This window comes from Symsagittifera roscoffensis, chromosome 1 (genome assembly GCF_963678635.1).
Source record: "Symsagittifera roscoffensis chromosome 1, txSymRosc1.1, whole genome shotgun sequence".
Classification (NCBI taxonomy): Eukaryota; Metazoa; Xenacoelomorpha; order Acoela; family Convolutidae; genus Symsagittifera; species Symsagittifera roscoffensis.
The window spans coordinates 42971245-43043333 of record NC_087062.1 but is presented as its reverse complement, the minus strand read 5'-3'; the positions used below and the strand labels follow the sequence as shown (position 1 = coordinate 43043333).

The window sequence follows — 72089 nt, the reverse complement described above, 5'->3', positions numbered from 1 at the left end:
AGGTAGTGATTTATATGCATAAGGAAACATTTTCAAAAAAATGTGACCATTCAAGATGAAGTCTTTAAAAACAGTAAGCTAAACAATAGAGAAAATCCTGGGAGGGTCTAGTCCAGCTTTCATCTGATAGATTAGTCATTGAAGTTTAGGGTTCAATTAAATAGCTTAGTGTGACTAGTTCTTGTTTTATAAGTTATGTACAATTATCGATAACTGATATGTCAAAAATTCCGAATTTTGATATCCAAAGTTCCAATAGTTTTGGCGTTGCATATCATCGAATTCGTTGTGGAATCAGGTTTATTGATACAAAATAGGGAAATGCGTTAACAATAGTCAAAGTTGAAGAGCTGGAAAATTTTACTTGTAAACATTCAAATTGCTGCTGGTCCATAGAATAGTATATTTTCTTCGTATTGTTGGAATTGTTCATCTCTTGTTTTTAAATGCACCACTCATGTCGGTTTTTGTGTAAAAATTTCTTCTCATTTTTGTCATTGAAAGTTGAATTGCTTCCACTGGACAATTACGTTTTGATTCGTCCATGAATGAAGTAAAAAACAAGGAAGTAAAATTTCTATATCCCATTTTGAGTATCTGTACACATCTCAGTGGATAGTTTCATGTTGTGTGCTGAAGAATAAATCTTATTAAACTGTTTAATTTTTTAACATTTTCAGGATGGAATACAGCACTTCTCAGTGACAGGCCATCAAATTATCTAGCAGGCGAAGCTACTCAAGCAGGTGAACGCTGGTTTGGCGCCTACCATCAGTATGAGTTCCCCGGAGAAGTAGCACCATTCGACTCTTGTAGTGCGAATCAGTCTGTTGATTTATATGGATCGTTCACCCAGGTCGTAAGCAGTCCTATCGCTACCTAAGTTATTTCAAAGATATTTCAATATTCGTTACCTATGTTGAACAACCTTGTTTAAAGGATTTGTTATTCGACCACACTCGAAAGAATGAGAATTAGTTTTTTGTCCACCATGAACTTTTATGCATCCGAATCTGACTGATGCTTAAAGAAAACTCGTAGGGGTCAAGTTAGGCATTTCAAACTGTTTCATACCTTTTTTAATCAACACTAAGAAAAAATTTTCAAAGTTTTCCAAGTTCGTTTGAATCACGACTGAATGGGTTTTGATATGATATATCACTCGACATGACATATTCCGATGACCCGGCCCAATTGGACACAAGAATTTCATGGATGCGGCTACATTTCGCAGCTTAGGATAAAAAAACCATTTGTGTACAGATAAAAAAAAACAACCGGCTTCTTTGCAAGACTCCTTGGTTCAAGCCTTATTAAAATTTTAAAGCATTTTGTCTGAATGTTTAAGATGGTGTGGAAAAACACAACGCACTTTGGTTGCGGCACAACACTTGTACCAAGATGTGCAAATACTTTTCTGGTATGTTTATACAAACCAAAAGGCAATGTAGAAGGTCATGCACTGATGGATAATACAAATTTTGAAGCGCTAAAAGCTTCTGGACTGGAAATCAAACGATGTGACAGGTAAATTTGTTTTAAAAATTACAGTGTAAATATATATATAGTGACGAACTTGACGTAAATAGCAATCTCCAAATACGAACGTGGAAATAGCGCTAAAACATGTGAACAACTTACAGTTTCGAAAATGGAACTGAATTTTTATGATTTTCAACGGAATAAAAACTTAACTTATTCATCCAGTTTTTCTCTAGTTGGGTTCAAGTTATCAAAAAAGCGCCAATCTAAAAATTCAAAAAACTTAACGAGCATCTATTTTTTTTTGAATTTCGAAAATTGAGATTTTTTCAACAAAGTCAGTGTTTTTTTAATCTTTACTTGCGTTCGTTACTCTTTTCCAATCTTCGATTGGCTATGTTTACGCATATATACATTTTATTTTTATACTTCCAAAAATAATTCAAATGCAAGCTAACTGGAAAACAAATGACAAATCACCCCTCTCAAATAGCAAAATGATAATGTTTTAAGAGAACTACAATTTTTTTTTTTCTAGATACGAAATCAAGTTCTGAATTCTTGACAAAATTTTTTTTCAAACTTTCAAATTGCTCTGTTCTAAAAGTTTTTCTTTTTAAAATATCTCAAATGTCTCATAATTGCTTAGAGTAATTCAAAGTTTTTTCTTCAGACCTGAAGTACTGAATTTTTGAGTCATTTCAATTTGACATTACCTGCCGGTGAAGACTATCAAAAATTAAAAAAAAAACGTTGCACAAAACTCCTGCTGTGAAAACAAAACTTTACTGAAACACACAAATGCGAATGGCTTACGGTCAAAAAAAGTAGTCTTAGTTTAAAAATTTACTCTTAGACGGTACACCCAATTTCTTAGAAAAGTTACAAAACAGAATGTTAACTAAGAAAAACAACCTACATGTCAGTCCTTTGCGTGACTTCCTTGCTCGGTTCTGAAAAAAAGAACTATTACATCAATTACCGCTTTACCGTGATTCGAATTGCACATATTAATAAGCATAAATACTGATCTTGTTCTTGCTCGCTATTCCGCAAAGTTTTGCGAGGAGTTGAAATTAGTTAAAATCGATGTTTCATTGGAATTAATTAAAATCGATGTTGCAGTGTCTCAAGTGCCAGTATTATTTTTAATAATTTTTTTGTTTTTAAAAATGTGGACGTGCTTTGTCTTGATCCTAAGATGCAGTAGCAAAAAAATACTTTTCCAGAAAAAATTATTAGAGGCCAAAAAATTTGGTTGTATTATAGCCGTCAAAGCTGAAAAAAGTTGGTTAAAGCTCAAAAAATTTAGTAGCAAGTCATTTTTAGTAAACAGGTTGGATTCTGTTCATATACAGCGGTAAAACAAGCAGATATTATGTTAGGTTGCATTATAGCTGTTCAATTTTTTGAAGTTGATATCGAACATTTTGTTTTGAAAATACCGAATCAAACTGCATGTAAAGTCTATCGGCGCCCTCGATGCCTTTTGTTATCTTTTCGGAAGAGCTAGAAAATATTCAGTTTGAATTCAAGAGATTAGAAGGTGAACTGATTTTGATAGCTGATTTGAACCTTGAAATTCTGTCAAAAAATATTCGAAAAACTTTCGAGTAGAAACTATTTTTGGAGTTGTTTGATTTAATGATTAAAATTTATTCACCTACAAGCGTTTGTGCAATGTCAAGTTCTTGCATCGATCATTAGATGTCCAGTAGTTTTCTAAAAGTGAATACAAATACCTGTCGTATAAGTAATCACTATGCTTTGGAGAGTACAATTAGTTTAGATTTATGTGAAAATTCAAAACTTAACCAGCTTTTACGAAATAACTCAGCCCTTTGAACGATGACGAGGTTAAGTTGAAATTTCTCTTAAGCTTGAATCACAAATTGAATTGCTTAAGCGATGTGAAATTAAACGCTTCCATTACCAATCTTTGTGGAGTTTTGCGGAAACAATTTGGTTAGTTTTGTCCTATAAAAACTCTGAAGAGCAGTTTAAGTAAAAAGCGTTGGATAACCACGAGAATCAAAAACCTAATGAATAAGCAAAACAGACTGCATTAAAGGTGATTAAAGCGCTCAAACATTGAAAATTTAAAAAAATTTCGAGAAATGTGGTAAACAGAGAAACGTGTCTCAGAAAAATCAAATTTTATGGTTCGATCATTGAAAAAGTCTAATTCAACGGAATTATTTCATGCATTCAATCCTTTTTGCGCTAAAAAGAAACTCAGATAATTTTTCTATGACGTGAACGTCTTCAATCAGCACTTTGCGACCGTAGGCGAAATACTTAGTGAGAGTATAGAGAAGCAGACATCAATCCAAAACTCAAGGCAAACAACAGTTTTTTTGTTCTTTTCGATACTGATAAAAATGAATTACACCGCACCATTGAAGATCTGAGCAATACAAAATATTTTGGTCATAAGTGGTTCTCCAATCAAATGCTCAAACTAGCTGCACCAGTTATAGCTGATCACTTGGCTTTTTTTAATCAGTGCGTCAGGCACGACGTTTTTCCAGATTTTCTAAGAATATCGAAAACACTCCTTTTGCATAGAGATGATGTGAAGGACAACCTGGATAATGATAGACTCTTAAGTTTTTTATCTTCAATCAAGAAGATTTTCGAAAACATTTTGCTTGAACGTTTATCCCGATTCGCCTTAAAAACCACAATTACCAATGATTAACAATTCGGTTTCAGAGAAAAATTGATCCTGGGATCAAGCAATAGTAACCATTGCCGACTTCATAAGTGAGAGCATTGATAAAAATTGATTCAGCCGTTCTTGTTTCAATGATTTCAAGAAAGCGTTTGATACAATTGAACGCAGAATTTTAATAGAAACAATGGAAAGATATGATTAACCGGTTATAATTTTAAGCTCAATGGAAATTTTTCTAACAAAAAAAAACAATAACATGTGTAACCAGTTGAGAATAATTCAGAAAAAAATGAGTCTAAAAGACGGGTGTCTCAAGTATCTGTTTTAAGTCATTTTCTTTTTTGATTTATATTAACGATTTACTTTCATCCAATGACGGAAACCTTGCTTCGTGTTCAGATGATCAAACATAAGTGGATGCTGAAGACACTGTTTCCAATTATTGCACGTTTCAGTCTAAATTAAACCATATGTCGTATTGCTGCACCGAAACTAAATTGCGTATTATTGAAAAAAGTCAAATATTGAAATTTGGTTGAGCTTGTGACAACGATAGCTTTTAAATCGGCAATTTTACTTCAGAAGGAGTATCTGTTTTTAATAATTTCAGAATGGAAAGCAAAATAAACTGAATTTTGACTATCGGATTGACAGAAATTTTTTTTTTAATGAAAGTCGATGAGCTGTTATTTAGAAAGAAGTGTGTTCTCAAAATCGTCCCTTTACAAACTTTACCACGTATCTGTCAAACGATTGTTTTCAAAGGGACTTATATCTTATGGGGCAACATTGAAATCCTTCTTAATTGAATTAAAGCCATTATTATTGAGCGAAAATTTTATCATGTATCCGAAATTCTTGCGTCATATGAAATTAACACTGTCTTCGGTTGTATTTAGGACAAACTTTTTTTTACAACTAATGGAAAGAACCCACCAATTGGCAGCTTTAATCTTGAACCTTTTGTTACACGGAGAGTAACGCGCGCCAATTCTCTTAGAATATTACCTTTGTTGCAAACAGCAATCGTGGCAAAATAATTCCTCAGTGTTTTAATTCTCCCAGTGCGAATCACTTTATTCCGGATAACCTTAAACAATTTTCAGAACATCAACTAGACTGGTTTTCCATTAAGTTTTTCTGTAAATACTTCAAAGGCAACAGTTTACTCTTCAGCATTGTTTCTGATGGCACTCTTAGTCGATATCTTTTGTACGTCTTTGATGTTATTGAGACGTAAATGAAGTTATATATCTTCTTACTCATTTTCATTTATCACCTGAATGATTTCATATTCAAATTCAAAGTTTTTGCTTTTGAGTCCCAGTCAAAATCAATCAATTTTCTGTAATTTTTTTATACTTAAGAAAACTCATATAACTTAACTGATACAATAAAACTCTTCGAAAAATCTCAAAAATGTAGAAAGATTTCATCCCATCTACATTGCTCTTAATTTGCTATTGTTACAAACAAATAGGGCCTGAATATCAGATATGTAATTTAGGTCCTATTTGTTCAATTCGAAACAAAACAATCACGTAATTTTCCGAATTTTTATCAAAAAACTTTAAATTTGGTATATTTAAGTAGCAGTAAACACTCAATTAGTGCCATTCACATTTTATAAATTTTTATTTGGAACTTTGCCATTATTTTTCTAAAGTTTTTAATGGTTGATTTTATTGCGGCCAAACTTAAATGGCTGTGAATGATATCGATCACATTTATTGTTTTAGGAACAATGACGAGAAAAATGATTCAAGTTGCAAATTTTCGGTTGAATTGGACTGGATAACTTTTGCGATGTTTTTCTTTTGCGAGCATCACTTCGATTTTTGACCGTGATTTCCTTTAAATCGAATTATCAAAGGAGGATGATATTATAGATTAACTATACTAAGAGCAGTAACATTGAATCAAATGTACTTTGCAGAAACTGATTCAAACTCCCTCAAGTCATAATAAGCCCTTTAATATTCCATATTTCAAAAAAAACATGGTGCAATTTGTTTTATCGCGTGCTACTTCAAGAAAAGCTGAAAATTTCCAAATAACTCAAAAGTACCACTACGTTCAATTTTGAAATTAAATTTTGTAATACTTCTTTTTTTTTCTTTTGAAGAAATTTTTATTCAAATGAAAGAAATGTTTCTCTATTTCCTCCCACTATTTCTCCAAATAACCTTTCAATGAACTTAAATAAAAAAAGTATATTTTTTCATCGTACGTGTAGGTTTCAGAACAGCTGCTAAAAAAAAGTGCGAAACAGATCATTATTTTTCTTCCCTTCATCGGCACATTGTCTTGATCCATTTCTGACTTCTTGAGTGATCACTCACTTTCATGGTAGCTCAAAACGTACAAATTCACTCGGCGAAATACAAAAAACTTGCTTATCAAAAAATTTGTGAAATTTTGATTCAAGAAACTATACTTAGATCTATCGTCTCAAACCTTAACTCGGTCTTTTTTCGAAAATAAAAGAATTGGAACGTAATATTCAAAGTTTTAATAACGTATTCAAACAAGGTTTTGTCAATTTTTAAAATAATCGATAGGCGATTAATAAAAAATCTTGTGATTAAATAAAGAGAAAAATTTGCATTTTTTAATTCCTTTCTACCCCATCTGAGTCAATAAAAACAGTAAGATCAGGGGCGGATCTAGGATCTTCTTGAGGGTGGGGGGATTTTAAAAAAAAATTTCGAATTTTTTGTCGACCTTTTTTTTAGATCGACCAAATTGCTTTTCTGAGCTCTCCCACACAAAGCACTACAAAGACCCTGCTTTAGCCAAAATTTCTGCGCCGCAGGCAAAACTTTGAAAACAAGCCAAAAAGGGCGTTTTCAGGCCCTTTTTGGAAAATTCTGCGCGCTCCCCCATGAAAGTTAGTATATATTGGAGCCAAAAGCGCCATTAGAAAAAATTTTAGGGTAATCAGCCAAAAATGGATATCTCAAATAGTACAAAGAGGGGATCCTTTGGGTCGGCGTGTGGTCGAGTCCCTGAGAAAAGATAAGGTCCGTGAAATGTGATCTGTTTTTGCTCCAAGTTGGATAGATGTACATTTGAAAAGAAAAAGCAATCATTTGTTTCACTTTTGTTTCATTTTTCTAGAAGTTAATTTTGCTCGGTAAAAAATCAATTTCAACGACACTCTCAATCATTGATACTCTCATTCAATTTTGATGAATGATACAAACAACTCTTATATTTAACTCAAATTTAACAATGCTAATTTTGGTTAGAACAGCTTAAAATGCCCGGGTTGACCAAAAATGCTAGTCATACAAATTTCAAATATGGAAAAATGCTAGTCAAACACTTTTCATGCAATTCCATAAGTACAGAAAATTGCATGAAAGGTCTATGATTAGTATTTTTTCATGATGAAGAGAAAAGGAAAAAAATTCAATACTAGTATATCCAGGACTACGTTATACACACAAAAAATTAAATTTTGCATGCAAAATTTTTTTTTCAAAAAAGGTTTGTTTGAGTACGAAAATCAATTTGGGGTTGAATGAAAAATATTTTAAAAAATTTTGGGGAAATTTCAAAAAACAATTAGCATTTTTTGTATGATTAGCATTATGATTAACATTTTTTGACAATATTTTTTCTTTTTTATTTAGTACGATACACCGAATTTTATGCCAAAACAAGAAAAAGCTTTTTCGAAAATTCGACGACACCATTTTAGCAAAATGTATGAAATTTGTATGATTAGCTTTTTTGGTCTATGGAGGTAAACCCGGGTAAATTAACCTCGTTTGTTGATCTGTAAACTTTTATTAAAAAAAAGCACGTATTCTTCAACCTAATGATGTGAGCGTATCAAAATTATTCAGTTCAGAAAAAAAGTGATGTAGCTCATTGTAATGATCATCAGTCACTACGTGGAAAGATGCATTTCCCGTTTTGAAGACAGAGGTGCTAGCTGCGAGAGGAATCTATATTTTCACATTTGGGGCATAGCTAGGAGAATGTGTTTCTATTTTATTGCGGCATGTGTTATAATTACGTTATCAAGATACAAAATTTTGTGTAGTTCTTTTTACTTATCTTTATAATAAAAAGATTATTTGCGTTTTTTCCTTCAGTGAAGCACCTTTAATTTTGTCGTTTGCACTATTGCAGTTAGGATTAAATTTTCCTTGAACTTGCGGCAAAACCATTTCAAACATGTCAAAATTTTAAAATTCAATTGGATTCGACCTGTTTTTTTTTGTCAAAACCACGTCGAAAACATTTTAAAACATTCGAAAACATTTTGTCGTAAAATTTTTTAAAATGTAAAAAACAACAAAAATCACATAATTTGTTCATTCCCGCAGACAACAATTTTTTAAAACAACAAAAGCTTGATTTGTTGGGTTTTTTCCGGTACAAAAGTTATCCGTTTTTTTGTATCAATAGCAAAAAAATTGGGCCAGAAGTTTTGAATGGACAGAAAGCATTTTTTCACAGAAACACAAAAAAAAACTTGTTAGATACGGGGTAAAATTTTGCTAGTTCTAATGAACCTGTTAATGTGTATAAACTTTTTAATATAAAAAGAGATCTTAAATTAAAAAAATCACAATTTTTGTGCGTGTGTATATTAACAATTGATTTGAAATGTACATTTTATATATTGTTAGTTTTTTGAATTCTCGAGCGTCAATTTTATCAATCAAAGATTGAGTGGAAAATTTAAATCATTTTGTCATTTCCTTGTTAAAATTGTAAGATCAAAGCTAAGAGTAGTTAGTCTTCAATCCCTCTAAATTCTAAATACTCAAGCATATTTCTTTCTAAGAAACTCAATCACTAACAACTAAATGTTTGCCCTGAAGTTTCAAATCAAAACCTTTAGATATATCGAGTAAAAAGTTGTGAATAGGCGAGAACGAATTGATACAAAAGAATCTAACTTTGTCAAGCATGAGTTTTTGTTGTCCTGAGCTCAAATTTGAAAAGATATATCACCTGTGATCATTTTTTGTGAAGTTATGGGGGTTTACAGCTTGCCATTTTGGCCAATTTGGGACAATTAACGCTCGATTTATTTGCGCTATTAACGCGTAAGCGGAAAGTTAATCCGTCCTAAAATCGTTCCAAATTGGTTGAAAGAAGCTTATTTGCCATAATTGATTTGTAAAAAAAGAACGAAATCTATCCTTTTGTATTTTATTTGGCGTGTGGTGGGGATGATTTTCAAAAAAAAAATTTCAAATTTTGGAAAAAAAATTCATTTTTTTATTGCATTCAAATTTTTTATGTCATTACTGCTCCATTAAACCTTAAAAGGCAGTCGGAACAATCAGGGCTTTGCCCTGATACGAGCAGTTTTGTTTTCTTTCAAAAAAAATTAGAAAAAAAAAGTTTCCATTTCACAGAGTTACATTACAGTAAAGTACATTTTCAAGAAAACCTAATGATTCTGAAACAAAGTCAGCTCCGATCTAAAAACGCTCGCTTATTGGAAGCGTAACACAGCGGAAAATCTGCACAACGCAAACACGCGAAAAAAAACGTCAAAAACAGCTCTCAGCCGGTTTAAAAAAACGACAAAGTTAAAACTAAGCCTTATAAAATCTTCTGCTATGTGCCAAATTTGAACATGCAACCTGGAGATAAGAAGTCATACATCGGAGCATCTGCCTCATGGCCGCTTGACAATCCTGGAACATGAGCCACCTTATAAGCACATACTATTTTACTGTCAACTCTATATGCCAAAATGCTATCAAATGAGCACTTTTTTCACAGTATTTTGCAAGAATTAGATTCGCAATGTCGAGCCAAACTTTATGTAGCATACAGACTAATAGTTGTCTGAAATTTTAAAAGCAGTATAGCATTTATATGGGTATAATGCTATTGAATGTATCCATATACTATAACAAAGATAGCCGAATGCTGTACAAGTAACCCAAAATGTTGCAAACATATTCTCGAAACAAACTCCAGAAAAAGAAGTTTTTTTTCCAAATTAGTGTCGTTGAGCGAAAAGTAGAACTCTGCTATATTCGACAGTAATAAAAAAAAATAGGTCTATTTGACATTCATTTTGTAAATAAATGACTAAAAAAATGGCAAAATCAAAAAAATTCAAGATTTTTTGCAATTTTTTTGAAAATTTTATTTCCAAGACGATGCTTAAAAAACTGAAAAGCTTATTTACTACAATGGAATTAAAATTTCAGGGCTTGAATAAAATTTAAGCATGTTCGCAGACTTCATTCGTTTTTTTTAACACTGGGACACTGGGATACCTTTCTCAATTTTTCATGTTTGAATCACGACTGATTTGTCACTCATTCCAGTCCGGTGACCTTTCGGTACCTGATTTTGCGTGGAAAAAATTTTTCTCTCATTTTATTTGCTCGAAAATAGACCAAAGTCAAAAAATTCAAACCTTTTTTTCTCAGAACTGCGATCCATTAAAATTTTTTAAAATGTCTTTCGAATCAAGATGAATCAAGTTGTAATACCTAATTTTGCAAGAAAACAAATAGGAAAAAAACTAAAAACATCTTAAGACAAAGTTTCTCGCCATTTCTAATGGTCAAAATAAAAACAAAAAATTTTTCACTAAGAAAAATTTTATTTATTCCATCTGATTAAATTTTCTATGCACAGGGGCGTCTTGTTACCACTTTTACACAACACAAACATAGCATGACAAAAAAAAACTAGCAGACAGATATTGAAAAGAAAACCTCTAAAAAGAAAACTCTTTTCGAAATGTCCAGAAAAACTAGATCTACCAACATTTCTCGTATTTGTCTCAATTGTCTTGAACAAAATTCAATTTCAAAAACACGCCAAACCAGACATTTCAAAGCTATTTTTCATCGAGACAAAAAAGTATGCAATAGTAACAAAGCCAGAAATTTTTGAGCGGACACCCTGAGCCAAAAAAAAACTTTTCTTGAAAAAAAATTGAAAAATTATTAAATTGCATACTCAAAAAATCACATACATAGAAATCAACGACGCAATATGATGTCAGAAAACCTTTTGAACAGAGTAAACTAAAAAAAGGAGAAAAACAGAAACTAAACTTCACCGAGGATGGTAAATTTGAAAGCAACATGAAAAACAAATATTGAATAGAACGGATATTTGACATGCTGAACTTTTGGTTCGTTGAATTACAGATTTGAGACAATAACATTTGAGAAATTCTTTGTTCGGAATTCATAACGCTCGCTATTGCGTTATAGTCTAATGCACCAAAACTCCCAGCAAATTAAACAGCGAAGCAAAAATTCGAAAAAATTTTTTATTAGAAATTTTTTTTATTTTTCAAAATCCTAACTAAAATTCTGTTAAAAATATTTTAAATCAATTATCTCTATAAATCGAACTTCAGGAATGGCATTTGGAAAATTAGAAGAAAGCTGAAAAAACTGTGTTACGGGAACTCGGAAACATCCAGCAAAAAAAAAAAAACGAGGGACAATAGAACGAAAAAGCAGCGGAAAACCAGTTTGAAAAAAAAAACGGCCCCGGCCGGATTTCAACTACAATGCTTGCTCGTCTCAAGCAGTTGTGTTACCTCGACGCCAGATGCACTGGATAGCTGCTTGATTTGAATTGATTATGAAGCAAGTTAAGCCACGTGTAATTTTCACATTTTTTTTTCAAAAATTAGTAGCGGGGTGCTCAACCGTGACAAAAAATCAACATGAAAAAGATATATTTCTAAGAACATAACACTACACTCAAGAATCTTCAGAGAGACGCCTTGCAAGGTTCCATTTACGTTATTGCGTAAACACATGCCACGCCTGAATGCAAGTTATCAGTCTTAAACTAAACCGACTGAGCTTTGGCCGAAAAGCTTGAAAACCTAAGACTAAACCGACTGAGCTTTGGCCGAAAAGCTTGAAAACCTAAGAATCAGAGGAACAAAATAGCTTGATCGTTTTATATAAACGAGCAAGAGACCTAAAACTAAGCTTTACTCTGGCAAAATTGCACTTCGCATTCACAAGCAAAGTTATGACCGATAACTCTACTGGGAAACATTGAATGAGTAAAACTGTGGGTCAACAAAATCTGACGCACGCCAATTATGAGTCTACATAATAGCTAAAAAACGCAAGCCAATTATGACGCATTAGCAGTACCAGTCAATTTGAACAAAAAAAGAAATTTGCCAACTAACATGCCTCAATTTATAGAGCGGACGCATTTTAACTAAATTACAAAAAAGTTGATTAGAAACATCCGACCCTGCCCAGGTTTAAACCATTTCTTTTTGCTGCGGGTATCCTTCCCTACCTCTACGCTACAGATCCATGATACCTTGAAGCTAAAGTGCTATTCATAATATAATAGTCTGTGTTAATATCCTTAGCATTGGCTGTACTTAATAGCTGGTTTTTGATCAAAATGAACTGTTCAAAATGAACACTAACATTTGCGACTTAGGTTGGAAAAAAAAGAGTTCATACTATCACGCAAGCTTTGCTTGTGTAAAAATGGGTTATACTGATTGTTTGAAAAAAATAATGGTAATTAAGCCTGCCAGAATTGAGACTAAGATCAAGTTGACAGTACTAAAAACTTTCAAACAAATAACCAAGTTCTGGCTTGGACTCGATCTCTACGGTTTGAAACTCAAGCAGGTGCTTAATTCTTACACAGGAAGTGTTATTTTAGCTTCATAAAGAAACATTATTGTAGTTTTTCCTATAAAAACGCTGAGTTATATTTTCACCCTAATTTTGACAAAACTGAGTAGGCTTTTCAAATTTTTTTGTGTCAGCTAATTACTGTGATGATAAAAATGAGAGGGCTTCAATATAACTTATAATTATTTTCGAACCAAATTTCTAAGTCGAACCATATTTTGCCGGAAAAAAAATTTCATTGCTTGTCGAGGAGCAGCGGATAAAATTTCGTCTTTTTGGTCTGATTTAGTTTTGAATTATTTAAATTTTTGCCTGGAATGATTAAATTATTACAGCACTTCAGAGAACGCTGATTGCTTAGTGTTGGTGTCTTACAGTACTTCTAGTGAAAAGTTGTTAGTTTCGTCGTCTCGTCCAATTTTTCGTCGACTCACCGGCTCGTCTACGAGCTCGACTAGTTATATGGTCAAAACAAACTGGGCGGCGAAGACCACCTACGTTTATTTTCATACATAGATTTCACGCATATCTTCGAGCCAGTTCTGTAAATTTATTAGTGAAGTCTTACTCTAGTTAATTATAGATAATCGACTAAGCAAGGTGAAAAATCATTTGGTTATTTTCTCAGTCAATTTTTATGACCTTGGCCTGCCCACTTCAGTTTACAAAAATTGAATGAAGGACCTGCATTCTCTCACAACAACGAATCAGCCGCTACTTCTCCCTCTCATCTTTTCTATTCGAAAAAAAAAACTAAAATAACATCAGTAAAAAGCCTTCAGAAAGGTTCCAGTCCGGTTTCAATTTGCATTAGGTGAAGTTTTGCTTCGATTTCTTGTGTGAGGTATGGTGTATGTAGCCATGCAGAAAGGTAGAACACTCGTAGATCCTTGTTGTTCATTTGTTCAGATGGTAGAAGAATGACGTCTGTTGATAGTCTCTTTAGCAATTGCGTCTGAAATAAATCGGAAAAAATTTCAAAACCCGAATACCTTTAGACAAAGAATTATTTCAGCCAGAGAATTTAACATGCGGTTCTACTGACTTTCCACTAATTAAAAGCTGGAAAGCACCAAAAGCTAATCCATTGCTTTCATGCTGGTAATGAAAAGATGTGAAAACTTAAATAGTTCAGGGATTACGAGTAATCGTTCCGACCACATCTTCTGGAAAGCAACATAATTGGCGTTTTTTTTTTCATGGAAAATCAGGCACCACGCATAAAATGGCGTCGAGTAATATCACATTGAAACGAGCTATTTCGCCAGTAGAGCTGCAAATAAAATTTTGCCAACTTTTTGCTTGGCTTAGGCTAAGCAAGCAAGAACCCAAGAAAAAGTTTTAATAATCATGACAGTCGATAATTACTTCCAAAGACAATCGATTTTAGCTATTGAAATTATGAGTAACTAACGTGTTCTTGAAGCACACACGCACAAATAACCTCGCACACTGCGTCGAAACAAATTTAAGCACAGGCGAAGCGGAGCTTCACCTCACTTGCGATACATACAACTCAAGCGCAGCTTTGCAAGCTAGCGAATAGAAAATGACACGGAAATAACAAAAAAAATGGGGCAAAAAAATATAATAACTTCCGAAAAATTCGAAAAACACAACACCAGTATTAATCAACTTTTAGTATCTACCGAGCGGTCAGTAAGCCGATAGATAGTGAGAAAACAGAAAATACTATAAGAAATTGTTGTCAAGTCACAATTTTGAGCATTTAAGTTTTAAGAATTTGAAATCTTGCAACACAAACTACCTGAAGCGAAACTTGCACTTGAAGCGAAACAAAATAAGGTAACTCAGTCGATAAAACCTAGGCCGAAGCCATTTAGGCCGAATAAAGCTTTCAAGCGAAAAAAAAACAAAAACAAAGGAAAAAATACAATTTCCGGACTATTGATTTTACAAATTACAGATTTAAATCAAAAGCTTTCATCTTCGATGAAAACTGATGACAGCACAACAATATTGCCCGGTGTGGCAACTAAGCCGACAAAACATAAGCAGAAAACGGAAGTCCGACTATTCAATTTTTCCCGGACCATTTTTTTCTTTTTCAGACATGCTGAAAAAAGGTCCGCCCGGTACTCGGACCCAGACCTTAGGGTACAAAGGCAACGGTGTTACCTCAAGCCAAGTGGAATGGAGACTTGAAGATGCTTAAGGTTAACTAATAAAGCAACTTCAATTTCGTACAGATAATTAAGAATTGTTTACGGGAAAAAAAACTTAGTTCCCGATTACAAGACACTTGCTCTCACGAGTGTAAGTTGTAAGAATTGGATTATTGTTTTCAATTTTTTCTCTTTTTGCGCAGTAGCTGTGATCGAAACTTTGTGCAACTTGCACAGTACTCACCTATTGAAATTTTGACTGGGTATTGCAAAGTTATAAGTTTGTATTCAGCTTCTCAATTGGCCGTAGTAGCAATTTGAATAACAATAAAATTAGTTACCTGCACTTCATATGCCTTCAATATTTTGTAACAACTTTCCACGAACTGATTGATCTCCCACGAATAGAACAATATCGATTTATTCAGCAACTCAGCACTAATTCCGAAACTTTCATGCTGCAATTCAAACTGAGCTCTTTGCAAGTCCTCGCATTTTTGAAACCTGTGTTGTATCTCTCGCATAGAATTGACTTCTTTTTGCAATTTAGACAGACAGTCAGAAAGAGCTGCACATAATTTATTCAACTTTTCGTCGTACTTTTTGGTGAATCTTGGACCCGAATTGTCCTCATTCTCATACGACGCCACATGATCGAGTACCTTCACGAATTGAGAGTAGCTATCATTCTGTAATTGTTTCCAGTTTAAAGACAAGTTTGTCAAATCTGTGGTGAAAAATGAAGTCATAATTTTAACCCCAAAAATTAATGTTAACCAAAAGATATCTTATTATCAAAAGAAATTATATCTTATTTACGTTTTGTATTTTTGAGATTCAATCTCTCTGAAAAATGAGGCAGCTGAAATTTCCCATAATTATCAATTTTTCATTATTTTGGCAGCATTTTCTTTCCAGGTCTCAAACATGAGTAACAAGCTAGCAAACCAAAGAACATTTTAAAACTCCAAGGATCCAGTTATTCATTGACTTCAGGTTATATTTAGATTCATGTGCCTCTTACCAGCTATTCCATTTCGAATAACCTTCGCACTTCCTTGCAACCCCTTCCCAGTTACACTCGCTGGGGAAGGGGTGAGAGGAAGAGGCGAGAAGCTCGGCTGTGATTTGGCAGAAGACGCACTACTATTCGCAGAAATTAGACATTTCTGCTCCTGCAAGGGAGTCTTAATCATGTCACCTGTTTCATCGACGTTTGCTTCGTTAAGAATCAGTTTCGCTTTGAACACATCATGTACGTACAAATCCGTATCTTGAATTGGTTTATCCAATTTATTACTTCCATGAGCTTCAGGTGTACACGGTGTGGTTGTTCTTGATGAACAGCCCTCATATTTCGAAGAACTTGAAGTACTATCTGGTGTCTTCATCTTCAACTAAAAATTTCTATCAGTGCTTTTTGTGTCTATAAGAGCAAAAAATTGAACTTATTTAAGATGTAAAATCTCTTAGCGCTTGCATTTTTTTTACAAAGGACGCAAGTCACTTATTCTTTAGGTGTATACTTTTCTCATTTTCCACAAAAAAACTATTTCGATGGTTTTACCAGCGAGTCAGTCTTATTTTGTTTTCGGACCTTCGATCACGAGTTTTTTCGCCCATTCGGTCCTTTGCGCATGAGAATTGCCCCTTCGATTTCACCAAACTTTTTTCTCATTGTAATCTGACTCGCTGGTAAAACCATCAAAATTTTCTTTTGTGAAAAATGAGAAAGTATTCACGTAAACAAAATGCAAGCGCTAAGAGAACTTACAGCTCAAATAAGTTCAATTTTTTGCTCTTATAGGGGGATATTCTATGAATGGGCAAAAAAACTCGTGATCGAAGGACCGAAAACAAAATTAGCCGAAAGTCAATTTTTAAAAAGAAGCAGTTGCCATTCAATTAAAATGAATTAAATGAAGCAATATTTTGCTTCTTTCATAATGAAACCATTGAAACATAAAATTTGTTCCAATTCGGCGGCGGTCAGTGAAAATTTGGCGGCGGCGGCCAATATCAATATTCAGTCCCTGGAAATGTTTGCTTCCTTTCCAAATTTCAGATTACTGAAATCCGATTCGCTGATTTCTATTTTCGCGCATTCGGTCCTTCGCGTATGAGCGATTCCACCAAAATCGAATGGCACAGTTACGTGCTAAGTATTAAGATAATTCCAGGTGCAAGCCTTAAATCATGCAAAAGAATTGGATAGAATCAAGTATCAAGATTTTAAGTATCATTAAGTTTCAAGCCTTTACGCTGGATATTAGTATCAAAACGCACGTCAGCTATTTTAACATTTTACGTTTCAAAGAGAAAATATATCATCTTAAAGAAAGCACAATGTTGAAATTGAAAACAATGCTGTAATTTAGGTTGGAAAGGGAACTGATCGTACAACGTAAGCGCGTAAGGACCTAGTTTAAAGCTCGGGTAATGGGCACTATGGAACAAAAAAAAGTCATCTAATCAATAGTCATTACATATCTCTACCGGTCTCTTCAAGTTTCGAATTTCAAAGAAAAAATACATGGCATTCAAGCTATGTTCCAGACGAACATTAAGAGGGAAAAAATCAATTCAATTTTTTTTTCAGATATGATTTTTGACATTCCACTTTTATGACCTCTCCGATGCAGACAAACGCATAAAAACCTAGTTCCGCTTTTTCAGAGGACATAAGATTAGTCAACTAAATTGATATAACAAGACGAAACCAATTAGATCAAGGAAACCTTCAATGCGGAAAAATGAATTTGGATATGGCATTCTTCGAAGTTTAAAATAGCTGAGCGACCTGAAGCAGTTAAAAATTTTCTCTTATATATGACTAAAATTAAGACGCTAAATAGATAGAAATTAAGTCCATACGAGCTGGGGCAAAAAAAAAACCAGAAGCCACGCAGCCGAACAAACAGACATCTATTTCCGTTTTGTTTCGTCACCGACAGAAATACTTGGTGAGAAAAAAAGCTCAACTAATTTTGTACTGCTCAAAATTGAATTAAAAAGAACTATACAGAACGTGAGAAAAACAATGTGTATTAGAAAACATAGTGAAAAACAACTGAGCTTTTTTCAAAAAGTATGTTTTGACCTGATAGCATTTCTGCTTTCTAAACACGAGTCTACTCCTTAGAACGGTTACCGTTGCAAGAAAAATACGCAACAACGCACTTAAACCAATATAAAAAACCAGTTGACGACAAAAACTGATCAAAAATTATACCAAGAAAGTTGCTCATAAACTCATGCTCAATTATCTTCACCAAAACGGAAAATAAATACAGAATGGTGCTCAAAAGGAAGTTAAATTTTATATCAAATTACCTCTGTGAAAAGAATTTTTTTGGTTTTTCAAAAGGGTTTCGGTGATTTTATTTAATAACTTTTGTACATAAATTGCCAAATTTGAATCAATTTCAATTTTAAAAAAAACGGACAGGAAACTAAATGAAAAAAAACGCAAGAAATCGACATAGTTTAGACCTATGAAAATAATCAGACAATTTTTCAGAGAAAAACAATAACATTACAAGAACCTGCATGTAACGCCTACAAAGCATTTGTGAAGCCTACAAAAGCGGAACACGTAAAATGTATATGGCACCGGAACTATTTAAAATCTGTAAGTTCATTCTTAATTGATCATTCTAAGCACGAAGCTATTTACGCGAGAAAAAAAGTGTACCCGGTTGCAATACCGTTGCTTATGGCAAGGGCAAATGGACATGTAAAAAATGGCGAACACTTTTAATATGCAAGAAAATACGAGAGCAATAAGCTTTAGAAAATAGCCCCAAGAGGCAATAAGAAAAGAGTCAATGAACGCATGGAATTATAAAAGAAACACTGACTTGCTTTTTGAAAAACTTTAACATTACAATTTCAAAGTAAAAAGAAAATGGCTTTACATCTCTTTAATTTCAAGAACAATTTATGGTGTACACAATTTTTATAAATTTAACTCAAATTGAGAAAACTGGGTCAATAGGTATATTTATTCCGCTGGGAAATCTGAAAATAAAATTCCAATTTCAAAACTAGGGGTCGATCACGTTTTCGTGACCTTTAATCTTTCGTAATTGGATCGCGAAACTTACTAACTCTTTTAGCAGATGAAAATGAATTGAAATCATATCGTGCATATATATCTTGAAGTATTCATAAATGCAAAAATACGCATGAATTAACTTCTGTAAAAAAACTTTTGAAATAAAGCGCAAATAAAATTATCGCCTATATAAGAGTCTGCCTACGTTTATCGACTCTTAAAAAAATTGCAACCCGTCCCTCGAAGTTTGAGTCTTATTTCTTTTTAACTGTCCTGTCAGGCCTTGCTGGATTCCAACAAACCTTAAATAAAGCGGATACAACATATGCAATTGAATAGCAAATTCTCAAGCGCTATGCAGCAAAAAAAAGCCTATTTGTATAGCCCTAAATTATGCTAGCTGGATTGGTAAAAGTGAACATAATACATCGTTTGCTTATGTTAAAAGTGCGAAAAAAAGACTATGTTGGGCGTTTAATTCAGAAGAGCTCATTGACAATAACAAATCACCAGTAAGTTCAAGGTTTTCAGTTGTTGCAGTTTCAGTCACTTCTGAATTTCCTTCAGGTACGGTATAGGTTTGTTACACGGCTCAATTATTGTAATTACTACAACAATGTAGAAAAATTTACGAAAGGCTCATTTTGGCGTTTTTCGGATGGTAAAAGGAAGGTGACTAATCACAAAACCATCATGGAAGAGCTGAGTTTAGCGTACACAATAAACAAGTAATCAAGTATGATCAAATTTATTTCAAAAAAGTTTTACGCAAAAATCAAAGAACGCAAGGAAACAGAAAAAAATACCTACTTGTTTTGAAAAAAAATCAGCTTTTACCTTTCGAATTAAACAAAAAGATGGTCTTCGAGCTCTTTTGAATTTCTAGAAAAATTTACGATTGGTGCTTGTTTGATAAAATTAATCCAATTTTAGAAAACTGGATTATTAAGTAAAGTTTTTTTTCCGCTGGGAAACCTTAAAGCTAGTTTCCACTTTCGACAAAACAAAGAGGCAAAGAGGAGCTTCGCATCACTTGTGATACAACCCAAACGCAGCATTGCAAGCTTGCGAATAAAAAATGAGACGGAAATCCCAAATTGGAAAAAAAGTTCTTTTTAGGAAAAATGAAAATAATTTCAGACAGAGAGGCGGAGTAGAGATTCGCACACTACTTGCGATAGACAAAAATGTATGCCTAGAAAAAGTTTTGATAAATCAGATTGGAAAATTGTTGAAAACATTTTTGAAAAATAAACAATTAAAAATATCAGTTTGACTCCAACTGACGTTTCAAGGTGACCAGCTATGCAGAATACACGCGATGAAACTATTAGCAAACAGCACACTCATTAAAAAACGAATTCTATTTTTTTTCGGATAAAAAAGTACTTTTAGCGAACAATTATATAATTTTTTTGCAACCATTAGAACAAGTAAGACTGAAAAAAATCAACACAACTCACCTGAAACTACACACCTCTCTTGAGAAAACGTCGAAAACAATTACAAAACAATTCACAATCTGACAATTATTCTGCTTGCTTAAAGAAAAAATTGCTCAAAAAAAACTCGAATCAAAAAAGAGGACGGAACAAGAAAAAGACGCTGCTATGAACACACATGATTTTGAAGTTCTGAAGCCGAAAACAAATGCCGACTTTAATTCCTAAAAAAAGAAACTCCGACAAAATCAAGTTTAAAGAAAGAGAAAACTGAACAAAACCTCCAACCAAACAACGCAATTATACTAATATTGCTGAACAAAGGTTAAAAAAGAGGTATAATTGAGCCATTTTAAAAATGAATGAGTCCAGAAACGCATCAAAATTATCTGGATATAAAAAAATTCAAAAGAACGTTTTTTTAATTGACAACAAAAAAAATTAAAACTAAAAAATTAGTGCGTTACAATTTTACCACATTTAATCTAATTTTATCTAAAGGAATACAAAAAGTTAATCAGGAAAAGTAGCAGACAGCAATTCAAGTTGATAGAGTAAAACAACAAATGGCTCTAGCAATTTTGAACAAAATTACCGAACAATTTGAAATGACTTAATTCTGATTTGATAGGGATTCAGGCTTGCTTGTCTTCGTTTTTCAAACCAAAAGGCTAATTTTAAAAAATGGTTAGAACCCAATGAGGAAAAAATTTAAAATTAACTGTCGAAAAACTTAACAAAAAATGAGCGAAAAAACGAATTAGCTAATTATCTGCACCAAAAAGAATGCGATAAATACAACCAATTGAACAACCAGAAACATCAAAACTTTGAATCGATTCTGTTACTTGATAAAATTGAAATTTTTTCTATAATTAATTTTTTTACTTATTAAGAATCTAAAAGGTTGATTTTAACTAATTTTAAACTTCATATTAGAATTCAATCACTCCCACATAAAACCAAAGAGTGTTAAGCGAAAAAAAACATTCAGAATATAAGCCGACCTCTTCCAGCGCCAAAACTCTACCAAAAAGTTTCGGCACAAAAATACTCTTAAAAAACTCTTAACAGAAACCCAAATCCCGTAACAAATATGCAACTAATACACACTGCACTTACCATGGTGCTATTGAAATAATTACCATTTCATTTCGTCCATTCTGTGAACGAAGTTGTTTACGGGAAAAAAAAGTTTAGTACCCGATTGCACTACTCTTGCTTATCGAATGAGTAAAACACATTCGAAAAACACAACCACCAATGTTAAATAAGCTTTACGTGTTTACCAAGCGGCACCTAAGCCGACAACAAGTGAGAAGACGCCAATTGATCCGAAAATAAAAATACTATAATAAATTTTTACCAGAAAATTTTTTTGAGAAATTAGGTTTTAAAATCTTGCAACAAAACTAACTGAAGTTTCAAAAAAGTCAATCAATTTTGCTTTCGAAGGGGACACAAAATCAGGTAGCTAAGCCGAAATCTTTAAGGTCGAATAAGCTTTTAAGCGAAGAAGAAAATAAGAGGAAAATCAAGGAAACTATCCCCAGGAAGGAGTATTAATTTTACAAACATCAGAAGTAAGCCAAAAAAAAGTTTACAGCTATGACGAAAACTGCTAATATCGCGAAAAAAAATCCCCGATAAGGCAACTTGGCCGACAAAACTTAAGCAGATAAATGAAAGTCCTGGAAAAAATTTTCTATGTCATTGATACTGAAATAAACATGGTCCGGCCAGGCCTCGAACCCAAAAACTTCAGGGTGCAAAGGCATCCGCGTTAGCTCTAGGCCAAGAGGGAAAACGTGTCGAAGTTGCTAAGGTTCAATACTACAGCAACTTCACAATTTCCTAGAAATGTACAAGAAAAATTGCTTACGGGAAAAAGTCTAGCTCCCGATTACAAGACACTTGCTCTCGCAAGTGTAACTAGAAGTCGATTACGTTTTTGGGCAACAGAAATAAACAGAATTTAAAAAAATCAAAAGTCAAACCGCAAAAATTCAATTTTGGGCGTGACACTTTTCCTGAAAAAAAAACGAAAAAAAATCATCACGACCTATAAGAGTCTGAACTACTAATAATTGGTTTGTTTTGATGTAAGAGCTCATAAGCAATAGGTGAAAGTTTCTTTATAACTGTGTGACATTATTATTGTTATACGTTGGAAAATTGGCTCCGTAATATAACACAATAAGTTCATAGATAAAATAAATTCAACGAAAACAAAGTTAGGTCTATCATATTTGAGTAGCCAGCTTCATTTTAACCATAACAATCAACTCATCTTTCACACTCTTTTTAATCAAGTCTTTCGTTTCATAGTTTGAGGACAAATCATAAGCAGTAATCACGCTCGTGTCATAAATCAACACTTCATTTTCTGCCAAAAGTCTTATTATATTCCCAACTCTTGCTATCGCTTCACGCTCTGACCTCTGGATGACCTCTGAGTCAATCACGTGACCTCCTGATTCGTCTTCGACCGGAAGTGTCGATCCAACCCAAATGTAACCATTGTTCCCCATAATGACACTGACGCCACATGGTAGATTATGGAAATGTGTTTTGGATCTCTTGATGTTCGACGGTTTCAGTGCGATAAGAATACCTTGGCCTAACTTTCCATACTTCAAACTTCTCGTGTGCAGATGTACTAGCCCGTCTTCTGAGCTCACCTTTTGCACTTCGGCACTTATGAGGTCACTCTCGGCCAAGTACTCTCTCATCATCAGCTCATCTTCAACTGACCTCCGTCTCAACTCACCTCCTGGAAGATTAACTGCAGATAGTTGAAGACTCGCATCCTAAACTCATTGATGGTAAAGAAAAGTATCGCATCAAACAAACACAACAAATTATCGTATTCAAATGAACAAAAGATCAGCCACTCCAAGTGAAGCAGCCTATCAAAATAATTTTTTGGCTGTGTGGGCTTTTCAGTTCTGTGGTAGCTCAGAAAATCAATTTAGTCGAGCTAGAAAAAGGTCGACAAAATTTTCGAAAAACTTTCAAAATCCGCCCCCTCGAGAAATTCCTAGATCCGCCTCTGATTAGAATCTAAATGTGATTGTCTGATTAATTGCTACTCATTTAACTGAAGCTGGTTACCATCATATTTTAGCATCTTTTTTTACTCTAGGTATTCTGACACACTAAAGATTTTCAAAAATAACAAAGACGGCCTTGTTGCTTGCAAGAAGCACGAAGTTCCGATCAAATTTTAAAAAAGAACTAATTCCATTTTTTGTACTAAGAGAAGATTCGAAAACTAAATTTCCCGCATAAAACTAGGTTTTCTACGGCATAAACAGAAGTTTTTTTCCTAGTATAAGACCATTCTCTCGAAACCACTCCTCGAAATTTGACTAAAAAGCAAAAAAAATACTAACTGCCATTTCTCGATAAGAAACCATTAGAAGCGGTTTTCGTCGTTCGAATCACAAATGAAAGGGGCTGTAATATGCCATATCTCTCGCCACCAATTCTGATCATCATTTGTGGTAACTCATTTAGCATGGTGAAAAAAAAACACCTGAAGACTAAGTTCATACCACTTTCAGTGGTCGGAACAACAGTAAGAGTAAACGAAATTTACGCCTGCATCCATTGCTGCTGCATCAATGATTTAACTTTTAAATACTCTTTGCCTATCCATACAAGTGACTTCTAAATTTACCTGTCTGGCATAGATGTCCACCTTCCATTTCTTCTGAGCGACATCACTGATCCTGCCCACAATTACATCACCCACTTCTCCACTGTACCTGAAGATAAACAAACCAAACTGCTAAACGAAGTTTGTAACAATATTACAGAAACTATATAATCGAAATGCGAACGTTGTTTTAGCCTCCGAGCAGTAGAAAAAAAACCTTTGGTTTATTCTTTTCATTCCAGCGTTCAACTCAATAGTTTCGAGCAATGACGTGTAAACAGACTCACTCACCTGGCACTCTTGAAGGGTCTTACAGTGACCAGTCTGTTTATCCTCTCGATGTGTCCAGCAACAGTAGCCTGCAGCTGGTCTTCCTTCTGGTATGTCCCGTGACCCTTGATGAAGCCTGGATTCTGCGTGATCAAAGCACCTGGACACACCAGAGTACTCTCCTCAACACTCATCTGAAAAAATGGACTATCAATCCAATTCAATCTGCGATTGGTTCGATAAATGCGAAAGATGATCGTGGTTTCTCGGGTGCTGTGCACGCAGCGAAATCAGTTAAAAGTGGGAAATTTTTCATTTCTTTACATTATTATGTTTTCCAGGAGAGGTTGCTTAAATTTAACTTGAATCATAAAACCGCCTCTTCCTTATGAGCCAAAAAACGAATATCTCTTACGGTTTTTTGGAACTGTATAACCTACTTGGAACACTTCTTTGCAGCTTTGATATTACATATGACTCAACCACCAACGACAATTTTGTGCTACTTGACTTTCTTTGCGTAAAAAAAATCAGGATGAAGTTTTTCCCATCCCGAGGTGGATAAATAATTTTGAAGACATGACCCAAGCATATTTAGTCATCTCAATCAATCCAGCTACATCCTTCATTCTTCATACTCATACGGTATATCCTAAGACAAAGGAAGTTTTGATCGACCGTAGAAAAAATAATCACTCTTCACTTGACCTTTCAAGTAAACATTTATTAATTCTTCAAAGCAACGAGTCGGTTTCAGCCAACACAAAAACCATCTTATAAACAATGTTCATTGTTTTAAAGCTCAGCTGAACACAAGTATACGGTGGTTAAAAGCCGTTTTTATGAGCTTACCACTAATTGTTATCTGGAGCTATATTCTGGACAAACACCAGAAGAAAATTAAAAAAAAAAAACAGATACAAATGATATTCTAACAGCCATTAAAAACCATTTTAGCGACTTCTTGACACGCTGTTTGAACTTTATGATACATGACTGCTGAAAACAACTACGCAAAACAAGGCCTCACTTCTTTCTGACAGTAGCTTGACAGAAAAACAAAAAATTCCCGCAGTTTGATCTGATCAGAAAGGTAAGTCTATTTTTTTCTTATACTCTTGTCTGTATTTTGATTCAGATTTTTTGGACAACACTTTGAAAAGTCTCAAGAAGCAGGTAACTTCTAACTTCTGGCGTTATTTAAGTTTTATCTTTTATGATATGAGAATTTGGCAAAATATTCATTTTCAATTCCAATGGACCGATCATTCAGAACATAGACAATCGAAGATTGGAAAATAGCAATGAACGCAAGTAAACATAATAAAACATAGCAAAACGAAGATTGGAAAAGAGTAATGAACGCAAGTAAACAAAAAAAACCACTGGCTTTCGAATTTCAAAGAAAAAAAATGATGCCCTTTAAGCACTTTGAATTTCTAGAACAATTTATGATTTAATGCATCAATATTTAAAGAATTTTTCCTTAAAAAAAATCAGCATGACCTATATAAGAGTCTTCACTAAGTTCATTACTCTTAAAAAACAAACACTGACTTACTTGAAAAAATCTCAACTTTCGAATTTTGAAGAAAAAAATAGATACCCTTTAAGCTCTTTGAGTTTCTAGAACAATTTATGACTGCCGCTTTTTTGATAACATAAAGTAGAGAAAACTGAATCAACAGGTAAAGTTTTTATTCCGCTCGAAATCTTTAAAATAAATTCGAAACTAGAAATCGTTCACGTTTTTTGCGCCATTTCCACGTTTGTATTTGGAGAGTGCTATTTACTTGACTTTCAGCAGATGAACTTCAATTGAACTCAAAAAGTGCAAATATATCAAAGAGCATTCATAAATGCATCAATATGTATGAATGCATATCTGTGGTTATTAGAGACTTTTCCTGAAAAAAAAATCAGCAAGATCAGAGCTACGTTCACTACGTTCAATACTCTTAAAAAACAATTTTAAATAAAGCCTCGAGCCATTAAGAATTGTGCAACAAACGTTAAGCCAATAATTGAGTTTTTGACCATATTATTAGAAAGGTATGCGAAGAGCCATAAAACCAGTAAGCTTTTCATCTCAGTTCAAAAAATTTTGCACCGACTTAATTTCTAAGAGATGTTTAAATTCAATTTTCTAAAATGCATTGTTTTATATGATTGAAAATCCCACCGAAGTTGTCGCTTACTTCATAGTTTGTCCAAAAAATCAATCCGAGCCATTTAAAGAGATTCAAAATCCCAAAGTTCAAATTTCATATCATCATACCGTCAGCAGGTGCTCAAGAAAATAGTGTTTTTATGAAAAGAGTTAACTTCACAGACGTGATCTTTGAGTAAGTTATTTTTATCCTTTTACATATACCATAAATTTCTAAATATGGCAGAAATTTTATAAAGCAGATAGAGGATTTAGTTTAAGATTATCCTGTGGTAAAACCAAGAGCAAAGCGACGGGATTAAAACAGCGCACAAAAATTCTTGATTGTTTTGGTTGATCGCTAAAATAAACAAACCTCAAAAAAAAACAAATTTTTCCACAGCAATAACAGTTCGGAAACAGCTCTCCTCTAAATTTTATGAAATAACATTGACTAGAAACTGAAAAATTACCAAAATGAGGCTGCATAAAAAGAGACCATTAGAGCTTAGTCATCTTTCGCCCACAGTTATTCACTTCAGACTTCAACAGTTGGAGGTAAGGGTAGAAGTAGAACAATTGCAACGGTCAAATTTGATAGCAAAATTTAAAAAAATCATTTTTCCTTGGAAACGAACTATAAGACGTTTTTTCGAACATTTATGAGTGAAGATTGTGTTCGGAATAAAAAAATACTGCCAATTTAAAATAACAGATGCACAACAAAGCTTTCTATTTCTTGGGTCTTTACCCTTTTTATGAAACTACTTTTTTAAAATTTGAAATGTCAAACTTTCTGTAACAAATACTGCAATCATCGCATTCAATGCTACTCTCGCAGCAACCGGTTTCAAAGATTATGTCGTATTTCATAGCTTTGATAGGCGAAAACTTTTAGTTTTCATTCTCCAAGAAACCTAGAAATCATCATATCCAAAAAACAAAGAATAGAACATTTTTACCAAACAACAGAGACAAAATAAGGAGCGAAAAAAATCCGGCGTTTGTCTGGGTGGTAATCGTTTGTTATCCTACTCCTGCTGGATGCCTCACAAACTTATGTAGTGTACTATGTTGTTGTTCTGACCATTGATAAAATAGAGAGGAACTTTGTATTCGGGTGTGTTTTGGCTTTTTTTCACGCAAATTCTGTTGGTTTCTTGTTTTCCACGCAAAATTAGGTACCACCAATAATCATCAGAATTGGCCAAAAGATATACCATATTAAAGTTTTTTCAGTCGTGATTTGAATGTAATTTTTCACAAAGTTGTCCCAGAGTCGAGAAAAACAGGTTTAAACAGCTTTACTTAAGAAAGAATAGTTTTTGGAGTTTTTTAGAACTTTTTGGAAACAAAAATTTCATTTCTAACACTATCGGCGAAAAATTCCAATTTGAGTATTTTAGTCTGAATGTCAAAAAGGCCGAATGTCGAAGTTCTGGTTTTTCGTTCAGATCCTTTTATCACACCACGCAGAAAAAACGACACCAATTTCAAAAAACGTTTATTTTGTATTATTTTTTTCCAAGACTATGGTCGAAACATTCTGTGCTACGTGCAGTAACCGGCTACCCTTGTTTCGATTAGCTACCTGAAGTAAGCACGCTACTGCAATGTCGATACTCTCAAAATTTAACTTCAATTTGCGTTGAAGCCCATAAAGCTACTGAAAACTTTTCAATACAAAGCTTCTTATTGGTTGTTCCGACCACGTTACTGAGAGTAGCAGGAAAGAAATATAAGGTTTTTTCCAATTTTAACGGAAGTATATAGGGGTTAAGTCCTAATGGTCGTGATTGGGGTTCTAAAAAATCAAAAATCTAGTTCAGGTGTCGAGAAACATTGGCCAGCAATTTTTTCATTCTCCACAGCTTCAACCTCAATTTCGGTAGCTTTAAACAGCACAAAAACATAAATTTTGCCCTAACGGCAACCCCACAAACTTGCATTGCAATAAATTGGCAAGTGTAAAGTCATATTTTGTATGAATTATGCAATTCGCGAAATATGCTGATTTGGAAAAACTTCGGTGCAGAATTTGTTTTTACTGTTTTCTGGAACAAATAGCTTTTTCTTTTCAATTGATAAATTAAAAAAGCATCAAATGCGTTAGCTCATTACAAATCAACGGTCAAAGCACATACTATTATTAAGCCAATATAGCCTCCTGATTAGAAAATTGCCGCAAGAAGTATCACTTTAAATTTCGAATTGAACTGAAAAAGCTGCACAGTACTATCACACAAGTTCCGCTATCAGACAAGTTTTTGAAAGTAAAAAAAAACAAAAGCCAATAAACTATAATTACGCTCTTCAAAATGGAACAAAAAATATATCAAAAACTATTTAAAATAAAACTGAAATAAAAGATCCGGTAAATAAGCCCACAAAAATTGAAAAGCAATTCATAAAGCCTACAAAAAATCAATTTACATCTGATTTTTTTTTCATTTTTTTAAAAGATTATTACCCGATTGCAACACCCAGCTTGATTGAAAAGGCCATCAGGCCAATTTTGCGCTAATTCGATAAAATTTCATATGAGCGCAGGCAGCCCCTAAAATTAAATTTTGGCCAGCAAAGACCACTTGCATTTAAGAAAAAGTTTTTTGTTCCGACCACTGAAAATCGGAAGGAAATTTGTATTATGTGTCTTTTAGTTTTCCACGCAAAAATCAGGTACCGCAAATTATCATTGGAATGGGTCGAGCAAAATACTATATAAGAGTTTTTTCAGTCGTGATTCGAACATAAAAAATTTTTCAATAAAATGTTGTAATATCGAGAAAAACAGGTTAAAACTTTCAATTTTTAGTCTAAATTCGAGCAAATAAAGCGAGCGAGCAGGCTTACAAAAGCCTATTTATGTCTCGGGCTTAATTGAAGCCGTGAAAACTAAGCCATACTCGAGTAACTTACTTTTAGGAGTCTTTCAGCCATGTTGGGCAAAAATCCTGCAAAATTAAAATTGAAAAAAACTTTAATTTTTTTTCAGTCATTTTTCTACAAAAACTGTTGCCAAGTCGCTTCTTTTTCTGTTAATGTCGCATATGACTAAGTTCTATATTTTCGTTCAGATCCTTTATCACACAAGGCAGAAAAAAAACGATACCAATTTGAACAAACTTTTTTTGTAATTAGTAAGACTGTGGTCAGAACATTCTGTGCTACTTGTACAGTAACCGGCGATCCTTGTTTTAAATGTTTACTAGCCTATTATAAGACATTTGGTTTTGGAGCGGTTATTAATTCAGTATGTCCACTAGCTCTCCAAAATTAATCTGATCTTTGTTATAATCTGCAATATCATTCAGATGTAAACGATCCATGCTTAATTCATTCGCGCTTTCAAAAAACGTCAACATCCTTTTATTTCTTTCAGAGAAGCAAAACCAGTGTAGACTATCATATCAGACCAAAGTCGAACTATCTTCTTAATCAATCAAGACCATCAACATCATTCACTGATACCGAGGAATCTGAATACGATTTCTACCGACGAATCAGAAGTGAAGTTGTTTCCAGGATGTCGACAAATGACGCGTCCAATAAGAAGCATAATGTAGATCAAAGAGGCAAACAAAGCAAGGATAACTGGATCAAACATCCATTCAATTACGAGCAAACTAAGGACTTAAGTCCTCGATGGGAAACCTATGCCTTACAGCGACAGCAAAGTCGCCTTCATGCGCCTAGCAAAAAAGTGAGAACATTTTATTTGCTGCAGAGAAATCAGTACTTTGTGTTTTCAGGAAACAACAGATCGTTTCAAAAATTGTCCAAAAAACTTCTTCTAGAGAAATTAGCCAAATTCGAGTTCATTTTAGAATCAAAAAGGATCTCAACCTCCCAGACGGAACAATCCGAAAGATAAGTCTCCTTTAGAAAGAAAGGACAATGAATCTCGTACTGGCACACCGACTCGCGATGACGCGATAGTCAATGATGATGCCGGTGAAAAAACGACTCTAAATACGGGGTCTACTCGTCGCGAAGCAAGTCCGGAAAAGAAGCCTGGAGAAATCTCGCGAGATGAGAGTTCCTTCTATTTCGAGAAGAAGATTCAAACGCCGGATTTTATAAAGCGACACCCGGAGAAGTTTTGCGTAGATGAAATGCATCAAGGTATCTTTACTTCTTTGTTTCAAGTTAGAAACTCAATCATTTTTAAAAAAAATTTAAAATTAAAATGTGACTAACTCGATTGATTCAAGTTTTTTATTGAGAATTACAACATCGGGTTTATTTCAGGTACAAAGCAGCAGTTCGTTCTGATAGCTGCAGCGTACAACACAGACATAACGCGAAAACAGATTGTTGACAAATATCTGAGGTTGATGGAAAAATCAACTCCCATGAAGCACTTGATACAGAAGGAACAGAGTGAAGACTTGGAAAAATATAAGAAATGGCTAGAAGGAGACAACAGATATGCTGGTTTTGGTAGTCAGCTTGATTTGAAAAACAAGGGCTTTCTGACAGAACGGAAAGAGAAGACTTCAGCTGACTATGAATAAAAAACTTAATAGATGACGAATTATGACAACTCGCAAATTGCAAGGAAATTTCATATGTTTACAAAAATACTATACTACTCAGGATTCTTTCTTGAAACAAACATGCAGACAGATTACGCAAAGGTTCTTGAGGTACGAACAGCCATTTATCCCTATCAGGCAAAAACCATTGACATAAAGGCACAAAAATTCAGAGCAACTCATGGCAAGAAAAGGCCGTATCGTTGCAAGTAGTGATACTCTTTCGACCACAGCTTGATAATTGATTAATATTCCAAAAGTGTTAATTATTGTTTTCGTATTTTTTGTTTTCGTTATTTTTGAAAGCAGACAACTAATATATTAACCTATCAGTATCAAGATGATAAAGCAAACTTTGGAAAAAAAATAAAAATTATTGTCTTATTAGACTCGATTCTGATTGTTTACTACAGCACTTGTCGGCTTACGAGTATAAATACGCGGTTGTCTAAATAGTGCAACCTACCCGCGTACTTAGTTACACAATCGCGTATTCATAACTGTCAGTAAGAAGACAGATACTATATTAAACCATCAGAATCGTGGTGAGAAAGCAAACTTACGAACAGAAAAATAACTAATTATTAAGTTTTTCTTTGTCTCCATTCTGATTGGTTCATATAGTTTTTGTCTGCTTACTGAAGAGAATGAATACTCGGTGGTCTAAAAACTGCTACGTAACCTTGTTCGATTATATGCCATTCCTTAGTTTTGAAGGTTGACATTTACTAAGCTTAATGTATGTATGTATTATGGATACATACGCAAATGTTGTTGTGATAGCCTAATTGTTGTGATAAACTTATTAAATAGTTTCATGTGATATGATACGCTCATAACGGTACGCTTGTAAGAAGAAGGCCCGGTTACGAGATTTTATAGACAAGATGGTCAAGCCGCGATACACCCAACCCCCCCCCCCCCTCTACCCGGACATCCCCGCCGGAACCTCCACCCGTAAAAAACCAGGTTGTAATCGCTTTCATTTCTTTTTTATTTGTTTTTTAATTCTAATTCTCTTCAATCCATATAACAATCTATTCTTTCTCTTATTTTGTCTCTTTTGTACCCTGTTTAGTGAATGTCCGTGCCAAGTACAGGCCGAAGTGGCTACCCAAGTGGAGCAGGAAATTAGTAATAGGAACCTCAAGGACCAAGTACTGCAGCCCCAAAGATTTCGGAGCCACAGTTCACTCGTAGAGAGGTGCAAAACTAGCCGACCTTGCCGCTACTGTCTCGCGCTACCCCTCGCAGAAATTGAACTGTGTTACTATAGTAGCAGGCTTTAATAATAACTCATCTACGGTTTCAGACTTTTCTAATGATTGGAGATTTTTAATAAATTTGATAATTCATAAGTTTAACCCAAATGTGCTTATTATCCCCAAAACCATCCTCTCTGCAAATAATCAGTTCATAAACAGAAAATTTGGTGCCTTAAATAACTCTTTGTTTCGCCTTATTAATACATTTTACCACTCAAGAATTCGAATTATTTCCCCCAATCTAAACGTTAATTTTAGTGCTAATATGTTTTGTAAAGATGGTATTCATTTTTCTCTTTAGGCCAATGAAATTTTCAGTTTATTGCTCGCTCAGCTTACTTGTATATATTCACCATAATTTACCCTCCTCGATGCCAAATTATGGCCGATCAAACGCACTGCCATATTTGCAAACGCCACCTTCGAAAAGGAGGCATATGGTGTGTCATTTGCAAAGCATACATCCATGTCTCATGTAGCGGGCTACAGAGCAGCAAATTTTATTACGATGGGTTCTCCTGCATACAATGCACTCCCGAGAACTTTGCAAAGGGGCCTAATTCCACAAACAGACGAACAAGCAGAGATCCCATCACAATTCAAAAAGAAACATCACCGGCAACACCTGAAACAAAAGCACTGCCCAACGCAACACAATCTTATCCATCGCCCCCAGCAATCACTAAAGCCCCCTTCGACCCCTGAAAACTTATCGACCAAGAACTTGAAATTAAAATAAATGACATATACAAAAATGTCGTTAACTGGAAACCGCGCTTCATAGTTCTAAGCAAGAACAAGCCCCGTTTCCAATTCATAGAATTACTGAACCAGCAGCTGTTGTCATTAGTAGAAGAAACACCGAATTATAACGTCGCAATGAAAGCAGCAATGATTCTCCACATCTGCTGCTCCCCAAAACTAAATCAGAAACAAACGGATCAAAATCCAAAACAGTGAGCCGCCGCATAATTTTATGAAAGCAAGGCCTATTAGACGAACTTTTCACTGAAGCGAAAGCTCTCCAAATTAGACATCCAAAACAGAAGAAGTCCAAAGTAAACGAGGAAGCTAAGCAATTTGATAAACTAATGAGTACAGGCAAAAAATCTGCCGCCATTGGCTGCCTTTCAGACAAGAAAACAAAAGGAGTACTTCCCCTAAACGAAGTCATTGAAGGAAAAACAGTCCTCAATATCCTGAAAAAAAACATCCCCCAGCCAAAACAGCAACTACTAACTATATAACTGAATTAAATGAAGACACAATGCCAAACCACCCCTCTATATTCGAACAAATAAACGCCAAGACAGTTCGAAAATCAACCCTGAAAACGCACGGAAGCCACGGTTTCTCAGGTCTAGATGCGTGCGAATGGAGAAGGATATTAACTCAGTTCAACCAGACAATTGCTAAGCTATCCTATACAATAGCAAGTAAAGTTGTCCCCCATGAAAACTTAACAGCTTACAACTCGTGTCGTCTGTTACCTCTGGACAAAAATCCAGGGGTACGGCCCATTGGTATGGGCGAGGTTCTGAGAAGAATAATTGGCAAAACAATCACCCAATGTATAAAATCAGACTTTAAAAATCTCGGAAAAAATTTCCAACTCTGCTTAGGCCAGAAGTGTGGAATCGAATATGCTATCCACAGCTTGAGGAAGGAGTTGGAGAAACCGGAAACGGAAGCCATACTACTAATTGATGCAGAAAACGCCTTCAACTCGCTCAATAGAGAACTTGCTCTAAAAAATGTAGAAATCTTTTGTCCGGCACTACATCATTCGCTGGCCAACTCATATAAACATCCCTCAAATTTATATGTCAATAACACGGTTTTGACATCTACGGAAGGCACAACGCAAGGTGATCCCCTCGCAATGGCTATGTACGGAATTAGAATAGTCCCGCTGATTGAGCTCTTGCAAAAGCCAAATGTCACCCAAAAACGGTACGAAGATGATGGAAGCACTGCAGGTGATCTTAAGAGTCTCCGCGCAATACTGGACAACCTAGATGTGCACGGAAAGGCTTTCGGGTACAATGTGAAGCCTTCTAAGTGTCAACTCAAAGTAAAGGAAAACTGTCGTGAAAGAGCCATGAAAGTATTCGAAGGCACAAATATTACAATGGTAGACGGTTTTAGAGTCCTTGGATCGGTCATAGGAACACCATCAGCATGCGATAAGTACATCGAAAGCGAAATTGAAAAGACAGCTACCCTAACTGAAAAGCTTTCCAAAGTAGCTATAACATCATCACAAAATGCGTACTCCTGCTACACAAAGGGAGTTCAGAATAAATTAAGCTTTCTAACCAGAACAACTCCGGAAGCATGTAATAAAATGGATGAAATTGAGAAAAACGCAAGACAGCAGTTACTTCCTAGTATTACTGGTAAAAACCATATAACCGATAAAGATCGCAACCTTTTTGCTCTACCGCTAAGAATGGGAGGATTAGACTTCCTCAGTAACACGGACTTTTCCAAAAACTATGAGTGGTCACGAGCTATTTGTGATCCCTTAGAAAACAGTGTTATAGAAATAGCTGAAACGGAACAAACTCTGATAAATAGAAACATCAAAACTGAGAAACAGAACATCTCACTCTCAAAAAAGGCTAAAATTATGGAAACTTGCTCATCAGAGAAAAACGGACAATAAATCTAGCTTCACAGAAAGGCGCATCGAATTGGCTGAGCGTGCTCCCCCTAAAAAAATACCATTTATCTCTCAACAGATCAGAGTTTAAAGATGGATTACATCTGAGATATTGATGGGTACCACCAAGCACCCCACATATATGCCCGTGTGGACAACCGTTCACACTGACCCACTCCGTACACTGTCCCAAAGGTGGATAAACTCACCTAAGACATAATGAAATTCGCGATACCCTTGCGACACTCCTGGACGAAGTATGCCATGATGTTGAAATAGAGCCGAAACTTCAATCGTTGGAAGGCAAAAATTTTCACAACAAAACAACCACTACTGAAGATGACGCTCGACTTGACATCAAGGCAAATGGACTCTGGGGAGGCCGATTCAGCCGAATCTTTTTCGATGTAAAAATTTTCAACCCCCATGCTAAATCCTGCCCTAAAACTATATCTGACGCCTACAAATATCATGAGAGCGTCAAAACATTAAAATACCAACAAAGAATTCTGGATGTGGAACACAGCAGCTTTGTTCCACTAATTTTTACGTGTACCGGAGGAGCAGCACCGGGCTCTACAAAAACCGTCCAGAAACTAGCAGAGAAACTAAGCGAAAAACGGAATGAATCATACTCGGACACAATTAACTATATAAGAACACAAATAAGTTTTGCACTTCTGAGGAGTGCAATCCTCTGCTTTAGGGGGTGCAAAAAACTTAAAAATGCATCCAACATAGACAATTCTATCTGAGCTGTAATCGAGGAGGGTAGATTTTAATTGACAATTCTCTTGATGCATTAAAATAGACTTGATTTATTCATACAATTTTGTCGATGTATTTAAATAGCGTTGGTATGGCCCTATCCAACCTGAGCACGTACCGTCGCATGACGGAAGGGCCCATTTTAATTGACCCCCTATTATGGATTCGGCCCTGTGGGCCCGATATTAGTCCCTTAAACAAGAAGAGCTTTGCTGTTCAAATTCTCCAATTACGGGAGATAAGTTCGTTGTAGTTCATTTCAAAAGGTCTCCATTGAAAGAACAGGTTTATATGTCGATTGGAGTGTCAATGTCATTGGTTGAGACTCACTTCGATGAATGTTTGATGCCAATGAATATATTCAGAACAGCAAATGATGTAACTGTATATTAAAACAGATAGAATAAGACTGAATAAGGGGGTCACAAGCTGCTACCCCTCAGCATGAATTATTCTAGTTAATAAGCTTATCACAACAATTAGGCTAATCAAGGAGGTATGCAAAAAAATTGAAGAAGGAACTAAAAATAACTTCAGGCGTAATTTTCAGACATGATTGTCATTTTTCCTAATATTTGACCATTTTCTAAGGATGAAAATTGGGACTTATTTGACCAGTTTGGCTGGATAAATACTGGGAAATGACAAGTACGATCTTTAGCACGCCCGTCTCTATTAATCAATCGGCTCGCAAAAAGATCGGTTATTTTGAGCAATCACTAACTTGAATGATTCTATATAGTAACTTTGTTTGCAAAATAATAACTCCTTCGAGGCAAACTATTTATTCAAGCTATGAAAAATTTTTTTTTGGGTAATCAGAAGGTCAAAAGTATCTTAGTAACCGAAGTTAGAGTCAGGAGTCCCTTCATCACGTACTCCAGTCAAAATCCTTGGAATTTTCTAGATATGGAAGTGATAATGATAAAAGAAGATGAGTGTTGAAGTCTTTTTCAATTAAAATCGATACGGGTTACGTTTCTTCAATAAGAACACGCAACTCTACACGAGAAAATATAAAATACAGGTGTTACAAATAAAAAAATTTCGTCGAAAGTTATTTTGTCATTTATTGTTCCGAGTACGCAAGCGGCGTTCGCAATCTGTATTGCCAGGGAGATTCTCTGTTTTAAAAAACTGCCTTCTCTGGGTTCCTCAGTGCATATGCTTAGGTTCTTACAAAGCTTGCTCAAAAAAACTTCTGTGCTGGGGCCGGCCGCGCCCTGAATCTCGAAAGCTAGCGGTTGAAAAAGATATCCATCGTCTACAAGATCTTTATACTTGTCATTTTTCGCTCTTCCGCTTCGGCGGCAGCCGTACCAGGGTTACAAACAGACCGGGAATTAATCCTACAAGGAGCTATGGAGTCTACTACCGTTACATCCCACAAGAGCTGCTTACCAACAGCCCATGGAACGAGCATCAAACCGTCTGGTCGCTTCTGATCGGTCCTGTAGAGGTGTCGTGGATCTAAAACAGACGGAATGTGATAAGATAAACTCTTCTTTATAAGGGCAATCAGGTTTGAAAGCTTAGAGAATCTCCCTTCACTTTCGAGGCAAGAAAGACAATGCCAACCATACTCGGTAACGTTTTCCCGCATACGCATTTATGCCGTTCGCATATTTTTTTTTAACCTAATCGAAGTCCTATCGCAATTTTGAGTTGTTGGTTTGACAGTTTCAACCTTAAAGTTTTGCACGGGATTGCGTTCAACCATTGGGAGCCAAATCTAACTTGGAACGCGTTGAATCTTTTTACGTCCGTTGGCTCGAGTCTAAAATCAAGTCTGTAATTTCGCTGTCAAAAATTGGCTCTGTCCAATTTTTTTCGGACTTCATTTTCCAGAGCCATTTCAGTTTTTCCAAGTTCAAACCACCATTTAAGCGCATCATCATAGGTTCCATCCACATGCTCTAACCCAAAGATTTTGCTCAAGGTATTTTTTGCTCCTACTGCAGAGGCTAAGAAAGCAGGTAAAGCGATTAGACGAGCGGAAGAAACAATCAAGCCACCTTTGGCTGCCGGTAGAACTGCTTGTAAAAAGTGGTTATCATCCATTTTCACGTTAGTGACCTTTTATAACGAATTTCTTAGTAATTTGTCGTAGCGTACCAAAAAATCTTTTTGCAAAAAACAAGGGCTCGTACGCAAAAAAATATAGGAGTTTTGGCATGCTAAAGCAATTTTTCAGGAAGTAAAAGCCATAATGAGCGTCTAGTTTGTCAATGACATCCGAGATGTTTTTAAGCTCCTTAATTTTTTCGTCGAACATGTGACATTCGACCATAATGCGCCAAAATGCAGATTCAGCAGATTCGAAATTTTAGCAGCAAACCTTCCGAATTGACGGTTTTAAGAGATTAATAACGTTATTGGGACGATTAGTCAAAAGGTGAAGGTCATCAAGATACTCTGGTATTTTGAAATTTTAGAAGTATGACATCATATTTCTGAGAAACGTCAGAAATGGCCATTTTGGCAGAAAACCGGAGAAAAACACAATAACATTAGTTGCGATAGCGATAACAACGAGAATTGTGATTGAAAAACAACAACAGATTGCAGAAGTAGCAGAGACCGTTCCGAGTTGCAACTATTGTGTCGCTACAATAGTTGCAAGGCCGTTGCGAACAACGGTGAAGGGTGGAAGGCAGCCTTCCGGAAGGAGAATAGGAGTCTTATTTCCCCGGATTCGAGAATCCGGAGGGGTCTCGGGACTGAAACTGATAGTGTTTTACATAAACTTTTAGCTTCCCTGTCATGTCCTGAGTTGAATTTAAATAACATCTGAATTCATTTGATAGGATGAGAAGCTAGGAGTTGGGGAAAAGGGTTGAACCATCTTCGATGGAGATGATGATTTTTATCTACTGAACAAAAACAATAATAATTCAATGAATAGTAGTAGCCCTGTTTTTAGGAGTGACCTCGTGGTCTGGGGATACTGAGACGCAGCCATGAGCTCACTATTTCTGCATGTAATCTAGTTAATTTGAGTGTTTTGACCGAAGCCGAAAGCAGTAACGTTTTAGTCGACCCGATGTTAGAAAGACCACCGAAAGTACTGGCTTGGTAGAGACGGCGAAAAGCATGTAGAGCTCTGTTTAGACGTTGGCCAGTCGTCTTAGAACCTAGCTTTATTTTCCGTCGATATGTATCTTCCGGGCGAATGTTACATAGATGTTTTTTGGCGCTCCTGGGTGTTATTCTTTTTTAACATCATGAACGGCAGAACCGTTAACGAGCACTCCGCGCCGAGCGGATGCTCACATTAACGACCTAGATAGGCCTAAACCGCCGGCGTGGAAGGGTAGTTCGGAACGCGGAAGCCTTCCGGATTACCGTGAATAGCTTTTTAACCTAGTTAAGACCGAAAATTCACGAATCAGGAAGGGTGGGGGGATCGGCCATCCCCTCGTTCCCTGAGAGGCTTGTGACCAAAAACACTTAAAGATATATATAATACCAAACAAAAAAAAGTATAGTACCCAAGAAAAACAAAAAACATAAAAAAATAACCAAAAAAACCAAAAACAGTAAAAAAAAAGTAAAAAATCAGTAGAAATCATCCCCCCAGACAAGATGTGATCCGACCCCCCCGTTTGTTGTTGATAGATATATTGTTGTTACAGGCGTTTATATCAGTCAGGATTGTTACGATCAATTTTGTAGCCCGTTTGTGAGGCTTGTACTGTAGGGTTATTTGAGCATTTAAGCACGTTAATGATAAATTGCGCTCAATCCGGAAGGGTCAGCTGATTTGCGCTCAATTGGGAAGGGTCTTGGGAGAAGACTGATCCGGCAAGCAGTACAAGGAGCAACAAGAAGGGGCTCAACGACAACATCAATCGACTGTTGGGTATCGTTAACAAGTTTTGTATCCATTTTCGTACAAAAAGTAAGATAGTAATCTGTGGGGTGCTCGACAGTGCTGCACTGTAGTGACCCTTCACCGAACTGCGAATATCCGAGTTAAGCACCTTAATTCGGATATTGAACAAACCCGGAGAAGTATAGTATTACTAATATTATTACTTATATAACCTATATTAATACTCCTATACCGTTTTTCAGTGAAAAACACAGAAAGCAGACCGGTTTTTAGGGTCAAAATAGCGATATTTTCATCCCCCACAAGTCGCGACTTTTGAGATATCGATATTTTTTGAAACGGAAAAAAGCGCTAAATTAGTGTGTTACATCGTAACTGCACTACTATAATAGATAGAACCGGTTAAGTTTAGTTCGGAAGTGGTTGGAACTATTTTGGAACCAAAAACCGAATTTTCGTGATTTTTGAGGAAACGGAACACTATAAAATCAGAAAAATTTTTGAAATTTTTGAGCTAGGACAGTAAAAATAGTTGTCCGGACAACGTCCACTAGTGAATCTACAAGTTTTAAAACCCGCTTACCGAAAGCCTTCCGGGTTGCAGAGAAATCGAACTTAACGTGTTTGATTTGGTGGACTCATCAATCCGGAGGGGTACAGGTAGCATATTTTTTCGCAAATTTTTTCAACTAAAGCGTTTTAGATCGGGTTTTTTTTCATCGAACTAGAAAATTATAGGCCTTCTGAGCTCGGATCAATAATTTTTAGGTCGAAAAAAAAACAGAATTGCGGAAGAAGTTAGGCGGAACCTACAAATGAGAAATTTCTTGACTTTAGAAAAAAGACGTTTTGGTTAATAACTTTGGAACTACTGGGCAGATTCAGTTGATGTTGGTACCATTAGATCAGAAATTAGCTGCGCTTACTGATAAGGACAAAAGTTTTTCGAAAAAATAAGCGTGAAAATTTTTTGAGATTGTTTTTAGCATATTCACCAATTTGGAAGGGTAACCCTTCACGTTTTATAATTTTTTTTAGGAAAGCCCTTACACCCCTACCAAAAGGTAATAGCAGTTGAATAAAGTAACTTTAGGCTGTTCTAGACGAAAAGGGAAGGCTAAAGGCACAAGAAAACCTTAATCGAGCCGAAGTTAGGCTAGCGATAAGACCCTTCACCGTTAGCGTGAATTGTCAAATAAGAGGCTTAACTTCAATCCGGAAGGGTCTAGGAAAGCAATACATACCCTTCCTAGTTAATTTAAAAAGCAAAATAGCATTGGAGAACGTATCCGGAGGGGTATAGGTTGAAAGAAGGAAAGCTACTTTTACAAAACCAGAGGGCTCCCAATCCGGTGAGGTTCAGATTTTTTCAAATTTGGAGGGGTCCCAATCCGGAGGGGTCTTACATTTGCTAACTCAGAGGGGTCCCAATCGGGAGGGGTCTCAATTTTGCCAATCCGGAAGGGTCCTATTTTTGCCAATCCGGAGGGGTATTATTTTATTAAAGGACTTAGGTAAACAGAAGAAAGACTACAGTGAGAGATATTAGGTTATTAGCAGACAGGCTAGGAATCAGTGACTGCACTGGTAACTTGCCTTTCAATAAAAACCAGACCAAAACAAAACAGGTCCGAGCTCGGATATTCGCTACACTAAGTCTAAACTAAAAAGAGCGTAATTCATTGGTGTGGATTGAAATCCAAAACGTTTTTGAGAAAAGTGACTGCCCTGAGGATTTTAGTAGGTCTAGCTCGGGCAGTCCGAAGGCAAATAGGTAACACAGTACTCGGTGGGTGCAATAGACGCCCACTTGATAAAATTACTGCCTTCAAAATTTTGTCTGTTTGGTGCAGCACCAAGCAGGGAAAGCTTTTTCTTTAAAATATAAGTTCGACTATTGTACTGCGACCGACTAAAAGTACAATACACATACGTTTTTTTATAGAGTTATTCACATTCTGTCATTATATATATTTTTTTGTTTTTGATTTTAAATCAACATAATTTGTGCTTGATTGGGTAGTGAGTACACTATCTTTTAAATTGACTGATAACATCATATTGTGCTAGTTCTCAAATCTTACGACCGATAATCGGTTAGTGTGAATAAATTATATACAAACTGTACTCTGATAACATACAGGGATTCGTGGTGACTATTTAATAGAATCTTGTGAAATTTATTGTGATGTGTCATTATTATTGATAGTCAAACTATAAAGTTACTAGCAATCGAATTGAGTGTATAGGCATTAAGAAGTGACAAATTGAGAATGAGTCTAGACAAGTCAAGGATACCTAAAGGAGGTAATAGCTCTAGGAAATTCATACCTAAAAAGCAAAGAAAAACAATGACCGACCCTTTTGTGGATCGGATCAAACGAGCCCGGACCGACAAAGGGGAGACGGTTTCAGGCAGAATGGTTGAAACGAGGAGTCAGAAGACCTCAAAAGAGAGAAAAGAAATGTTGGAAGTGGAGGTCAATACGGACCAGGCCATGAATGACAACCAGGAAGTACATGGACTGGAAGGGAGGGGCAGAAGGCTGGCGAGGGAAATTACTCCTGTAGAACAAGGCCATGATTTTGCCACTTCCACCGGGACATTGGATCGAGAGGAGATGTCGGAACTGTCCGACATTTCAACTGAAATAGTGGCAACAAGAAGATCTCCAACAGACAACACCATGATACTGTCGCGGGACTGAGAAACAAACAACGTCCTCATCGTTCTCAGAAAGAATGAGGAACACCTTAGGAAACATCTTTCCATTCACCATGGGCACAGGAAATGAAGGTGAATCCCAGGAGGAGGAGGAGGACGAAGAAGAGCAAATGGACTTTGGGTCTCAAGTCAGCCTCATTAGTTCGACCCAGGAGAATGAGGCATACGTTGTAAGAGAGACTGGAACCATGGTCAAATTTGTTGTGGTGAGAACGATAAGCAAAGAGGTAAACACACCGGGCCAGTCGAGAGGCTTCGCGATTATGACAAATTCAGAGCCGAAAACTGAGGAGAGTAGAAACAAAGGGCTAGGCAACGCATTGGCGGATCCTGAAGTGGATAATGAAAAGACGTCGAGGCAGAGAGTCAAGGCCCGAATCTCGACCAGCACGAAGCTACCTGGGACCGACAGGGTTACACCGCCACTAGTGACGCCACTCGTGGATAACGGGGCAGCACTAGAAGAAGCCTTGAACAACATAGTGGGCAGTATAGGAGAACAAAATGAACAGATGTCCATAAGAATGAGTGAACTAGAAAGAGCAGTTCACATTGAAAGAGAAAGTCTGCGGGAAAAAATAAACCGCAATAGACAAGAAGTTGGTAGGAGCAAAAAACGCTTGAAAGAAAGTACGGACGAGCACATAGCGAAGAATTTGTCGCGAATGACAAGAGAAGCGGAACAGAGAGAATTACGCTTAAGAGACGACATGGAGAAGTTAAGAATTCAGCAAGAGCAGTCTCTTGGGACTCTGGACACAAAGATAGACGCGATGATGGAGAGGCGAACTCAGGCTATCATGGATAGGTCGGACGGGCTACTAGGCAGCAAGGGTGGGCAAAAGAAGGGGAACCGAACTCGGGAGGTTCCAGCAGGGAGCCGAAGGTGAACTTCAATGACCATCAAAGGAGGAGGACATATGGATCCACTAGAGGTAGGGGCAGTTCATCAGGCGATGCCACAACGGATAATAGAACATGGGGCCCGAACAGTAGAGCAAGTTCAACGGGGAACAGACAGACCTCTAACGAACGACCAACGCAAGGCACACATGCGACTGGGAGAAGTGATTCCGGTAACAGGAGACATGCGAGCCAAAGGAGGAGTCATGTGGGCCAAGGGGGAAACACTCACGGCGATTCGGATTGCAGGGATGCATTGAATACAGAGCCTTTGACAAGGTGTGAGGACACCCAGGCGGGACACTCAAGGGATGCTACGGCAATGGCCACAGCATTTGAACCCCTAAACAGGTCTTTGGAGACATTCCTTACAAGGTTATCCAGAACCAATGAACGCAGTGAGAAGTCCAGAAGAGTCTTTAAGAAACCAAGGTGCTATAAAGACGAATCTGATGGCTGTATTGATACCTGGATAGAGGCAAGGAAACTGCATTTCGAGGAAGAGGACTTGTTGGAAAGACAAGAATGCAGTGCGCTCACCAGTAACTTGGAAGGGACAGCCCTGAACTGTGTCATGGCCAAGAAGCAATACCAGCGTGACACAGCCGAGAAATTCTTCGAAATCTTGTTGAACCGTTTTGGATCAGGGGTGCAGGGGCACCAGGCGATGATGCGCTTCGAGAAACGGAGGCAACGAGAGGATGAAACGATAGACAAGTTTCTAGACGACTTGGAAATGCTGAGAAGACGCAGCCAACCGGATGAGTCAAACCGAAGGATGAACCTGGCAGTAGCCTCAAAATTCATCGATGGTGTGAAGAATGATGAATTTCGGACAATGCTGGCAACGCATTACACACCACTATCAACCAATGCGCCAACACCAGAGGAGTTGAGGCTCAAGTCAAAAGAATATCTTTTATTGAAACCTCCTTCGAGATCTGGTTATTATAAGAACAATTATGGCAATTTTAACAATGGACCAGCAAACCAAGGGAACAACTGGTACAAACCGAGGGATGATATGGACAAGAGACGCTCTTGTGCCAATTACAGTTCAACAGGCCATCATGTTCCGGCATGCCCAACTTACAAACAAGGCATGAAAGCAATAGGCTTTAGCCTCGAGGACGAAGATGCGTCAGAATTGGACCATGAGTATTTCATGAGAGGAGTAATTGCGAAATTTGGCCCGAGGTGTTTCTTTTGCAACTTGGAAGGTCATTTTATATCAGATTGTCCGCAATTCTGGGATGCAGTGGCATACATCAAGCATCCAAGGCATGAAGAAGCTTTGTCAGGAGTGAAAGCCAGCAAGGCTCGCCTGTTGAGTGAAGCGGAGGCACGCAGAAAAGACAAAACTCAAGAGCTGGCGACAAAGAAAGTGCAAGCGGTAACTGAAGAGACACGTGAACCGGAACCAGTGACTGCGGCCGATGACTTCAAGATTGATTATAGGGCAGCCTTGAGGGATGCTCTAAATAGAGTGCAGCAGGAACTGGTGACGAAAGAGATCCAACAAAAAGTGAAACTCGAACTGGAGAATGAGAAACTACAGGAGCAACTGAATACCTTCGAAGCAACGAAGGTCGAGGAGACTAAAGCATCAAGCAGTTTGAGCATGAACTGTGTCATGGCCAAGAAGCAATATCAGCGTGACACAGCCGAGAAAATCTTCGAAATCTTGTTGAACCGTTTTGGATCAGGGGTGCAGGGGCACCAGGCGATGATGCGCTTCGAGAAACGGAGGCAACGAGAGGATGAAACGATAGACAAGTTTCTAGACGACTTGGAAATGCTGAGAAGACGCAGCCAACCGGATGAGTCAAACCGAAGGATGAACCTGGCAGTAGCCTCAAAATTCATCGATGGTGTGAAGAATGATGAACTTCGGACAATGCTGGCAACGCATTACACACCACTATCAACCAACGCGCCAACACCAAAGGAGTTGAGGCTCAAGTCAAAAGAATATCTTTTATTGAAACCTCCTTCGAGATCTGGTCATTATAAGAACAATTATGGCAATTTTAACAATGGACCAGCAAACCAAGGGAACAACTGGTACAAACCGAGGGATGATATGGACAAGAGACGCTCTTGTGCCAATTGCAGTTCAACAGACCATCATGTTTTGGCATGCCCAACTTACAAACAAGGCATGAAAGCAATAGGTTTTAGCCTCGAGGACGAAGATGCGTCAGAATTGGACCATGAGTATTTCATGAGAGGAGTAATTGCGAAATTCGGCCCGAGGTGTTTCTTTTGCAACTTGGAAGGTCATTTTATATCAGATTGTCCGCAATTCTGGGATGCAGTGGCAGACATCAAGCATCCAAGGCATGAAGAAGCTTTGTCAGGAGTGAAAGCCAGCAAGGCTCGCCTGTTGAGTGAAGCGGAGGCCTGCAGAAAAGACAAACCTCAAGAGCTGGCGACGAAGAAAATGCAAGCGGTAAATGAAGAGACACGTGAACCGGAACCAGTGACTGCGGCCGATGACTTCAAGATTGATTATAGGGCAGCCTTGAGGGATGCTCTAAATAGAGTGCAGCAGGAACTGGTGACGAAAGAGATCCAACAAAAAGTGAAACTCGAACTGGAGAATGAGAAACTACAGGAGCAACTGAATACCTTCGAAGCAACGGAGGTCGAGGAGACTAAAGCACCAAGCAGTTTGAGCATGAAACTTAATGTGATCTCCGGTCAGAGGTTCGGCATGGTGCCACAAGAAAGCAAGATACTGTCGATAATTTCAGTGGCTGGACACCAGGTAATCAGAAATCTGAGTGAACCCTCCGAGTTCACTTTGATGCATTTGGACACATATGCAGATTATCTGAGGCAGGTGGAGCCACGCACTGAGTCGAGAGCTGTGCGAGCACTACTAACAACGGGTGGCCCTCGCACAAAGAAACTTCATGGACGCTACCTGGAGGTCTATGGGCCGTATCAAGTGATGCTGAACGTGGATGGGATCAGTATCTACACTAGGACTTATGTAACAACAGACAGTGACCAGATAGGGCAGATCTATTTGGGTGAGGAGGAACTCAAAGTCCGCAGGATAGGCCATGACACCATGATGGAACAAGATGCAGTACACATTGGGTATGAAGCAGATGTGACCGCACATCTGCTCGACACCAACGGACCGAAAATCGGAGTCACAGGGCTTCTGGACACAGGAGCGGTAGTGAGTGTGATGCCAATAAAAACTTGGGAAAGAATGGGCTTCACGAGGGAAGATCAGATTCCAACGAATCTCCGACTGGCCGCCGCCAATCGAGGGGCGATTTACGTAGCCGGAAGAACGCCGATAACATTTCTCCACATGGGAGGACGAGATCTATGGATGAGCTTCCTGGTAGTAGAGAATTTAGACGACGCCGACCAATTCATCTTGGGCAGAGATTTTGTCAGGAATTTTGACGTGATGATTGACTTGAACAACGGTCTGATACGGATTAGAAACCCGGACTGGAAGTATGTTAAGAAACCAATTAATAGTATAATAACAGACGAAAACAAGGTACCAGTTTTTTTAGATAGAAAAGTAAAAATACAGCCAGGACAAGCTGTGGTGGCAATTTTTAGAATGAGAAATTTGAATTCGTTAAGTGATAGTAAACAGGTTTGCTTAGTACCGAATCCAAATAGTCTGAGTTCGGTGATTTTAGGCCGGAGCTTCTCGGTAACGCGAAACGGACTGCGTGTCAGTGTGATATTGAACACACTGGATACCACGGTTTCAATCCAGCGTGGAAAGAAGCTTGGTTACGCTTTGCCGATGAGGACCGACTACGAGGAGACACAAAACTTGAAGAAACATAATGTGAAAGACTGTCCTTATCATGCCAACAAAGATAAAATTTTAAAGAGGATTAATGAATTAAAATCTATTCATAAATTGTTTTCAGTGAAATCCGAAACGGAAGACGGCTTATCGAGCTGCTCGAATTTTCCGGAACGCCCCTCGTCATACGAACCAGAATCTGACAAACCGGTTTTGCCAGAGATAGAACATTTAAAAGGAAAAATAGGTGAGGGAGATTTCGAAAAATTGCGGGACGTTTTAAATCGGAACGACGATGTATTTTCAAAACATAAAGCGGATATTGGTTGCTGTAACTTCGTCGAACACGAAATTGAACTGGAAGAAGGTGCCGTTCCGAACAGAGACGAATGACGCCACACAAGTCGGAAGCGTGCCGAGCGGAAATCGAAATGGTGCTCGAACAGGACATGATAGAACCCTCGAAATCGCCGTGGGCTTGCGGGGTGGTAATGGCGAAAAAGAAAGGGGAACAGCTAAGATTTTGTTGCGACTTTCGCTATTTGAACGCGGTGACGATAAAAGATGCGTACCCGATACCGCGAATAGACGAGAGCCTCTCCAAACTTGGTGATGCCAAGTTCTTCACAACACTGGACTTGGTTTCGGCCTTCTGGCAGGTCCCTTTGCGGAAGAAGGATAGAGAGAAAACCGGATTCGCGTGCGAATTGGGATTGTACCAGCGGAAGAGGATGCCTTTCGGCTTGCGCAATGCAACGGCCAGTTTTCAAAGACTGATGGCTCAGGCTTTGACCAGAGTGACAAAGAAGTACAGGAACCTTGTGATGTGTTACGTGGACGACGTGGTCATAGCGACACCAACTCTAGAAGACCATATTGATCGGCTCGATGAGGTCTTTGGATGCATGAAAAGAGCAGGCTTGAAGTGCAAACCATCGAAATGTGAAATCCGTAGGGATTCAATCAATTACCTGGGAAGAATGGTGGACAGGCATGGTGTGAGGCCGGACCCGGAAGCAGTAGAAGAAGGGTTGACATGGAAGGCTCCCAGAACGGACACACAGCTCCTAAGCTTCCTAGGGTTTGCCACTTACTACCGGGAGTTCATAAAAGGATATGCGGACAAGGTGTATCCGATGCAGAAGCTGATGCGCAACAAAGGGAAAAAGTTCGAATGGAACGATGAAGCACAAGTTGCCTTCGAGAACATAAAGCAGGAACTGTGCGAAGCGCCAGTGCTAGGCATGCCTAGAGAAAAGGGCATGTATGTTCTTGACACAGACGCATCAGTAGTAGCCATCTCAGGAATTTTGCATCAGGAGCAAGAATGGAATGGAAGAACGGTTCTCCGTCCCATTGCATACGGCAGCAAGGTCTTGAGTGACACAGAGATGAAATATGGCGCACCTAAAGCAGAAATGTTTGCAGTGGTAACATTTGTAGAAAAATACCGCGCATACTTGGGGAGCGCTCCCTTTAAGTTACGCGTAGACAACAGAGCGTTATCCTGGTTGAAGATCTACTCGATGGATCATAGTTATATTGGTAGATGGATAGTAGGATTGGATGGCTACCATATGATAATTGAACACAGGATGCGTGATAAACACCAGAATGCTGACAGTCTCAGCAAGAAAACTAAGTTCTGTGAAAGATTGGAGCAAAAGCAAACCAATCAGGCAGAAATAAAGGAAGGATTTTCGTTTCTGGACAAAGAAACTTATGAAGCGCTTCCCTTAACGAGATGGTTGGATAAGTCTGGACATCCAATTCCAGGACACCCTGAGTTACCTGTAGAGAAACCAGCCGAGATAAAGATCCTATCCAAGGAGGACCCGGTCCCCTTGGATCTGTTGCTGCGCTCGAATTTGGTCCAGCAAGAACTCTCTCGCATGTACATAAACAGCCTCTCATTATTGGATAAAACGGTGCAGGTCACACCGCAAGTGATGCGGATGCTAGGTGGATTGTTAGAAAGAGAAGTGACCAGAGATGACCCTGAGTGGACATCAGCAGTGGCATCACTAACAATCAGGGAGAAGGTGAAGATCATACCGTCCAGACGACAACACGAAGATAACGAGAGGGATTGTAGGACAATAGTTCAGCAACTAGTATCCTCAATTCCCCACGAGATTTTAACCAGTACTTCTTACGGACGGAAAGAACAGGGGAGCAGTACGCGAAGGAAAACCGTTACCTTTGTGGACCAGGATAAAAAAGGTGAGAAGGTAGAACAAAACCTGCTGCAAGGTTCTTTGTCCGGGGAGACGAATGATTAGAAGAGCCAGCGAGTACAAGATCAACACCCGGGACAAGAAAGTTTGTCCGGGGAGTCTGAGATAGATGAAAAAGTTCCTGATGAGAAACAGGACCTGGGGAACAAGGTTTTGTCCGGGGAGTTCAGATGGATGCGAAGAAGGCACAGACATGATCTGGAGGAGCGTGCAGACTCCATCACAACCTCTTCAACAGATGACAATTCCCGAAACTCAGGAATTGACACCTATTCAGACAGGAACTCGAGCTCGGGATCAGAACTGTCCGAACTAGCGATACACCCACTACTAGTGGAAACTCGGGCAAGGGATCTGGACAGAGAGGTCCACCAGGATCCTGACAGTGATCGCTACCTTATACCAAGCGAAAGAGTCTTTGACAACGCAGCGGATGATTTGGAGACAATAGCGATATCGAAACGTTCGCTAAGTCTGTTGCCACAAAAAGAGGTAGTCAGGACTGATCTTCAGCCGTTCAAGCAAGAAACAGCCGCTGGCGAAGATTTGGTGCGTTAAGATGGAAGAAGACACACACCAGCCCAATGAGCTGAATAGTCAGATGAGGGTCAAGAAGACGTACTTGAAGGCGAGATACAGACTCTCGGATCTTCTAAGGGCGCAGAGAAATGATCGCATGACAAGCAACCTGAAAAGGTGGATCGAGAATGGTTCTCCGGTCAAAGGGGACTTCGAGGAAGATAGTTATCGTATCCTGAGACAGTTTTTCATGCAGTAGGAAGGGAGGTTATATTTGAACAAGGACGGGATTGTGGCTTGCAAAAGAAGAGAGGAAGACAGAGTCCTATACAAGTATAACGCGATAGTGTTGCCGCAACTCTATCAGACAGAACTATTATTCAGGTCGCATGATCAGATGGGCCATCAGGGGATCGACAAAGTATATCAGAGGATCCTGAAGCGCTTTGGGTGGCCTGGATTGAAAAAGGCATGCGAGAAGTAGGTAACAGCATGACTGTCATGCCAGCAGGTCCAGGATCCAAGGAAATTGCGATTTCCTTTACAATCGATCGAGTCGTCTGAATTCAACGAGGTGGTGCAGATAGATCACCAAAAGATATGCATGACAGACAGTGGTTATAATCAGGTATTGGTCATGATAGATCATTTCACAAAGTATGCAGAGGCCGTGCCCTGCGTAACTGCCTCGGCGGAAGAGACGTGCGACCACCTGATCAATATATGGATAGCGAGACACGGTTGTCCAATGACGTTTCAATCGGATAACAGAACAGCTTTCGTAGGAGAACTCACGAAAGAGCTAATAAAACGCTCGCAAGTTGCTCAAGCTCACTCAACGACATACCATTCCCAGACGAATGGCTTAGTGGAAAGACAGAATAGGACGTTAGTGTCGATGCTGAGAGTATATTGTTCCAGGTACATGACCGATTGGGACAGATACCTTCCACAGGTGATGGGAGCCTATAATAGCACGCAACACTCCACCACTGGAGTTAGTCCACACATGATGCTAACTGAACACGAGAAGTCTTTACCCTTAACCTTTTTCTACCCAGAGTATGAGGGACAGAAAACGTCTCCACAGGTCTACGTGAGGGATGTGATCAGACAACAACAGGAGTTGAACGATTTGTGTCGACGAAATACTCAGCAAGCACAGGCAAGGCAGAGGAAAAAATTCGACAAGAAAGCAGCTGGTGCAAAAGCTTACTCGGTGGGAGACTACATATGGGTATTTCAGAAAGTTTTACCACCGAAAGGGACAAAAAAGCTCCTAAAAAAGTGGAGGGGACTCTTCATGATTACAGAAATGCACCAGGAGGGACGCTTTTATAGACTGAGTACTGGCCGAGCCGCCCACTACGAGAACATTAAGCCACACAATCCATCGACAAAAGACTGGTGTATACCCGCAGACATAGAAAAAGGGGACTATCTGATGATGGATCCTGCTTGTGAGGTCAACGAGAAAGGCACCAGGTAGAAGAACGATGGAAACGAAGTCATAGAGGAAGGAACAATTACACCACTGGACTTGGATCCAAACGAGGTGATCGAAGCAGATTATGAAACTTTACCCTACGCAGAGGAAGATTGGCAGGACCCCGAACAGACGGAGGTTCCCAAAAATTTGGAACCAGATCTCCCGTTCACGATACAGACTCGACAAGGCGACGGGAGAAGACCCAGAAAGAAATACAACCGTTACGGTGACGACTTTGTAGTAGACAGGATAGATCTGAAAAAGATAGTGGAAGAAATGGAGGGTCTAGAAGGCATAACAGTCTCACAAGACATCGACATAGTAGATGATCACCACCAGGAATGGATCGAGGACAGGTCGAAACCCGAAGTAGAATTCGACGAGGAGCAATTGGAGTCCTACGAAGAAGATCTCACAAATCTGCGAGTCTTGGAGTGGCTGAACGAAATGACATCAGACCCAAAAGAGACCAGCGTCACAATTCAAGACGTAGATCGTGAAAGCATGAAATACATCAAGACCGAACGAGATGATCCTTCCTGGGCTGCCCAGGAAGGACAACTACTCATTCCAGCTTCTAACATCGACTTGATATCCGGTATGCGATCGACGGGGACGTCGAAGGATATTTTTGTCCTGGGATTGGGGGTAGGACTTACCCACACTGAAAACCTGATAATAAAAAAATTAAGAATAGCAAGAGAGATAGGAGACTTAGAAGCAGAAATAGGCGAAGAACATAAGAAACCTGACATAGGGAGGGTAGTTGAGTCATACTTTAATCTACCAAATGAGTTTTCAAGTAACATAATATTAACAGACAGTGATTCCATACGCACAAATAGAACGTAACATAAAATTAACAGACATTGATTTCATACTCACAAATAGAACATGTGCGATAGCAATCACAGCAGACATGAGTTTTAGGACAGCGTTAGCGGCAGATTTTAAGAGAGAATACAAAAACGTGGAATTCCTTTGGAAGCAACGACCAGGAGTAGGGGGCGTAGCAGCCTTACATCGGGCGGCGTCACAAATACCGGGAAAATACCTATGCTTCATGGTAACGAGGGCGACGGAAAAGCAGCACGTGGACCCAGAGAACCTAGTCTTGTCCTTGAGGAGGTTGAGAGATTTCCTCGTGGAAATGGACGTGAAGGAGCTCTCGCTTCCAGAGTACGATCCGAACAGAGGGCGACTGCATCCTCGGGAATTGTACGCGCTTGTACACGTGATATTCTCTGATACTAATATACAAGTATATCTACATAAGAAATATTACCTAAGCATAGGCTGAGTGACGTGCAAGAGGGTGTTAGGCTAAAGACTAAGTTATGTGGTGTGTGATATGTGTGTTATGTTATGTTATGTGTTATGTTATTAAGATCTTGGATAAGAAGGGGTTAGTGACCATGAACAACTGGATGACGATCTTACGAATAGATCCAAAGGTTGGACTGTCCAATCTTAGGTCGAATTCCAAAATTTTAGAGACCGATTGATACTAATTAATTTTAGGAACAGAATCTTTTTATCCGACTGTTTTTAAATGAATTTTAACGAGAAGTTCAGGCGAAAGTGACAAGTGTGATATTCGTGAAGCTTTTTCTAGATCCTGATTGATCGTTTAATTACTCACTTGAGTCAAACCTTTGAATCAAACCGAATCGAACTTGAAGAACAGAAAGGATAATTTCAACTTGGATGAATTGATGGACCTGGCAGAGGCATATGTAGTACCGATGATAGATGCGATCTATCGTCGGCTAATGGATCGAGACTTTGCTCTGGAGGACCCAGAGGTAGTAATGTTGCTGACCGCCCTTATCAACATCTTGGGGCATGACAACCGTGGGGACCGCCCCACGGAAGTCCTGTTGATGGCAGCATATGGAGAGAGGGGAGTACTAGACCGCCCGAACATGAGAGTGATGAGGTGGAGAAACGGGGCTCTCTCAGGGAGCGACTTGGCGAATGAGCCTGGATTGGGAAGTTCTAGGACTTACCAACCAGGTGAAGTGCCTATGCCCTCCAAGCCCAAACCTGGGCTGACGAGAATGCATCAGGAGATGAACAGCGAGGCTGCCTCGTCTGGTTCACCACCGAGAGCAGCTGTGCCACCAAAGAGGGCGAAAGTAGAACAGAAGGTTCAGACGAACCAAACCATGCAAGATCTGGATGGGATAAAGGACGAACTGGAAAGAACGAAAAAGGAGCTGGACGAGGTGACTAAGACCATGCTCATTGCGGAGGACGACAGAGACATGTGGAAAAGATTGTTTGAAGACTGTAACAAAAAGCAGGGTGAAGAAATTGAGCGCTTAAGGCAGGACTACAAGGAGCGATCGGAACGGAGGGCGCTGACCACGGCCGTGGAGAAGGTGATACCTGCAAGGAGTATTCCTCGTGGGCAGTCCCCGATGGAGCTCTTGACGCCTCGAGAAATGAGTCAGACAACGGAGACACGGCTCCCGACAGCGACAGATCGAGTGACAATCCCGGACCCTAGTGACACTTTGGGTGACCCCGTCGTGGAACAAACGGTGAGGAAGCTGATAGAGACAGCTGGACGACTGGTCGCCAACAAGAATGCGCCAGGTTCCGTGGTGACTGCACCCTATGGAAAGATCGACGACACGGGCAGAGTACGACTCTCCCAGACCGTGATCAGACAGGGAATAAGTGACGTGACGCCACTAATGGGGAGCTCTAAGGCCCCAGAAAGAAGAATACAGAAGATGCCAGCGAAGAAAGTGTCACGTGTAATAGACATACAAAAGAACAATCAATTGAGATATAACTTCACGGAAATTCCGGAGACAGATCCGAGAGCTTACTTCAATCGAGCGACTTGGAACCCGGCAGTAAACCTGCAACAACCGCCACTGGGGACATCACATCTGATACTGGGAGACAGCTTGGTCAGAGTACTATCGAATTTGAGGACCTCTTGGGTCACCATGGTGATGGCCTTCGGAGGAGCGACTATAGCCCAGTTATATCGGATGGTGGAACTAATGAATCCAGGGAGGATCCCCAGTGTGATGATCCAGGTTGGAACGAACAACATCTCGAGAAGTTCGGATGAGGAGGAAGCACTATGGAAATCGATGATGGTGTGCTTGTTTACTACTCTCTGGCAGAAGTTCAACTGCGCGGTACTGACCTTTTGCACTGTGCTTATGAATGCAAGAAGCTTGACAGCAGCAGGGAGAAGGCACAACGAAGGAGTGGTCAGGTGGAACAATATTTTGAGGAATCTCGCAAGTCGGAATGCCGGAAGGATGATCCTCATGGACATCGAACATGAGCTGAGAGCGATGGATCAGGCCAGGCTGACCACGGACGGCATCCACTTCGATAGTATAGAAGGACAAGCTTGGCTGAACAGAGTCTTCCAGGAGCAATTGGATGAGTTGGAGGTAGAACTCTTTGACATAGGAGTGCTGAGGGAAGAAAGAGCATCGAGCGAAACGGTGATTACCACCTTTGTGCTCCCTAACCTGGAAACACGCTTGGGGACGGTCCCGGCCGTCACGAATTATAGACAGCAGAGCTCCAGCAAACCAGGTCAAAGAACGGATGTTCAAGATCGATTGGGAGAAGCACCGGTAAGGAGGACCATTCATCCTCGGAGAAGACTAGGACCTGTTAACCCAATCAAAGAGACAGCCAGCACGTCTAGATCGGACATGAGATCGGAGACGACAAGTACCAGTCGAGAGGAGAGACGCCCGGGCAGAGGCTCGTTGATGTGGTCAAGGCCCATACCATCTCCCCGGCATGTATACAAAGATGAACTAATGAAGCTGGATCTCCAGAGGGTGAGCTTCATCGAAGATGCAAAGAGGATGCTGAATGGAGCGAGGCTATCCGTCAGCAGACTGTACTCGATAACAGGCATAGCATAAACTTCAGTTCCACGAAGGCTTTGAGATTTGCTGACCTAGAGGGACTGCCCTCTAACAACACGATGGGACCAGTGAACGCAAGACCATTGCAGGACGTGAGGTTGAATCATGATGAAGGGAATCGAGAAGAGAGACCTGGAAGATTTCTGGTGACAAGGGCGCCGATCGGACAACATGTGAAGATGTTCAGGCAGTTGAGCTCACCCCCAGGTCATGTGAAGGAAAGAATATACCCGAAACTAGTGAGTCAAGATGGTGATGTCCAAAGATACGGCGGATTGAAAGCGATAAAGAAAGATGATACCATCTTCGCCGCCTATGACAAAGCAGAAATAAGGAAGGCCAAGATCATGATAGTAGCGAATTCAGACTCGTGTATACTTCCAAGTCTCTGTTTTGACCGGACTTCATAATGTTGGCAGCGGTGATCTGGTCCTACTGCAATCGGTATCTATGGCTATAGGGGTACAAAGACAGACAGACATGAACCCAATTACGATCGTGTTTGCTGGCATCAATGACCATCTACACAGTAGAGGTTTTCTGAGCAGACTCAGAGATCCTACAACGGCAGAGAATGCTGTGTGGCCAGCGATAAAAGATATCCTTGAGTCAATGGGTGAAGTGGTGGATGCGACGAAGGAGGAGTCGTTCACCAAGGTGACACCGAGAGTAGTATTCGCGTTGTCTCCGGGGTATGCATATCTCCCGGATGGACTAAAATTCGTGCATGCGATCGTGACCTTGCTTTCGGAAGGGAAATATGATGTCATCATATCGGCCCCAAATCGCATGATAGAGATGGAGAACCTGAGGCCACTCAGGGCTGAACTACCTGCAGTGTGGTCAGATATCTCGAACGCGATGAGAAGATTCAAGGACCATGCGCTGCACATGTTAGTGTTGGACGAGGTGCTGGGTTTGGAACTGTCCAATTTCAGTCGAAAGCTCAAACTGAAACCGGGAATAGGCGACGACCATCGAGTGGTCGTAGCGATGTCCAACGACTTATGGTTCCGTGCAATGGAAGTGACAGGTGAAAACACGAGAAGAAAAAATTCCCAAGAGACTAGAGCTCATTTGGAGGCGATGGTTTTGAGAACCAAGCAGGAAGCCAACCAGTGGCTACACCTAAGTCCTCGAGTAGCGGCAATGGGTGCAGATGCTTTTGAGCAAGGCCCTGTGATGATCACGAAGATCCATGCCTACTTAATAAAGGAGGTGAACCTGGCGGAAAATGCTGAAGAAAATACTGCCGAATTTGTAAACAGAATGTGTCAGATTACCCTGGAAACCTTCTGTCTCAGGAAGTGAAGGGACAGGAAGGCTTTGAACGGACGGACAGCATGCTGGAAGGGTTGGGAGCCGGATGGACCGCGTCCTTCTTGGCAAAAGTCTACCCGAAAGTCTCTCATTACTTGATAAAGGATTTCCTCCAAGCAGTAGTGGAAGTGTCAATAGTGGAACTACTAGCCTTGTTCGTGACGTTTGGAGCAGAGAGTTTCGTGAAAGGACCGGCGATGCTGCTCACCGAAGGAATCCAGAACCTGCGGTTAGATGGGCTTCTAACACTGATTGCGATTACCCACGGAAACTTGGGAGGACTAATGAAATTGACACGTTGTCCAGAGCAGATGAGAGAGAGGGTGAGGAATTTAGATATGAAGAAATCCACGGACTCGTGGAACAAGTTAAGAGACCTGAGACACACTCTTATCCAATATCTCTTACAACAAAATCGCTTTGGAACGGGAGATGATGAGACTATCGAAAGAGAAGAAGATGTTAGACGACATGTTGGGGGCATGCCCCTCTTAACTGATCTGAGCTTGGCTATGAGAACCGATCCCTTAGCATTGATCAGAGGAGCCACGGAGTTTGTGACAGTGATCTATGGACCAGCAGTCACGTTTGCGTTCCCTGACGTTAAGGTGGAGGCGTATAGGAGGTCGGTGCTGCACCTGAACCTCATATCAGCAGTGAACGGTAGTGTACTGAACTGGTGTGAGCAGCACACATTGCGGGAGCTCATGAGCGAAGATCTGTTGTTTGCGAAAATATCAGAGCCAGAGATGACAGTCATCAACTTTGACGATCACTTCCGTGATCGCATGGGAGAAGTGGAGAGAGGGCACATCGAGGTGTTTCCAAAGCTCTGGAATCTGAGACCCTATGACAAGACGAACGGTGAAATGACGAGAGTTCCTTGTCTCACTGCAGCATATCACAAAGTGAGAGAAGAGACGAAAGACTGGGGTGATTACGAGAAGCTGCCGGAGGCAATTCCTGAATTCCCTCTGATAAGAAGGATGTTGCTCGGAGCAGTCTCCGTGGTACAAGCTCCTAGGTTGAGAGCATTTGAAACCAATGAAAGGAGAATAGGGAATTTCGTGGGAAAAATGGATCCATACTTTGTAGGGAGAAATGCCGCCGTGTTACAGTACACACGATTTGCCGATACGGATCAAGCGACGAGAAGGCGAATAAGCAACGCCGCGACTCCCAAGCCTGGAAGATTTGACGAGGAATGGGCGGGATTAGGCTTAGCGCCTATGAAGATGAGAGGCAGGACCGAACTGTCTGAGGCCTCCTTGATCCTGACTAGTGTGAAACCGGAATTGAAAGTAGGAGGAACGCTGCATACGAGAACCTTCCTAGCACGCTTCGGTTGAGAGGAAATCAAAGTGGTCCATGGAGAAGAGGAAGATAGATCGGCCGGTCCATTGCTCATGCCGAAGTTCCGGGGAGGAGCTGGCACTGGAAAGCAAGGACCCTCACGCTCGAAGAGGGATAAGTCAGAAGGAGATGATGGACAGGGAGGAAGCCGTCAAACCGAAGAACCCATGCAACAAGATGCAAGTCAAGCTGGTGGGAAAGAGGACAGGGCATCGACAGGAGGAGTATCCAGCCCGGATTTCATATATCTTCAGTGATCTTGAGAACAACGCGGATACGTTGGAGACGACTGAGCCAGCGGATGAAGGCATTTTGACACTGGAGCCTCCGTCAGCCTTTACAGAAATGAAACGGAATTTGCCGGAGAGCAGCTCTCCTGGCAATTCAAGAAATAACGAACAAAGAATCCTAATGGAATCACCCAGAAGAAGAAAAATAGAGGGCTCAGCCAGAGTACCTTTCTTGGGAACGTTGCCCGAGGAAGAGTGGGAAGTACATCATCGAGACCATGTAAATAGGACGGGATGCAGATTGGACAGAGTGGCGTTCATGGAAGAAGTCTGGACAGTGGTTCAGAGCTATGGGACCCAGTCCATTTTGAAAACAGGTCTCAACCGACCCTTGATGCGGGAAGTCCTTGACAAACTTGATGAGTGTGAAGGGAGATTGAGTGAGTTGTTGATTGACTCAGCCACTGATGAAAGTGAAGCGAACTCTCCCATCAAGATGACACCGCAGGACGATAAAGTAGAGGTGGTGCATCTGTCAAGAACCAGGAAAGGAACGATGCGATCGAAATTGGTGATTGATAAGATCAACGAGATGAAAATGAAGTTAGGCAGCAGAGTGATGCCGAGGAGAGTAGGAAAGACGAAGGTGGATTCGGAGATATCGATAAAAGCTGTCAATTCAGCAAAAATGAAACGAGTCAAAGAGGTCATGGATTTGGAACAAGGTGATTATCAATTGCCTGGCACGGATGAAATGTTGACTGATATAGCGATGGTGCCACCCATTCTCATGGCGGGAATAAAGTCGACAGCTTACAAATCCAAAAAGGAGTGACCGCACTCTGACCGGAGCGATCTTAGAAATGGAAATACTCAGCCAATGTGGAGAGAGCACAATGAAAGACTTTAGGCCATCTCCCATGAATCACGGAAAAGGAAGTGTCGCAGGACAACTAGTACCAGTGGAGTATAACCGACTGACAGTATCGGAGGCTGTGTCGATAGGTGAACCCGCCGGTGGATACATGGAGATGTTTGTGTACCGAAACTCGGCTAGAGGGTATGTGATGGCTCTGGAAGACAAGGAGGGTTATCTGGAGACAATGTTGCAAGGCACCGCCCTCAAGCAGAAGGCGTACGGGACTCTAGCGTCGTCTAAGATACAGGCAGAAACGATGGAGCAGTTGGTGAGCCTTCCATGGAAAGCAGTGGTGCTACGGTACTTCGAAGAAGAGATGAGGACTGCGCCAAGAATACACGCTCTCATGGCAGTACCTTACGTGAGAACCGAGTTACAACTGAGGTTTGCCTGGTGCATGATGGGACTGACTCGCGAAGAATATGATTCAGAAGAAAGGAAGAGGTCAAAAGAAGAGAAGGTTTTCCTTATGACGAACCTGAGGGATCTGATAATCCAAGAGGGAGCAGCAGTAGCGTGTGCGAAGCGGAGTGACGCTCTATGTTTCATTCGATTCATGATAGAGCTCATTTCAGTACCTGCATTGAACACCTGTGTCAAGATGCTGAGGGAGGGCGATGAGCGAGCGAAAGCCTTATTCTTGCTAGCACTGCTGGATATGCAGCAAAGCAAACCGATGAGGGTGAATATGAAAGAACCCGAGGAGTTAGAGCCCATGAGATAGATAGACGAAATCAAGAGATTTTCAAACAAGGAGCTGAGACTCACTAAAAAATCTATGGGGGCACTGCCGAAATCCAGTGAGTACTGTGGACCGATCAAGAAGAAGTCGTACAGCTACGTATCGGGAATCATAGGGATAGCGTACAACCCTTTCCTGAGTGAAGACATACGCGATTGCTTCTTCGATTATGAGCAGGCAGTGTTGCTAAGATTCTGGACGTCGAGAATTGTAACGATTAAGAGCGCTACCAATCCTCAGATCAAAATGGGACTGGTCTTGGAAGAAGAGGTGACTGCACCTTCCGTACCAAAATCCGACAAAAGAGTGGAGTTTGGGTTGGGATTCTCAGATGAATTACTGAGAACGAGCTTGATGGTAGTGTGGGAATTGATGAGGTCATCATGGTGTCCTAGTCCCAATGCTGACTCGATATTAGGGGCGACACAAGACGTGCAGAGGGAGCTGAATGCAGATTGTAACCTGCGTGACCTGAACATCATATATAATGTGATGATAACGGCCTCTAGGAGCAACGGGGAAGATAAAGTGGAGTTGCCTGGCTGGGGACCAGAAGACTGGGTCAAATCTGGTAGCTGTCTGGCGGAAGTCTGTGGACTGGAAGGTCACGTTTGTGGAGGTCTGGACTGTGTGAAGACCCTAGAGAGACAACACAAGCAATTGACGATACTGTTTGGAAATGTCGCGATGAAAGCAAGGACGGAAACGGAACTGATCGCGGATTGCCATGGAGGAACCGAGGTGAATCTAGTGACTGCACTAGGATTCTACAGCATGTTTGGTTATTTAGAGTCACTATTGAATCTAGAACAGAGACATGAGATGGTCACTGCCATCAGTGTAGAAGTATTCCCAGGAGTTCTGCAAACCGAGCAGAAACACATAGGAAAATGGAGGGAAGCGATCGAGGCGGAAATGAACATCAGACACAGTGAGACTTAATGTACACCATCAGGAGCACGATATTTGGTGGGCTCGACATTGGCTCCAATGTGCAAGAGCAGATACCCGGTGCATTTCGTAGCTGTGGATGTAAAGAGTACGAGAACGATCGTGGATCAAGCCTTCTCAGTTCCAAAGTGTGTGAGACTAACGAGAATGTCCGAAAAATCTTACGATTTGCTATGTAAGATGTTCTCAGCAGTTCCAGAGAGAACAAAGGAGGAGTTGGAATCGATACTGGGAAGGAAGTTCATGGGATACGTGAGTGGGAACTTCAGTGACTTTGAGAGACAGAAACAGAGAGGATCAACTGTAACAGATTACAATACAGTAGACGAGAATGATGAAGTCTACCGAGTGATGATGGAAGTGGAAGCATTACTGGAAGCTTCGGGAAAACGTAATTGGAGGAGCATCATGTTGACACATGACGAGTTTCCCTGCTACTGCTTGCTGCAGACCTGGTGGTATCCAGAGCGTAGTAATCTGGTATTGATCTGGGACTCTGGAGAGCTGCTCTCCATGGGTTTACAAGACTCATCACAGCCCATAACAATAGTGATAGTGGGAGTTATGATGGCGATACGATGGCTGGAAGCTCATGTGAGAGAAAACAATAGACAGGAGGCATCGACGAGAGAACAGTTGCGGAAGTTGGATTGTCTGAAAGATTTAGATCTTTTTGAGACAATGTGCAAGATTCTAAACATTCCGATGGAAGTGAAAAAGATATGGGCGAGAAGACGATTGATGCCATGGTTCAGAGCTAACATGACTGCATGGTTGCACGAATATGCTAAGAAGCATATGTCGAAGCACGGCAGAGTGTACAGTGAATATCAGCTGGACATTGGAGCAGGAGCTTTCAAGCGAGCTTTCGTGACTCATCGGAATGCAGTGACCACCGCTGTGAAAAGAATTTCCAGGACAAGTGAACGTAGTGGAAAGGAGAAGGCAGAGATGTTGAAGGAAGATTTGTGACGTTGTGTCTCCACAACAGCCTCTGCAGGAACAGAGAATCTAACGTGGATCCCCTACCTTGTTGCAAACAGAGGGTAGAAGAGCAGAAGTGTTGGAGGACTGCTTTCAACAGCGTCAGAATAGCTAACGATGTGTTGCAAGACACATAAACTGAAAGTGCAGAGTCAGTGTCACAGGAGGAAGAGATGGAACATTGACAAATGGTCGAAAGAAGAAGATGCAAAAAGAAGAAAATTAGAAGAATTTAGAAGTTTTAGAACTTCTAAACGACGAAAAGAAGAGAAACAAAGGAGTGACGAAAAAGAAGAAGTTAAAACTCAGAATTGTTTTATGTGTGTGAAAAAACTCAAATGAGAAACCAAGCAACCAAGTTGTAATTGAAAACTGAAACATTTAGTTGAGTTTTGGACATTTAAGAATTTGTTGAATTTATAAATTTGCATTTTGATTTTTAGTTAAGTGGCTTTAGAGACACTTATTATTTATTTAGAAAGGGTTGAGTAAAGAGTATATTTAAATAATCCAGCCTGCATGACTGTTTTTAATCAACTAGGAGAACTGATCACTTTGTGGTGATATGAAAGGCTTGGGTAATCTCTCGAAGAGGGAGATTGTTTCATTGTGTTTTCTAACCACAGAGTTTCTTAGTTTTAATATTCAGGACAATAACAAGCAAAATTTCCGAAGGGAAGGAGCATAGTAGGATAATTTTAATATGTTGGTTGGCAGGACTGTCCTGCAAACCAGCATCTTTTGAATCTAGGAGAAGAAGTTTTTATCAGGACATTGACATTGGAAGTCGGAAAAGATGTTTTTATCTTAAGTCATATCCTCAATGTGCAGATTAATGAAAGAATTTGAAGGCTATAGTGATGTAGTATGATGCCATTTGTATTCTGCAGTGAGTCGATATGACGCGGATAAAAATAATTTCGTGCATTTTGTAAATTCTGTTCGATGACACTGTACCAGTTTTACCAACATTGCGAGATTCAAGGAGGACAATGACCGGACTGTCCGAAGAGTATGTGACATTCGACCAGAATGCGCCAAAATGCAGATTCAGCAGATTCGAAATTTTAGCAACGAACCTTCCGAATTGACGGTTTTAAGAGATTAATAACGTTATTGGGACGATTAGTCAAACGGTGAAGGTCAAGATATTCTGGTATTTTGAAATTTCAAATTTTCGAAGTATGACTTCATATTGCTGAGAAACGTCAGAAATGGCCATTTTGGCAGAAAACCGGAGAAAAATACAACAACATTAGTTGCGATAGCGATAACAACGAGAATTGTGATTGAAAAACAACAACAGATTGCAGAAGTAGCAGAGACCGTTCCGAGTTGTAACTATTGTGTCGCTACAATAGTTGCAAGGCCGTTGCGAACAACGGTGATGGGTGGAAGGCAGCCTTCCGGAAGCAGAATAGGAGTCTTATTACCCCGGATTCGAGAATCCGGCGGGGTCTCGGGACTGAAACTGATAGTGTTTTACATAAACTTTTAGCTTCCCTGTTATGTCCTGAGTTGAATTTAAATAACATCTGAATTCATTTTGATAGGATGAGAAGCTAGGAGTTGGGGAAAAGGGTTGAACCATTTTCGATGGAGATGATGATTTTTATCTACTGAACAAAAACAATAATAATTCAATGAATAGTAGTAGCCCTGTTTTTAGGAGTGACCTCGTGGTCTGGGGATACTGAGACGCAGCCATGAGCTCACTATTTCCGCATGTAATCTAGTTAATTTGAGTGTTTTGACCGAAGCCGAAAGCAGTAACGTTTTAGTCGACCCGATGTTAGAAAGACCACCGAAAGTACTGGCTTGGTAGAGACGGTGAAAAGCATGTAGAGCTCTGTTTAGACGTTGGCCAGTCGTCTTAGAACCTAGCTTTATTTTCCGTCGATATGTATCTTCCCGGCGAATGTTACAGTAATTCGTTTTGGCAAAGTTCGCCTATTGGAGATCCTAAAATGAGGAGTTCTTCTTTTGTTTTTATTTTCATTTTGAGGCATATTTTTCGAAATTGTGTTAAAATTGAATTAAACTGTGTACTCGTAGTCGGTCCTAAAAAACAAAGTTCACACTTCTCAGTGTTCAAGCTCAGGCCGTAATTTTGTTCCGATTTCAGAAAATTTTTAAGGTCCCGGAGTACTACCTTAAAGTCATCGGCTAAATTTCCATCATCTAAATAGCAGATGTAATTTTTCGACTCCAACTATTTGACTAGTTTCTGAATTTATTCCACAAAAAAGGGTGAGGCTTCAGGATCAACTTGCTGATTTCCGTCTTCTGACATTTTGACAGAGCTTCCGTAAAAAAGGTAATAAACATGATTCAGCATTGTTTCTCTATTTAGAAAGTTAAAGGCATTCTTAAAATCTAGTTTAAAATAAACAGTGCATTTTGGATTGTCGTCGCGTTCAATTAGGTTTCGAAACAAGTGTGCCGCTATTTCTGCTCCTCGTTTGGTACCGGATCGTACCTGTACGTTTCCGAAAAAAATTTGTCGCTCGGCGAGGGCCTTGCTTCCAGCGCATTTAGACGCGATACGTCTCAGCGTGCTGCCTATGGCAATCGGTCTCAACCCTCCGTCTATCTTTATGAGGGCGGTAAGCTTTGCGCCAAAAAAGAAAGGTCTTGGGGGTTCGGGTATCTTGCCATCTTCAATGTGGTTTATCAGCTTAGTAAGCGATTTCAGAAAATTAAATCCTGCATTGCCATTCGACTTACTAACAAGACCTTCAAAAATTTGATGAACATTTTATCAGGACCTGCTGCTGATCCGTTCGGAAAGGACATTATCGCTTTGTATAGGTCGAAATCGGTTACGAAAAAACTATCAAAGCTTTTTGGATTTGGAGCTGCAAATTTGGCTCGCTGAGGGTGCTTAGACAGCATTTTTTGATACTTATCAGTTGAAAAAGGAGCAATTTTGTCATCCGAAGCAGCAAGCCTTAATCCTCCCTTTACATTTCCTTCATCGAACTTACTACTTATTAACTTTATTCTCTGCTCGAAGTCACTCAGAGGCGGGCTTGAAACTTGGGGATGGGGTTTTGGAAGTGACACGTCATTTGCTCGAATTTTTTTTATTTATCAAAGAGCTCATGCTTGTGGTCTGTTTGCGTCCACTTCTTTTCGGTTGCTCCAAAAAAACAAGAGCGACGTTAAAAAATTAGCCATTTTGTAACAACTTCTACATTGTAGACGATGTCATTTATTTTGTCCGACAGACTTTCCGCCAATGAAAGACGCGAGTCTTTTGGTACTCTCTTGAGTACTCGGACATTTGAGATGGCTGTTCTAACATAATTGTCTAGCACTAAATCATTACCTATTGTTGCTTTATTAACAGATTTTACATCAACACATAAAGGACACTGAAACCATTGGGTTATCTAGAGTCGCTAAGAGAAATATTTACACAACTGATATGATACCAACTAGAACAACAATCACATCCAGACCAATTTATCAGTCCTGAAGGTTTTAAGCAATCTTTGCATGTACATTCTTTGTTGTTTTCCTCATCTTGACTCCGCATAAATGTTTAAAAAAAAAGGATTTCGACTAGAACTAGGGGACTGAACTAACCCATGATAAGCGGTTAGTGGGAATTTTATAAATCAGCAAACAAAAAAAATAAAAAGCAATTAATTTAATTTAAATTTCAAAATCGAATTACAAATTCAAAAACAAGGAACAATCTCACCCGAGCTCAGTAGGTCCAGCGGTGCACCACCAGACTCTTCAAACCAGTTCCAGTTTCCCACCTCCCCACAGAAAGCCACTTGACAGACCTGTCTTTAAAATCCCGTGGAGGGCGTTCCACAAACAGGCACAAACATCAATCATAACAAATCTATTTAATAAGTTTATCACAACAATTAGGCTAAGCTATGTAAAATCGCTATGTTAATTCTAAGCTATGTAGAATTGAAACAGTTTATGGTATTTCAGCTTGACACATTTTCAAGTCTTTCTTGAATAAATCAGTCATGGATTAAGATTTTATAAAATTTTGAGTTATTTCATAGCTTAGATCGATTGGCCGAATAATTTTTTCTGAGCAAGCCATTCAAGCGATGAATCTCTTTAATAATTCCAACTAATTCATAGCAAAACGGTTCGAATGGAGATGAAGTTTTCATCGGTAAGAAATTAGCCTAAGAAAATTAGTTGTACCATTCGCCCAGAAATAACACACCGACTAGCTGACATTAATTACAAGAAATTTAAAAGGTTAATTCAAACGTTTTCGCTCATTTTGTGCATCTACAGAATTAAAATTTATTACAATATTTACAAAACGATCAAAGATTTGAAAAATGAGAAACATGTCTAATAGGCTCTAAAACTTTCTAACCAATCAAAATTAAACAACTGTTATTGCATAATATATTTACGTAATCATGAATAACATTTTCCTGTAAATTTTTGAAATTTTTTAGTTTTTGTTCTCTCATGGTTATAACATTTCGATTTGGGAATATTTTTGATTCTGACATGTCAGTTTTTTATCTTTTAGCCATGTTATACATAGACTATAATTTTAGTGTTAATTCCCGTCTCCTGAATTCATCGCGTGTGTTGATCTTCGGCCTCTCCCTCCAAATATGCAAAGCCTCTAGTGTCAGTAGCTTATGAGTGTTGGCTGTTTGGTCTATAATCTGTGATTTCTGCTCAGCAGTACCGCCTACCTCCTTATTACGTTCTAACAAGTGTTGCCCTACTGGAGAGTCCCCTTTGCGGTGTTCATCGACCCTCGTGGCTAAATGTCGGACTGTCTGGCCGACATAGGTGGAGTTACATCCACTAAAAGTAAGCTTGTACACCACTTTGATCTCAGTAAGCTTGATCTCACTTCACGAGCAACGGAAGTTTCGAGGGATAGCAAGCATGTTTTCAATTTTCTTGTTGTAAAAATTATTTGTGCCGTGTCAGACCAATTTTTCGGATTTTGATTTTCAATCAATTGCTTCCGGTTATTTTCCAATGCCAGGTCAAAGTCTTCCCACGTTGAGGTACTTCTGAAAACCCTTTGAACTTTGAACCGTCTCTTCAATAACGTTTTTTTTGTACTGCAAAGATGCACAGCCTCTGAAACTTAGAATGGTGCCAGTATCAGTGGGTTTTTGGTACCAGCCACATGTGACCTTTTTTCCTGAATCCACGTTGACATTTAAGTCCAAAAAGGCCAAATTACCGTTACTATCAAGTTCTGCAAATTTGGATGCATTTTATTGGCAGCCTAGAGAACTACCCCAGGATCGCCCTTGACCGTTCTAACTATGTCGTCCACATATCTTAGAAAACTTTAATACCATTCACAGTCCGATCTGCTTCCTGTTGTTTTCTGCAATTCATGCAAAACCATACTGTTTCAGCGATGTCATCTTACCACACTCTAAGTGGTATCAACTCAAACAAGCTTCGCATTCTACCCTTTTTGTCCGATATGTCACCTTTTTCTGACATCTACGGCACACTTCCTTGTTACCCTCATTTAGCACAGTCAATTTTGGTATCTTTCTTTGATGCAGGTTCGTTTTCTTTGAGCCATAAATTGGCCAAAATTACTGCAAGGGAGGCGCCTTTGCTAAACCGTCTTTTTGTATATACTACAAACCATTGAATTTAAAGTGTACCTTACTCACTGCCAAATTCAGTAGTTTTTTCATAGTCTTGCGAGATGTTTCCGGAGCGTTCACTTGCTCATATAATCTCCTCAGGGCTATTTCAACCGCTTCCTTGAGCGGGACATTAGTGTACAAACTCTTTACATCATGGGAGATTATACTCTCGTCAGAGTCCAACTCAGTTTTCTCCAAGATCTCCCTGGTTATTGGAGCGTTCATTTCTATGTTTTCCCCCTCAATTTCAACAAAATACTTTGCCAATGTTTTATTTAGGCTGTCATATGAGCTACCAGGTAAAGAAAGGACGGGCGAAGTGGTGTGCCTTGTTTGTATACTTTTGCTAATCCATACAGCCTAGCTGGCTGCGCTCCCGTTGATCTCAACCTAGTATACAGCACTTCGCTATTCTCGTCCATCTTTTTCATGGCGAGTAATTGTTTGTTTATGTCTTTTTTAATTTTTATAATCACACTGCCTGTCACATTCTTCCTCTCACTAAACTGTTCTGCTTGTAATAAATCTTTCAGTTTTTTCACATATGTCTCCTTTTTCATTACACAAGAACCCACCCTCTTATCAAACGGCACTGCCAGAAGACCGTTTTCCTTCAAATACTTTCTGGTTTTTTCAGCACCTTTGTCAGAGGGGGTCTGTTTCACATTCTTAGCTTATCTCTTTGCAGCTGCTTCAATCTCACATAATTTTTCTCGGATTATTCTAATTAACTTCAGTTCAGACAAAAAAATCAATGTCAGAAAGGAAAAGAATTTCATTGATTTTGTCTCGTACCGGAAGTCCAAAACCTAAGACTTCCCGCACCCAAAGCGGCAAAATCACTTCATCTTAAATTCTAACTGACCTTTCATCCAAGTTTTTTAATGGTCTATCCTGTCTTTCCGAAAGTTTCTTTGCCTGGCTTATCTCAGATCTCAAGAGTCTCAGTTGGAAACTGTGCACCGCTTGATCCGAAAAAAAAACACCGTTATCAGGCACGCGAAATCGTAAAACATCTGGTATAATGTCGATATCGAGACATTTTCTCAGAATTTTAATTCTCAGGAAACTGCTATTAAATTTATTAAAATGTTTTGAATAATCTAACACATTTTTCCACGTGAGTTTTCTTCTCAGGACCAATCTAGGGAGTGGTGGCGGCAGCAGTTACCTTTGACATCTTTTATCTTAATTCGACTCAATTTTTCACCGTCTCGACCTGATTAGTTGTTTTTCCTGTCTGTTTAAGGGCAACCCTCAGGTTACCGTTTTTAGGCCAGCAGCAAAAGGAATTTTACTTAGCTTCCGCGTACATTCAAAAATAACCTCATAGCTGGGTCTCGGATCCTCAGAAAACGTGATTATTACTGAAAACAGGGGTAGACGCCCATTTAAAAATATTTTTTTTAGAAACAGTTTTATATTAGATCCATTAGATTGATCCTTTCTTCGACCTAACTTCTGATGCTCAGAAATAACTGGACGATATCGAGTTAATTTAAATACGCTTAGAGCATTACAGTAGCTAATAGGTGTTTATCGTTTATTAAAATAGTATCTGGGCACCGGTCTTCCAATTCCAACCTCTCCAAGAAGTGACATCGTCATTTTTTAACTTCTTCTGCGCGAGAGGTTTCAGGACTGTCCCGACTTTTGCGCTGGATCTTCCGGTTCCACTTTTGCAAGACTAGGTTTTTACCGTGTCTGCGTGTAACGACCGAAGACTTCAACTGTCAGTTCGTTTTATTAACTAAAATATCTTCTCAGAATGCGTTAAAAATGTAAATTCAGACAAATTTTAGCGCACGTTTTTGGGCATCTTCAGGTTTTAAAATTCTAACTTCACAACTTCTAACTATCACAACTTCACAAATGTTACTGAGAATAAATAACAACTATTTGTTAAAAATTAATAAATTTAATCACAAATTTCTGACAATTTTCACCTTTTTTGTTTCTACAATTTCGTTTTGTCGCTAATTTCATGCTAACATGTAAATTATTTCAAAATTTTTTTTGTTTTAGCTAGAATTTTTGGATTCTAGAACTATAGCTTTAGTATCAGCTCCCCACTCTAAACTCGTCGCGCGTGTTAATTACCGGTCTCTCTTTCCTAATATGCAGCGCCTCTTATGTAAGTAACTTAATGCTGCTGGATGCCTGTTTGATTATCCTCCATTTAAACTCCGACTTACCCCTACTACTACACTGCCGTATATGCTGTCCAACTGGGGTATCCTCGTTTCGGTGTTTCTCAACCCTCATAGCTAACAACATCTTATTGATGTTTTTTCCTCATAGCTAACAACATCTTATTGATGTCTCTTTCTATCTTCAAAATAATCGCATGACTTGTTCCTCTACTTTCGCTGAATTGATTTGAATCTAATGTAGATAACTCGTTCTCGTAGGTGTCCTTCCTAATTACACAGAAACCCACGCCCTATCATATGGTACCGCAACTAATCCAGTTTCACCCTTTAAATTAAAATATCTTCTTCTCTTGTCTCTTGAACATGTTGTTATAAAAAAGGGCAATCTTCTCATATTTCTGAGAAATATTTGGCTCCAATTGAAATTTTGAAACATTTAATCTCCAAAGTTTTCTATCTTCTTTTTTTCACGATCTCCGCAATAAAGCCATTGACGTCAATTATTTCGTACAATGGAAGGTTGCATTGTGCCATTCGGGGTTAAGTGACAACTCGGGTGATGAAACCCGGAAATCTAACAACCATACCATAAGTCGATCCACAAAAATTAACGATTTTTCAGCAAAAAATTAAAGCATTGATCTGCAAACTTTTCAAGATTATCTCATCGAAAAATAACTTTGCAAAAATTGAAACATGTTGTAGCGTGAATCGGCTGCTTTTTTCTGTAAGCAAAACTGGGAACTTTATCTCCAGCTCAATGTGTGGTCCATTAACATCGGGTCGTCAAATTCATTATAATTTAAGACTACCAGCGCAAAGTCAATTGGTTATATGCAAAAATAATGAGCTCATGGCCGGGTCTCAGTATCCCCAGACCACAAGATCACTCCCAAAGACAGATCTACTCCTTAATTATTATATTACGATAATTTTTGTTCAGAAGATTAAAATCATCACATCCATCGGAGATGAATCAACCCGTTTGCCTCAATTCCTTGCTTCTCATTGTCTGAAAACGAAGTTGATGTTTTTTTAAATTCAATTCAGGATATAACAGGAAGCTAAAAATTGTTTAAAAACCAGTTTCCAGACTTTTCTCAAAACACTTCCGGATTCTTGAGTCCGGTCGAAGAGATGTCATGTTGTCGACCAGGAAGGGTAGAAAAATGCTCCCAATAGCCCTCCTGATTCTCGAGAAAATCGCCGTAACATTTTTACCTGCACAAACATTGCAATTCAGAATGCTCTTCCGCTATCATCTTCGACTATAAAACTCTATCTGCTTCGTTCAGCGTTTTGTCTGTTTTCTATCAGCAAAAATTGTTGTTCTGATTTTCGTGGTTTTTCAGTGAATAAAAATTGTCACGTCTCTTTACAAACCAATGAGTTTTTACAATTTCACTAGTCAGTCAAAAACGACCTCCACCGATTCTTTCAATTAAACAGTGAACGCTGTTATTTCTTCGAAACAGTCGATTTTCTCACTAAGTTCCTCCAAACAAAAATTCCTTACTGCCATGTCGGTCCAATGTCACATGAGCGGTTTACGAAAAGTTGACCTTTTCTAATAAGGCTATAACACCGATGAAAACTCAAAAAAATATATCATAGAGCAAATGGATGGTCGAAAAAATAAACATTCTAAGCAAGCCAATTAAGCGACAAACTTTTAAAAAGTTTTATTAAGTGCATAAAGCGAGTAGGCTCTCCAATAAAAAAATTTCTGCGTAAGTTATTAGAGCAACGAAATTGTTGAAATTGTTTTCATAGCAATGAATGCTCCAATGAAAAAAGAAAAAAGTCGAGCGATCTATTAAAGCGAAGAAAACTCAAAATGTTTTGAAGTTCTGTAGGTAAGTGTCATAGCTTCGCATAAAAGTTAAAATGTATCAAGCGGTCTTATCAAAAGCGATAAAATTAGGATTTGTTTTGCAGTTTTTTTGATAGTTTGGACTGTTGTGCAATAATGTTAAAGTTACTCAAGCAAGCTAATGAAGTAATGAAATGTTGAAGTGTTTCAATTTTTTTCTTAAGTTAAATTCTTGCTCAAGAGTTGTTCAAAAGGGCTTTTGAAGTAAAAACACATCAAAACTTTGAGTATTTTCGGCTTTCTCTTAAGTGTTGAGCCCATAAAAGTTTTTGAAACATTCCGTTCTACAATAATAAAACATTTTGTTCGGTTAAGCATTTCGCCAATGGCGCCCTCCGACTTCCTCTAAATATTTCTAATGTCTGGAACGACGAAGTGGAGATTTGCAAAAGCTGGTCGTCGAAGGCTGAGAAACAAGTTTATCTTACCTGCGTGCTTGAGATTTTAGTAACGGTGGATAACCACATAATTCAGGGTACAAGGGTGCCGCTTTCTCGTGTTGGACCCGACGAACGGCACGTTGACGCAAATGACAACAAAACACCTCATTTGTTTAGGGCGCAAAAAGTATTCTCAAACCGTGTTTTTGGTCACAGAACGTCCAAAATCAACTGGACTGCTCCACCTAAAAACACTTATTCTCCTTTTATGTGCCAGCATTAACCCAAAACCCAGGCCCTTAAATCTGCCCCTTTGTAACACAAACATATCCCGCGCACAACCAACTGTTTTATACTTATGCGGCTGGATCCACGTAGAGATTAGTAGACTCGCAACCCTCAA

The 72089-nt window shown here is 38.9% G+C and overlaps 3 protein-coding genes across 3 annotated transcripts; 1 reads left to right on the top strand and 2 right to left on the bottom strand.

Moving 5' to 3' along the window:
* Nucleotides 1-13569: 13569 nt before the first annotated feature.
* On the bottom strand, nucleotides 13570-16312 carry LOC134856752 (cyclin-dependent kinase 2-interacting protein-like). The gene is made up of 3 exons (XM_063873026.1): nucleotides 15943-16312; nucleotides 15260-15645; nucleotides 13570-13747 (listed from the first exon to the last, which is right to left on the bottom strand). The coding sequence occupies exons 1-3, from the start codon at nucleotides 16307-16309 to the stop codon at nucleotides 13571-13573; spliced, it is 930 nt and encodes a 309-aa protein (XP_063729096.1). The 5' UTR covers nucleotides 16310-16312; the 3' UTR covers nucleotide 13570.
* A 6233-nt stretch (nucleotides 16313-22545) lies between these two features.
* LOC134856751 (exosome complex component RRP4-like) lies at nucleotides 22546-65539 on the bottom strand. The gene is made up of 4 exons (XM_063873025.1): nucleotides 65512-65539; nucleotides 24370-24544; nucleotides 24100-24187; nucleotides 22546-23227 (listed from the first exon to the last, which is right to left on the bottom strand). Exons 2-4 carry the CDS (start codon nucleotides 24540-24542, stop codon nucleotides 22661-22663), a joined length of 828 nt encoding a protein of 275 aa, XP_063729095.1. The 5' UTR covers nucleotides 24543-24544; nucleotides 65512-65539; the 3' UTR covers nucleotides 22546-22660.
* On the top strand, nucleotides 26836-31248 carry LOC134856750 (uncharacterized). Its single transcript, XM_063873023.1, has 4 exons — nucleotides 26836-27055; nucleotides 29880-30200; nucleotides 30325-30622; nucleotides 30749-31248. Exons 1-4 carry the CDS (start codon nucleotides 26975-26977, stop codon nucleotides 31012-31014), a joined length of 966 nt encoding a protein of 321 aa, XP_063729093.1. The 5' UTR covers nucleotides 26836-26974; the 3' UTR covers nucleotides 31015-31248.
* Nucleotides 65540-72089: the final 6550 nt, after the last annotated feature.

Bases quoted from the DNA above. Each gene is read 5' to 3' on its own strand.
- LOC134856752 (XM_063873026.1), bottom strand. From the start codon at position 16,309: ATGAAGACACCAGATAGTACTTCAAGTTCTTCGAAATATGAGGGCTGT. The intron at 15,646-15,942 runs GTAAGAGGCACA...TTTTCACCACAG, and splicing joins TATTCGAAATGGAATAGCTG to ATTTGACAAACTTGTCTTTA. The intron at 13,748-15,259 runs GTAACTAATTTT...GATTTATTTCAG, and splicing joins TGAAGGCATATGAAGTGCAG to ACGCAATTGCTAAAGAGACT.
- LOC134856751 (XM_063873025.1), bottom strand. From the start codon at position 24,542: ATGAGTGTTGAGGAGAGTACTCTGGTGTGTCCAGGTGCTTTGATCACG. The intron at 24,188-24,369 runs GTGAGTGAGTCT...GTTTATCTTCAG, and splicing joins AGACCCTTCAAGAGTGCCAG to GTACAGTGGAGAAGTGGGTG. The intron at 23,228-24,099 runs GTAAATTTAGAA...CAATGAGTTTAG, and splicing joins TGGACATCTATGCCAGACAG to GATGCGAGTCTTCAACTATC.
- LOC134856750 (XM_063873023.1), top strand. From the start codon at position 26,975: ATGAGGCTGCATAAAAAGAGACCATTAGAGCTTAGTCATCTTTCGCCC. The intron at 27,056-29,879 runs GTAAGGGTAGAA...TATTTCTTTCAG, and splicing joins TCAGACTTCAACAGTTGGAG to AGAAGCAAAACCAGTGTAGA. The intron at 30,201-30,324 runs GTGAGAACATTT...AGTTCATTTTAG, and splicing joins TTCATGCGCCTAGCAAAAAA to AATCAAAAAGGATCTCAACC.